The 72,089-nt window shown below is 39.0% G+C and overlaps 1 protein-coding gene across 1 annotated transcript; it reads right to left on the reverse strand.

Moving 5' to 3' along the window:
- Positions 1 to 43,773: 43,773 nt before the first annotated feature.
- LOC127129720 (uncharacterized) lies at positions 43,774 to 44,946 on the reverse strand. Its single transcript, XM_051058852.1, has one exon. The coding sequence runs from the start codon at positions 44,944 to 44,946 to the stop codon at positions 43,774 to 43,776; it is 1,173 nt and encodes a 390-aa protein (XP_050914809.1).
- Between the last annotated feature and the right edge of the window lie 27,143 nt (positions 44,947 to 72,089).

Raw genomic sequence — 72,089 nt, forward strand, 5'->3', positions numbered from 1 at the left:
ATTGGCAGTTCCTCATCCAATTTTACAGATATTGTGACTATCCGAGAAAGGATCGACAATGGGGTTAAATCTGGAAAAGTCACAGTTACTGTTCCTCAGTAAGCTGTGACTAAGAAACCACATGGTAGCTTTCTGAAGAAGAAGGAAGGTGAGACAAGTGTTGTAACGACAAATGTCCATCCTCAGTATCAGACTCCTATGGTTCCTGTGTCGTATTATCCTTATCCGTACATTGTTGCTTCCCAGTATCAGTAACCTCCTTTTCAATACCAAATGCAGAATCAAAATCAACAATCCGCACTGGTTTAGCCTGCTCAAACTCAACAAACTGCTCGTGATGATAAAGGTCAAGGTCAGGGGCAGAATCGCCATAATAACTATGGTAAGCGTCCACAGCGGGACAAGGTTCCGGTACCGTACGCTCAATTGGTACCTTATTTGGTTCATGTGGGGGATATCGTACCTAGGGAGATTCCACCTTGTATTCTTCCCTATCATGCCAGATACAACCCTAATACCTCATGTGCCTACCATGCTGGGCATATAGGGCATTCAACTGAAGATTGTTGGCCTCTCAAGAATAAAATTTAAGAGCTTATTAAATAGAAGGTTCTGTCTTTTTCGAAAGAAAAACCTAATATAAAGACAAGCCAACTGCCTAACCATAATGGGCCAACGGTCAACGCAATTATTGAAGAAGAGATTGCAAAATCTATTAGAGGGGTCGTTAATGTGAAAAATCTGATGTTAGTGGTTGTGAAAAATCTTAAGGAGCATGGTTTTCTGGAAGGTGTTCATGATAATTGTACTATGTGTGAATCAGATCCTGATTGTTGTGATGTTTTAAAGGGTTGTGTTCAGAACATGATGAATTTGGGAATGGTGCAGTTCTCGAAGTCAAGAGTGGTTGAAGAGATTTCTTTCATCGAACCAATAACCATAGTGTACAGAAAAAAGAAGGTCGAAACTCCTCCCAAGAGGATTCAACCTATCCATATCTTTGTTTCCGGTCCGCTCCCATTTCAAGACACCAAGGCAGTGCCTTGGAGGTATGATACGACGACGTACGTGGGTGGAAGAGAAATTCAATTTTCCGAGGTTGAAATTGTTAATATAGATGGAATGGGAGGCATGACTCACATTGGTCGTGTATTCGCTCCGAAGTACACTCCTAGGGTGTCTGCATCACCCACAATTTTCCCTCATAAGGAGAAGGTCATTCCTGTTCTCCTCCGCATACATGGGGATCTATTCCCGCCACTCAGGTTGTGACGACTATTCCAGCTGTAACAAAGGTTATTCTGGATAAGGTTGCAGAGTCTGAAACCTCTAAAGGTAAAGGGATAATGAATGAAGATGAATAGGTTGAAGGTCACAAGAAGAGTATCTTTGTTGAGGAAGGCCAAGAATTCCTCAAATTGATCAAAAAGAGTGACTTCAAAATTATTGACCAGCTGGGTCAGACTCCCTCAAAAACTCTATTTTATCTTTACTACTAAGTTCTGAGGCTCACCGTAAATCATTTTTTGAAAGTTTTGAATACTACTCACGTGATGCAGAATATCACGGTCGATCAATTTGGCGATGTGGTTGCAAATATCATCGCCAACAGATACTTAGGATTTAATGAAGCAGAATTACCTCATGAGGTAAATGGGCATAATAAGGCTTTGCATATTTCGGTCATGTATGTAGACACCTTACTATCTCGGGTTCACGTTGATACTGGTTCCTCGCTCAATATGATGTTGAAGGCTACAGTTTAAGGGACCCGAGATGAGGGCTAGTGCGCTGATTATAGAGCTTTTGATGGCTCTAGAAGACAGGTTATTGGCGAGGTGGATCTACCTATTTGTGGAGGACCTCATCAATTCACTATCACCTTCCAATTCATGGACATCAATCCGGCCTACAGTTGTTTGTTGGGTAGACCTTGGATTCATACTGCTGGGGCAGTGACTTCTATGTTACACTAAAAGTTGAAATTCATGTTTGATGACAAATTGGTTATAGTTTGTGGTGAGGAGCACCTCTTGGTCAATGAGCTTTCTTAATTCAGATATGTCGAGGCAGAAGAGGGGATTACTGATATTCCACCCAAACGTTTGGAATTTGAAGATGTTAGTTCAACTACTTCTAATCATGATTAGTCATCTGCAATAATCCTATCTTTAGTCAGAAGCTTCAGGAAAACTCTAGAGAAAGGTCCTTTATCTGGTTGGGGTCAGGTTGTCAATGTGACAGATAAGCACAACAGATTTGGTGTTGGCTATCATACATCAACTTGCAAAGCAAGTCCGAGGAAGCAGAAGAAGTTTAATCATATCAAGTTTAGCAACGCAGGTTTCCAAAATGATCACACTGTGGCAGTTATTGGAGAGGCTAGTTGTATCAAACATGAAACTCCCACTTTCATATGCAAATGACTTTCGTGATTCCTATAGTATATTAAGAGAAAACTTAATGCATTTTGTTCTCTTGATCCCTTGTCTTCACCCAAGACAAGAGGATAGGTTGTAAGGGCCTCTTTGTTTAAAAGCATTATGTGATTAAATAACGGAAGTGTTTTTGCATTCAAAATTTTGTTTCATTTCTTTCAGTTATTTTACTTTTTCACAAAAAATGGAATGACAAAAGTTTCTTTTTCTTTTTTACACTTTATCAAAAAAGAATACTAAAAATAAGCTCATAACATACATATCAAACAAATCCTTTGATAACAACTTGGTAAGAATCTGCTGTAAGTCTGGACTTTCAATCAACCAAGCTGAAGATGACAGTGAGGAAGATTGCGAGTTACTGGCTGAGCTAGCAAGGCTCCTTGAGCACGAGGAGAAATAGATTCAACCATATAAAAATCTAGTGGGTGCTATTAACTTGGGTTCTGAAACATACAGAAAATAGGTGAAGATTGGGGCATCTCTTTCCGAGCATGTACACTCTGAGTTGGTTAAGTTACTGCATGAATATGTTGACGTATTTGGTTGGTCTTATCAATATATTCTAGGGTTGGACACCAACATTGTTTAGCATCACTTGCCACTCAAGCATGAATGTTCTCCAGTTAAGTAAGAACTCAGAAGGACCAGACCCGACATGGCACTTAAAATCAGAGAAGAGGTTAAGAAGAAGTCTGATGCTGGCTTTTTAGCTATTCCCGAGTATCCTCAATGGGTTGCCAATATTGTTCCAGTTCTGAAGAAAGATGGGAAGGTCATAATGTGTGTAGATTACTGGTACCTTAATAAAGCGAGTCAAAAGGATGACTTCCCTATGCCTCACATTGATGTTTTGGTTGATAATACATCTCAATTTTCCGTTTTTTCCTTCATGGATGGGTTCTCAGGATATAATCAGATAAAGATGTCACAATATGATATGCAGAAGATAACTTTTATCACGCCTTGGGGAACTTACTGCTATAAAGTTATGTCATTCGGCTTGAAGAATACAGGGGCAACATATCAATGTGCCATGGTAACCTCTTTCATGACACGATTCATAAAGAGATTGGGGTTTACGTGGACGACATGATTTCCAAATCTAAAACTAAAGATGATCATTTGGAACATTTGAGGAAATTATTTTCCAGACTCCGAAAGTTCAAGTTGCGATTGAATCCAACGAAGTCCACTTTTGGGGTCCGATCTGGTAAATTATTGGGTTTGATAGTGAGTCAGAAAGGCATTGAGGTTGATCCCAATAAAGTTCGAGCGATCCAAGATATTCCGCCTCCCTGAATAGAAAAATAAGTATGAGGTTTCCTTGGTCGACTTAATTATATCTCCAGATTCATATCACATTTAACGACTACCTGTGAAGCAATCTTCAAATTATTGAGGAAGAATCAATCTATCGTGTGGAATAATGATTGTGAAGTGGAATTTGACAAAATAAAAAAGTATTTGCAAGAACCATTGATCCTCATACCACCTGTTTTTGGTAGGCCTCTTATTATGTATCTCACGGTACTTGTTGAATCTATGGGTTGTGTTTTGGGTCAGCATGATGACACAGGCAAGAAAGAACATGCAATATACTATCTCAACAAGAAATTCACTGAGTGTGAGACCAGATACTCACTCTTAGAGAAGACTTGTTGTGCTTTGGCTTGGGATGCTCGACGCCTGAGATAATATATGGGTTGTCATACTACTTTGTTGATATCTAAAATGGATCCGATAAAGTATATATTTGAAAATCCCGCTATCACTGGTAGAATTTCATGTTGGCAAATGTTGTTGACCGAGTATGATATCTAGTACGTGACTCAAAAATCTATAAAGGGGAGTGTTTTATCTGACCATCTTGATTACCTACCTGCGGATGGTTATCAACTGTTGAGGTTTGACTTTCCAGATGAAGACATCTTATTTATCAGAGACTACGTTATTCCAGGCCCCGAACCAGGATCACGATGGAAACTCGTGTTCGACGGTGCTTCTAATGCTCGAGGTCATGGAATAAGCGCAATCATCACTTCTCCAACTGGCTTCCACCTTCCCGTTACTGCTAGGTTATGCTTTGACTACACCAACAATATGGAAGAACATGAAGCATACATCTATGGTGTAGAGGCGTCCATTGACTTAAGAATCAAAATTCTTGAAGTGTACGGAGATTCCGCTCTGGTAATCAGTAAGGTTAAAGGTTACTGGGAGACTCGAGATAGAAAATTTATTCCTTACAGAGAGCATATCAGTAAACAGATGCCCTACTTTGATGAAATCTCTTTTCATCATATCCCTAGGGAAGAAAATCAGTTGGCAGACGCTCTAGCTACGTTGGCATCCATGTTTAAGGTTAAATGGAAGAATGAAGCACCTGCTATCTATATTGACCACTTGGATGAACCAACATATTGTCTAGCAATCGAGGCGGATTCTCACGACAAACCTTGGTTCTATGACATAAACACATATCTAGAGAAACAAAAAATATCCCGAGGTTATATCCATTACTGACAAGAAAGCTTTGAGAAGTCTGTCCTCCAAGTTTTTATTGAATGCTGATGTGCTCTATAAGAGGAATTATGATTCTGTGCTGCTCAAATGCGTGGATAGACATGAAGCGAGCACAATCATAAAATCCATACATGAAGGTTGCGAGGGTGTACATGAAAAAGGTCCTACCATGGCCAAGAAAATCCTTCGATCTGGTTATTACTAGACAACAATGGAGGTTGATTGTTACAACTTCGTCAAAATATGTCACACATGTCAGATATATAGTGACAAGATTTTTGTGCCACAAACTTCGTTGAATGTTTTGACTTCTCCATGGACCTTATCTATGTGGGGTATTGATATGATTGGGATGATAGAGCAAAAAGCTTCTAACGGTCATCGATTCATTCTAGTTGCTATTGATTACTTTACAAAGTGGGTTGAAGCTACTTCATATTCCAATGTCACTCGACAAGTGGTTACCCGGTTCATTAAGAAAAAGGTAATTTTTCGCTATGGTATTCCTAGCAAGATCATCATTGATAATGCCAGCATTCCTAGCAAGATGATGAGGAGTTGTGCGAAGAATTTAAGATCGAGTACCACAACTCTTCACCATATCGGCCCAAGATGAATGGTTCCATAGAAGCAACAAATAAGAATATAAAAAAGATTATCCAGAAAATGGTCAGAACTTATAAGGATTGGCATGAGATGCTACCATTTGCTCTACATGGCTACAGAACTTCGGTTCGTACTTCCATTGGGGCAACTCCGTTCTCGTTAGTGTATGGGATGGAGGTTGTTTTTCCAATTGAGGTTGAGATTCCTTCACTTAGGGTTATCATGGAGGCCGGCCTTGATGAAGCCAAATGGGTTCAATCTCGATATGACCAGCTCAATCTAATTGAAGAAAAGTGTTTGACTTTTGTCTGCCATGGTTAATTGTACCAAAGATGCCTCAAACAAGCTTTCGATAAGAAGGTTCTTCCTTGTGAGTACCATGTAGGAGAACTCGTGCTCAAGAGACATTATGCTATTCACTAGGATCCTTGGGGCAAATGGACTCCCAACTATGAAGGACCTTTTGTCATCAAGAAGGCCTTATCAGGTGGAACCCTAATCTTCACCACCATGGATGGGGAAGATTTTCCGTCGCCAGTGAATTCTAACATAGTCAAAAAATATTATGTCTAAAAAGAAATGATGATAAAAATCTCGCTAGATTGACTTTCATAAGGATAATCTAGGTAAAAATGGGTATCTCGATGGACCCAAAAATGAATTGTCCATGAAAAAGTTAGGGATTAAATAAAAATATATGAAGCTCGCTAAGTTGAAAACTCGAAAAGGAGACTTAGGCAAAAATGAGCATCCCGGTGGACGAAAAAAATAGAAAATGTCCAGGAAAAAGTTAGGGATAAAGGCATTTGACTATGTTCCTTGAGCCTATCTCACTACAGCTAGATCTCAGACGACCGAAGATCGATATAGTCATTGTCAATCAAAGCGAAGTATTGGAACCCAGATCCTACAGTGGATGACAACCGATGTTGTAATCAATGGAAAAATACAAAAATATTTCCCATTTCCATTTCCTTTATTTTTCAATTTTTGCAATTTCCTCTTTAAGGATTTTTTCATCCTTGTACGCATTGTATGTACATATTTTATAATAAAAAAATTCATTTCTTTTATCAATTGCTTTTCATTTCTCCTGCATTTTGTTTGCGAAATAACTGATTTATTTTGATCATATAATGCTATAAAATTTGGGGAATAATAAAATCTACATCAAAGAAAACCTTATGCATTACTTTAATCTCCTGAAGATTCCTAAAAGATGATCGATAGTTTGAAGGTTTTTGCTTAAGATCTGGAAATGTCTTGATGATTGTCCGGTTAGATCATACATCTTTGTGCTCTCTAGCAGGACCATGTGGAATCCCCAACAGTGGTGGTAATACATAGTGTTCTCATAAATAATAGTTTCTTTGGTATAGTCAGTGATGAGTCGAAGTCTCATATATGCCAGAATCCTTATCTTGTGATGGACATCCATATGGCCATATGAAACACTCATACATCACATGCAACATGCATATCATGTTCCTCATTTTCAATTAATATTCCCATAAAATATCAATAAATCCCAACAGATGAACCTATAAAAGTCAAACTGTCATCACAACATCCCATGTGACCATCCTCAACGGGAAAAATTTCAGATACTTTGGTATTTAATTCTTTTCTACCTCGCATACCCGAAAAACTCTCGCAATTCACGTATGGTTTAAGAAGATTAAATAGGGGCAGTTGTCATACCCCAAAATTTTCCCTACCATTTTTACATTTTCACTAAACCCTTAACTTCAGAATCATCTGTACATACTCATGTTTCATTCATGTGCATCATTCATTCATTGATACTTAATAGTTGATTGATCGGGGGAAATAATAAGTGTACTATTTTACCGATGTAGTAATAAGAGGGATGTTTCCCAAAGATCGATCTCGAGGATTGCACAACAATATATGTGTAAATAATCACTCAATTGAACAAAAGTAATTGTTTGTGTTTTGTAAAATTTATTGTAAGGGAAAATAAAACAAAATAAATATTTTCACAGATTATAATAATATGCCAAGGGTGGTGTGTGAAAATCTCCTGTAATGACCCTTGAGTGTATATCTCCTTAAGAATGAGAACTGTTTCAATTACCGGATCTTAATATTGTTTCCCCCTAAGACCTCGGAGGGAAACCTTTGGTATTCAATCTAACCTCTAAGTCCTTAGGTGATTATGATGAACCCAAGTCACATTAGTTTAACAAGAATAACCCGGTAACCATAGGGTATCCATAGTCCTAGGTGATATCTACTATGGTTTCACTGTTTAAAAACCTTAACAATTCTAATCCTGCTAATCGTTAACCATACGTCAATCTTAATTTTTATGATAAAGAAAGCATTACACTAATTACACAGTGAAATTGGAAACAAATAACATGTATTAAGGAAATTATAACATCAGAGTCATTACATGATCAATTCAGGGACACCCCCTGACATTGGGGGGTTTAGCCTCTCATATTATTCAAATAAGATTGAAATTCTGGTGTACACACCAGAATTTCATGTCTTCTTCTTCTTGTACACACCAAGGCTGAACATGTTTCTTGCCAGGAAACCTTTTCAGAGATCATATGCTTTTGCTGCCACCAAAGAGATAGACCATAACCCAATGTACTATCCTTCCTGTGATTCTGCACAGGGTCTTGAAGAAGAGATGTTCCAACATCTTTAAGAACATCAGTTATCTTGAGCTCCAAGGATAATCAATTAAATACTTGTATTTGGCACAAGTAGACATTGATCTTAAATCCTTTCCCATTTTTCCTTTCAGATACTTCCACCATAAGAATACTTTGAAAATACTCTTCTTGTGTCAACATCTTCTGCTTGCAAGCACCTCAACAGTTTTGAGAATCTTTCTAGATTAGATTCACCCTTAGGAATGAGAGGGATGAATCCTACCTTGCAAATGTGTCACACAACAACTAGAACCCATGTGACACAGGTCAACAGCCAACCAGACCCTAGGCTGACCAAACGTGAGGAGGTTAACCAAAACTCCCCCTCAAATTAACAATCATGGAAACTCCACACCAATATCCATGCATTATACACAAATGTCTCAACTTGACATACACCATCCCTACCAGTGGCAACTAACTCTATGAGTTATACCTATACATACTCCAATCACACCAATCAGACTCCGGCTGACCATAAGTACTAGTGGAAGAAAGCAACACCAGTCAATGGTATATATGCATTTCCAGAGCATACTACCTCAACCAACCTCTGAATCTTCATATTCTCACTCCTTGAAAGAACTGCCACTTCTGAGCGTGGTGTTTGAATAACAAGATTCATGGTCCCAATCCTCTTAAATGAAATAGCAATCAGGTTACCCCATTATTGACTTCTAACATCCAGGGGACTTGTCTTCCACCATAACATAGTACTTCAGGGAATAACTATCCAACCCTGATCAATCCATAGGTATAGGACAAACAGCAGGAAGTTGCACAATGTAACATCTCAACCAGCTCCACTTCTAGAGATCAGATTTCTAAAAGTGACCTTCTTGAGCACACACACAGTTGACCCTACCCTTGTCAACTTAGCATACACAGATGTCTCCTGTTCCAGGTCAGGAGTAGGTTCCAAACAAAAGTATCCCTTTGTTTGACACCTAAACACATCTGCTCTTCAACCAGTAGCTGCATACTTGTTGAACAACATGTTCTAACATCACATAGAACATTAGTTCCACCTCCTTGGAACAAACCCTCCTTGAATGTCTTCAAGGTCTTCATATACACTACCCAAGAGAGTAAAAGAATCAGTGATCAGGTGATTCTTACCATCCTGAAGTGAGAACGTCATGATGAGTGGACTTGAGGAGACTCAAGTATCTTTGACATCTGCAGTAGATTATGATGAAATCTTGAATACAGCAACCTTTCATCCACATGAGGGGAAACTACATCAGAGTTTGAGTTTTGCCAGGTATTATGCAGCGGAAATCATAATACAACTCAACCTATGAACACACACTTCACCAGATCAGCCTCCAAGAACATACCAAGTTTAAATATGATTCAATACTAGCACAACTGTCCCACACAAAGTCCAATTGCCAACCTCCAGAGACAGGTACACACAGTTCCTGTCATGAATAGTCCATCCACCTACTTCAAGGGACCATTCAGGGAAATCACAGAACCTTCCACGGGTTCCAACATCAGTCCTAACATAACTCCTTGCAAGATACCAGAAAGTATCACCTATGGATCTCATCCAGAAACAGAACAAGATGCCTGCTCTGATACCAATTGAAATTCTGGTGTAGTCAGAGTTCAGATGTTCTACTCGAAGTCATGATATCTGATCCAACATTGTTACTAATACAGCAAGACAATTATACACATTACAACCCAGTACTAATATGCACACATTCACAGATGTCACGACATCTGCTACTATATCACCATAGAAAGGAAGAACATCCAGTTCTTTCAATCTGGTACAAAGACACAGCAGAGATCAAACATAACACTTACTTCTATTGATCCTGCTCAGTTATCAGCATGATGTCTCAACATCGATTTGAACATCACCTGTTCCAGCACTACAGTTTGTTGTACTGTAAAAGACTACCCAGTCTATATTTCAGTACCAGCTATCAATGATGAATGTCATAACATTCTGTTTGGCATACAGACAGTAAGCTATGTGCCAGATCTGTTCTTTCCTTGATAAACAGACTGAAACACATACTGAGTTATAACAGACAGGATTATAACGTGTAGAAGGTAAAAACACAAGTAATTGTTAACCCAGTTCGGTACAACATTACCTACTCTGGGGGCATACCAAGCCAGGAAGAAGATCCACTATCAGCAGTATTAATTCAGAGTTAAACTCCCCCATTTACAACTCTTCACTTAATCCCTACCCAATGCAATCTATACCTAGGAACTCCTAGATAGAAACCTCCAGTTTCCCTTCCTATCACTACAATTACAATGTACTGCTAAACAACTTGAACTTGCTTCACAGCTTCGTTCAAGACCATAACAAACTCTTGCCTACAGGCTTTGAGTTACAAATAATCTCATGCTTTTAGCACTGAGAAACACCTGGTAACCTTCCCACAGGTTGGGAGGTTTACCTCACACACACCCCTAATTTTACATTATTTGAGGCTTACAAAACCTAGGTTACAATATGCTATTTATAACCTAACCACCCAACTGGATTTGGGCCTTCAGAAATCGCAGCAAGCTTTTCCTTTGCTGTTACAAAGCTGGCAGAATTCTTCTACTACAATCAAGGTCTTCAATCTTTTATTTCCTAAAAGATCTCCATATTTGGAAACTGTATATTCACCAAATATTCTGATTGAGTCTTCAAGATCTCCACATAGAAGTTAGGATATTCACCAAATATCTTAACTAATCCTAGAATATTAAATTAGTTAACACATACCAGAAATAACTAATTCAGTTTTATACACCTGCGTGATGTCACAGTCACGATGTCGTGACATCGTACCTGACATGTTGGTCCAGATGTTGAACTTCTTCAACCCAACATATTAAAACAACAGAGGTGATTACATTATTTGTTTTAGAAAAGTAATGCCAATCCTAAGGTACTAACAATCTCCCCCTTTGGCAAATTTTAGCTAAAACAAATAAACATTATATGGGCCTGCACTTCCTCTTTGTCATTGTCAGCCCCATTACCAACACCACTTTTGGTGTACATGAGGAAGAAGATGTACAAGGATCAGCTCCATCACAACCCTTCCCCTCAACAGTGGAGCTTCCTGAAGAATATGTAATGCTGAGTACATAGATAATGTAACTCAGATCACAAGACACAACTGTCCTCTTAACTCAGATCACAAGACACAAGTGATATACCCAGTTAGTGACTTTTGTGCCTGATCCCAACTTCTCCTTGCTACCACATTTTTCTTGCTTCTGATACATCCTCAGGACAATGTTTCTCTCCCCCTTTTTAGCTAAACATTTATAAATGAAACCTTCACAAAACCAGATCCAAGAGCAGTATGCCCAAATCTTAACAAACCCCATGGTTTAGAGGGAATGGAATGTCGCTCTTGTGAGAAGAGGAGTGCTGATGCATCCTTTAAATAGGCCAGACCATGCTTAGGATTTAACGGTAGCAGTAAATACTTGGTCAAGATCCATAAATATATGCTTAGGAATAAACGGTAGGAGTAAATACTTGGTCAAGATCCATAAATATTTGCTGAGAATCAGTCAGAGAATCACCACCAATATCCCAGACTATCTTTGAATACCCTTTACAGCTCTTGACTGTTTCTTTCCAGAAACAACAGTTCCAAGACTATTCCATAAATGCTGTCAGATACGTTGCAAGCTATGTCTTAACATTTGACACTGCTTTTGTCGGCATTCTTCATATATTCTCCCTATCACCATTTCCTAAAACCACTTTCTCACCTCCAATGGTAGCTGGACATCTAGCACCACACATTCACATTTCCTTATATCACTTCCAGCAGGTACATAGGATATCTTGTGTTAAGACATCACATATGACATCTTGTGAACATTCTGTCCTTTTTGTTCACAAGGCAAACTATCAGCAGTTTAAACAACATAACAGAAGTTTAATCAGCAGCAGAAGCAAAACAATTACTAGCTATGGCTACTAGTAATACACACATTGAAATTCTGGTGTAGTCAGAGTTCAGATGTTCTACTCGAAGTCATGACATCTTATCCAATATTGTTACTAATACAGCAAGACAGTTATACACATTAAAACCTAGTACTAATATGCACACATTCACAGATGTCACGACATCTGCTACTATATCACCATAGAAAGGAAGAACATCCAGTTCTGTCCATCTGGTACAAAGACACAGCAGAGATCAAACATAACACTTACTTCTAATGATCCTGCTCAGTTATCAGCATGATGTCTCAACATTGATTTGAACATCACCTGTTCCAGCATTACAGTTTGCTGTACTGTAAAAGACTACCCAGTTTATATTTCAGTACTAGCTGTCAATGATGAATGTCATAACATTCTGTTTGGCATACAGACAGTAAGCTATGTGCCAGATCTGTTCTTTCCTTGATAAACAGACTGAAACACATACTGAGTTATAACAGACAGGATTATAACGTGCAAAAGGTAAAAACACAAGTAATTGTTAACCCAGTTCGGTACAACATTACCTACTCTGGGGGCATACCAAGCCAGGAAGAAGATCCACTATCAGCAATATTAATTCAGAGTTAAACCCCCCCGTTTACAACTCTTCACTTAATCCCTACCCAATGCAATCTATACCTAGGAACTCCTAGATAGAAACCTCCAGTTTCCATTCCTATCACTATTTCCTAAAACCACTTTCTCACCTCCAATGGTAGCTTGACATCTAGCACCACACATTCACATTTCCTTATATAACTTCCAGCAGGTACATATGATATCTTGTGTTAAGACATCATATATGACATCTTGTGAACATTCTGTCCTTTTTGTTCACAAGGCAAACTATCAGCAGTTTAAACAACATAATAGAAGTTTAATCAACAGCAGAAGCAAAACAATTACTAGCTATGACTACTAGTAATACACACATGCACAAGGGTACTTCTCCTCACCCTAAGTCTGTGCAACAAACAACAAAATTACTAGTTATGGATGCAACTAGTAAGACACACAAATGCACAATGCACAAGGGTACTTCTTCTCCCCCTAAATCTGTGCATTCATCAAACATAACTCCAGCACCTGTTCCACACAACTGTAACACACAAGCTCATTCTAATATAACATAATGAGACACACCACATCCATATTTCCTTATGACTGTAAGTTTCAGAAGGAAATAACAATATTGTCCAAGGCAATGTCATGACATCCGGTCAGACATTCTTCTGTTCACTCAGCCTTGACACACACCACATTATCCCACTAACTAACAAGGTTCCATACCTTGTTATCTGAGAATACATAGACCACAAGCTTGATGATTACTTGCAGTGCAAAGACAGAACTCCCCCTGTCATGAACAACCAACTCTCCTCTTGAAACTTGGAGATCACACATGAACATATCCAACACCCCAAAGTTGGACCTTCACAAACTTCCTGATTCAAAGAGAACCCAGACCACTTGATGAATGGAAAACATAAGACGCATCTTCATGTCTTCAAGAGCACACCCTCTGTTCAACCCTCTTGGCTGAACACATCCACACTCTGTGTCAATCTCTCTTCTGACCAGAACAGAAAACCACTTCACAAAATGTTCTAACATGAGTTAGGACATCCTTCACAACATAACATTATCTGATAATCTTCAGATATCACTGAGTCATTATCTTGATCCACAAGAAACCAGACACAAATATGGACATATACATTCTCATCCCATTACAAGAGATAATCTTCCATAGATAGCTCAGAACTCCTTCCACAAGCTCCAAGAGATGAATAGAAAACACCTTCTTTTGTCTTCAACTTACTACTTTTCTGCTCAAAAGTAACTTGTCTCAGACAATCCTCAAGAATAATTAGTTGCCATATGTAGATTATCTTGATTCTTCGAACTCACTTCTGAGATAGACCAAATGCCACTGGATGATTACCTCCTTAATGAATCCTCATATGAAAAAGTCAAATGCCACTTTTTGACCTCTCCACGTTTATCAGACTTCTCCCAAAGATATTCTGACCTTCCAAGTGAGACTTGAACTTCAAGCTACATGTTAAACAGAACTTAGATTCTCCAAGACATGAACATGTAACATCCTCTTCATCCAGCAACTCCAAATAACTGCAATGAGAACGATCTTTTTGAAGTACCCAATCTACAACTTTGTAGACCCTTCTATCTTAAGTTGATGTGCCACTTCACCAACTAAGATTCTGATGTTGAACTAAATGTCACAACATTGTGTTTTAACATCTAGCTGTTGAATTCAGCTCCTTCTTCTGCCACTTGAAAGAACTTCCTCCCTTCACAGAACAAGAGTTCAACGTTCTCATAGACTTGATTGAGGAACCAAGTTAGAGTAAACCACCTCCATCCTGCAGGTTTGCAGTTAAGTCATCCAAGCTCACACCTTGATGAATCTCTGCTTCTTCTCCAAAGACATCAGACACTTTGATGCATGAGTCTTCAGAAGGACCAGTTAGAAAATAACCCTTCAGCTATGCCAAGGATTCCACTTCCTAAAGCAAGGCTGTTTCCATGATGTCAAGAATGCTGCCACTTGTTCTTAACTCCACAGTGTGCATTAGCCAATGCACTTCCTTACCTAGATCAGAAATAAACTGATCCAAGTAACCACCATCAAGACTATCATGTCTTCTTCTTCTTGTACACACCAATGCTGAACATGTTTCTTGCCAGGAAACCTTTTCAGAGATCATATGCTTTTGCTGCCACCAAAGAGATAGACCATAACCCAATGTACTATCCTTCCTGTGATTCTGCACAGGGTCTTGAAGAAGAGATGTTCCAACATCTTTAAGAACATCAGTTATCTTGAGCTCCAAGGATAATCAATTAAATACTTGTATTTGGCACAAGTAGACATTGATCTTAAATCCTTTCCCAATTTTCCTTTCAGATACTTCCACCATAAGAATACTTTGAAAATATTCTTCTTCTGTCAACATCTTCTGCTTGCAAGCACCTCAACAGTTTTGAGAATCTTTCCAGGTTAGATTCACCCTTAGGAATGAGAGGGATGAATCCTACCTTGCAAATGTGTCACACAAAAACTAGAACCCATGTGACACAGGTCAACAGCCAACCAAACCCTAGGCTGACCAAACGTGAGGAGGTTAACCAAAACTCCCCCTCAAATTAACAATCATGGAAACTCCACACCAATATCCATGCATTGTACACAAATGTCTCAACTTGACATACACCATCCCTACCAGTGGCAACTAACTCTATGAGTTATACCTATACATACTCCAATCACACCAATCAGACTCCGGCTGACCATAAGTACTAGTGGAAGAAAGCAACACCAGTCAATGGTATATATGCATTGCTAGAGCATACTACCTCAACCAACCTCTGAATCTTCATATTCTCACTCCTTGAAAGAACTGCCACTTCTGAGCGTGGTGTTTGAATAACAAGATTCATGGTCCCAATCCTCTTAAATGAAATAGCAATCAGGTTACCCCATTATTGACTTCTAACATCCAGGGGACTTGTCTTCCACCACAACATAGTACTTCAGGGAATAACTATCCAACCCTGATCAATCCATAGGTATAGGACAAACAGCAGGAAGTTGCACAATGTCACATCTCAACCAGCTCCACTTCTAGAGATCAGATTTCTAAAAGTGACCTTCTTGAGCATACATACAGTTGACCCTACCCTTGTCAACTTAGCATACACAGATGTCTCCTCTTCCAGGTCAGGAGTAGGTTCCAAGCAAAAGTATCCCTTTGTTTGACACCTAAACACATCTGCTCTTCAACCAGTAGCTGCATACTTGTTGAACAACATGCTCTAACATCACATAGAACATTAGTTCCACCTCCTTGGAACAAACCCTCCTTGAATGTCTTCAAGGTCTTCATATACACTACCCAAGAGAGTAAAAGAATCAGTGATCAGGTGATTCTTACCATCCTGAAGTGAGAACGTCATGATGAGTGGACTTGAGGAGACTCAAGTATCTTTGACATCTTTAGTAGATTATGATGAAATCTTGAATACAACAACCTTTCATCCACATGAGGGGAAACTACATCAGAGTTTGAGTTTTGCCAGGTATTATGCAGCGGAAATCATAATACAACTCAACCTATGAACACACACTTCACCAGATCAGCCTCCAAGAACATACCAAGTTTGAATATGATTCAATACTAGCACAACTTTCCCACACAAAGTCCAATTGCCAACCTCCAAAGACAGGTACACACAGTTCCTGTCATGAATAGTCCATCCACCTACTTCAAGGGACCATTCAGGGAAATCACAGAACCTTCCACGAGTTCCAACATCAGTCCTAACATAACTCCTTGCAAGATACCAGAAAGTATCACCCATGGATCTCATCCAGAAACAGAACAGGATGCCTGCTCTGATACCAATTGAAATTCTGGTGTAGTCAGAGTTCAGATGTTCTACTCGAAGTCATGACATCTGATCCAACATTGTTACTAATACAGCAAGACAATTATACACATTACAACCCAGTACTAATATGCACACATTCACAGATGTCACGACATCTGCTACTATATCACCATAGAAAGGAAGAACATCCAGTTCTTTCAATCTGGTACAAAGACACAGCAGAGATCAAACATAACACTTACTTCTATTGATCCTGCTCAGTTATCAGCATGATGTCTCAACATCGATTTGAACATCACCTGTTCCAGCACTACAGTTTGCTGTACTGTAAAAGACTACCCAGTCTATATTTCAGTACCAGCTATCAATGATGAATGTCATAACATTCTGTTTGGCATACAGACAGTAAGCTATGTGCCAGATCTGTTCTTTCCTTGATAAACAGACTGAAACACATACTGAGTTATAACAGACAGGATTATAACGTGTAGAAGGTAAAAACATAAGTAATTGTTAACCCAGTTCGGTACAACATTACCTACTCTGGGGGAATACCAAGCCAGGAAGAAGATCCACTATCAGCAGTATTAATTCAGAGTTAAACTCCCCCATTTACAACTCTTCACTTAATCCCTACCCAATGCAATCTATACCTAGGAACTCCTAGATAGAAACCTCCAGTTTCCCTTCCTATCACTACAATTACAATGTACTGCTAAACAACTTGAACTTGCTTCACAGCTTCGTTCAAGACCATAACAAACTCTTGCCTACAGGCTTTGAGTTACAAATAATCTCATGCTTTTAGCACTGAGAAACACCTGGTAACCTTCCCACAGGTTGGGAGGTTTACCTCACACACACCCCAATTTTACATTATTTGAGGCTTACAAAACCTAGGTTACAATCTGCTATTTATAACCTAACCACCCAACTGGATTTGGGCCTTCAGAAATCGCAGCAAGCTTTTCCTTTGCTGTTACAAAGCTGGCATAATTCTTCTACTACAATCAAGGTCTTCAATCTTTTATTTCCTAAAAGATCTCCATATTTGGAAACTGTATATTCACCAAATATTCTGATTGAGTCTTCAAGATCTCCACATAGAAGTTAGGATATTCACCAAATATCTTAACTAATCCCAGAATATTAAATTAGTTAACACATACCAAAATTAACTAATTCATTTTTATACACCTGCGTGATGTCACAGTCACGATGTCGTGACATCGTACCTGACATGTTGGTCCAGATGTTGAACGTCTTCAACCCAACATATTAAAACAACAGAGGTGATTACATTATTTGTTTTACAAAATTAATGCCAATCCTAAGGTACTAACAAAGATACAAGATGAAATTGAGACATTACAAAAAGTTCATAATTCCGTTGATCTTCAATCGCGTCCACTCTTGAAAGATCTCCGTTCTTCATTGCTTTCCACTGCTCCAATCTTTATCGTCTCGAATTTTTGATTGTGAAAAGTCCCTCTCTCCATATTCAAATCTCCCTTAAATAGTTCATGATTACAATTTTTATCTAGCAAAAGTCCAGAATGCCCTCCGGGATAAGCCGTGCCAAAAACAACACAAAACTGGAAAATCAAGTGTCCAAGCCAACACTGGCCGTGTCAGGCAACACGACAAGCCGTGTTGGGCTTCTGGAGTAAAACGCTTGACACGCCCCTTCAGGGAGGATGACACGAGCACCCGTGTCAGCTCCCTATTTTCCTCTTCCAAGTATCTTCTCTTGACACGACCCGTGTTGGGCAACACGGGTGGCCGTGTCAGGACTACTGTACTATCCAATTTTATTCTTTCGACGGGCCCAGAATGTCCGATTTGCTTGTCTATCCCTCCGGTACTCTTGCTTACACCTGAAACCAATAGAACTACCACAAAGGGACATAAAATGGAGTATAATGATGCATATAACATGTAATTAACAATTGGAAACAATAATGCAAAACATCTAAATTACTAAATAAAACAATAAAATAAGTGGACTAATATGTTGCCGACTTCGTATAAAGGTCCCGAATGAGTGTCAGAAAACAAGTAGAATTGGAGACTGATCACAACCCCAAACTTATCTCATTGCTTGTCCTCAAGTGATGCTCGAGACATCAGGACGGTCACCCCCTAATTTCGCATCCACAATGCTACTGCAATCTTTCGCGATCTCCTGTTCACTTTTCAATCATAGTTTTACTCTTTCCCGATTTCCGACTTCAGCCACACTTTCACCTTGACGCATCTTTTGGCCTATAGCTTTTCACACTTTCACCAAATCTCTCGGGATCAAAGTGTTTACACTTAAGAAAAACAAAGCATGCAAAGTCAACTCTTAGGTTTGAAATACATATACCTTCATAACAAGAAACATACAACACACACTATTCGAGGACTTTTTGGGTTGTAGCGGAGCTAAGGTGTAAGGTGGGGAGTTAAAACAAAAAAAAAATGGAAACACTAGGGGTTCAGGCTCAGAGTTCATGTTGTTACCCTCATAACTGTTGTTCAATCTAAAAATCAGGGGTATTTCTTTTGGACACCGTTCTTGTTGAGACTCATTGGCTCATATATTTTCTTTTATTGCTCTTTGAGCATGCTTTTTACTAACCTTAATACTTCTAGATAAGTGCTTCATGATACTTCTCGTGACATACATTTTTTTCATTTCTCTTTATTTTCTTTGAATTTTTTTTCTTTTTGCACTTATCTACCTTTCATCGGTGTCTCCAACATTTTGATAAAACCCCTAACTTAGGCTTTTCCACAGATCCATAGTAAACAACACTTATCTAAGTAAGGTGTGGTAGTGTATGGGCTTATGGTTATATACAGTGGTTAAATAGCAAACAAAAGGAAATATGGCTCAAATTTGGTGAACGAAGGGTAATAATGGCGGGTTGGCAGGAAAGGCCCAGGGTTGAAATAAAAACAATGCCTCAGTGTGTACAGTGTGTTATGAAATTTCAATATCTCTAATGCAAACCCAGAGAGACAGAGACATATCTGGACAACTCTCATGATGACAAGTGTTTGGATTTTTGTAGTCCTCACCATGTTTTGTCTAGCTTACAAGCTTCCAAGATACCTCTTAGTGTGATGTAGCTTCGTCTTCGCTTCGGTTACAGAGTATCCCTAAGAAGTCCAGTGACAGAGAGTCGCGTCCGATTGTTCGAGTCAGTAACATCAACTTTTGGGGGTATCTTGGAGAGCAAGTAAAGGGATGTGTCTTCCATCCAATCGCTCCAAGCTTCATCATTCATCCGATACGAATCTCCTTTATCTGTAACACATAGAATACCACACAACTAATTAAAACAAAAATATAAGAACAAAACAAACAACAAAAACAACAACTAATAACCCCCCCCACACACACACGCACACACTTGAACTAAATATTGTCTACAATGTTTAATCCAAGATAGAGAGGGACTCATACCGGTTCACTATGGTGGCGGAAATTGCAACATCAGACGCTGCATCATCGCATGCATCTCGTCCATAAGAATCCCTTGACGAACTTGCTCCATGCCTTGGCGTGTTTTCTCCGCTCTGAGGTTGCCAATTTCTCTTTACATCCACGACCATTGATCCAACGTCACATATAATGACCCGACACCTGGGTGTGTGGTGTCCTCTGGTGGAGCAACAAACTGCTCGTGTTCCTGCATCTCTTCCTCTGGTGGATCACCTGCAGCAAATGTGTCAGCATTGTGCTCGTCCATATTGTAAGACCCTAATTTTGACCCTAAGATCCCTCATGGCATCATATCATTGCTCATTGCATTGCCTCAAGGATCATAGCATGTGTGGCTCCTTACCCTAGGGTTGGGGTTTGTGTGAGTTGGTTTAAGACCACCAAGCATGCTTGAATTGTATATTATTGTTTTTCTTATTTTGTTTACTAACCAAAAGCACAAAAAATATGTCACTAACCTCTTTTGTTTTGAAGCTTAAGCAATCATGAGATCTAAGGCTCCTAGGAGGCTCCTATGCTCATCGAAATGGCCAGATGAAGATGAAAGCAAGCATGACAATGGTTCCCAAAGCTCTCAATCATCATATATGCCTCCCAAGTATCTCAATTTGTCAATTTGATCAAGACAAACCAAAGGGCTTGAGGATTGTTTCCCAAGGAAACCCTAATTCAACTGTGCATTGATTGTGCCTTGCTCATGAAGAAACCTCAACCTATGATCAAATTCAATGAAGGGAAGTTATTTCATTAATCATTTTATTCATATATGAGCCTATGTGAATATCCTCAATCATTCATTCATCAAGATTTTGAAGTTTGGACTTGAGAAGTTGACTAGTCAAGTCATCTAACTAAATTGAAATCCACTGAGACCTAACTTTTGATGTGTTTGTCAAATGAAGATGACCCTAAGATAAAACCTGTTCTTAAGAACCATATGAAAAACTTTCATGTTCACCCAAAATCCATTTTAAACTTGGAAGGTCATTATTCATTTCAAAACATTATAGGTCATTTTGACTGAAACCCTAATTTTGGGTCAACTTCCCAAGGACCTAACTCATTCATTTTTTATAATTTTGAGGTGAGACCAAGTGAATTGGAAAGTTTGAGATGTATAATTCAAGTGTTATGTTGGACAAAATTTCATAATCCTAAAAGAAACACATGTGATAATACAAAACATTATAGGTCACTTTGGACCAAAGCCATTGAATTTTGAAAAACTCCAACTTCAAGTGCCCATAAATTTCTCATCAAAAATCCAAATGATACAAAATTTAAAACCAAATTGATCACCTTGAAAATATCTACAACTTTGATGTTGAAGGGTTTTCCATTTGAAGCTTGAATCAATGAAAACGAAGGGCTTGAAGCTGGTCACTTTTGGCAAAATTTTCAAATACATGTTTTGTATATCAAACTTCATGGCCAGTTTTCACAATTTTCCAAACTCCAAATGGATTTTTATCCAACATAGCTTTTGTTCCTTATGTCAAGACCTTTCCAACCATTACTCACATGCCTATGTTTGGATATTCCAAATGGGATTTTCAAAGAGGGGAACTTTTGTGACCATTTATGCATTTCATGATGAAACTTCATACACAAGAAATTGTAATGCAAACCACACGTCTAAACCTTTTCATCATGCTATCAGCTTGCAAAACCATTAGCTTTTGGGCCTCACATGCGCCTGTACAGGCCCATGCATGGAGGACCCAATGAGCATGCACACGAGTTCCATTCACTCTCCTTGCAACTTCAGCTATAAATAGATGCATCACTTCATTCATTTCTCAACCTGAAGGCACCTAAAACTCTGCTGGAATTGAATCCCAACCTCACACCAAAGGAATTTTGCATTTTCACTTCACTTTTCAAGTTTGATTTTCAACAACATCAGTTGATCTTCAATACTAATTCCTAAGCCTTGCACTCATACCATACTTCAAGATCAAGCTGCAAGCAAGAGATTTGTTGGATCGTGCTCATCAAAGTTGCACTTCAAAGGTTTACATCTCAACTGTTTTGCTTCGAATCTCACTATATATTGTGCTTTGCTTGAGTTTGCTTGGTTTTCTGAAGTCCTTGTGTGAGAGGCAAGCCAATGGTGGCTTTAATTTCATGAATTCATGCACTGCAGATTGAACACCTAGATTTTCCATCTCAGATTTCTCTCTCCATAGAGATCTTGAGAGCAATCCAAGGTTATAGGAGTGATGTACATCACCCCAGCTTTAATTTGGCATAAAGATCATGTAGTTTGGTTGAGGTTGCAAAACCTGTAACTGGTGGCCAGATTTAGTTAACTCACCAGAGAATACGGTGGTTTCCACCACCGACCCCACGTGGTTAATCCTGAACCCTTGGATGAGGCTCCCACGATCTAATCTTGGCCATGCTTTTGTTTGATTTCATTTAATTCATGATACCACGCGTTTGACTAAGGTACATAATGAGCGCGCGGCTCAGAGCCATATGATGGCCCACGTCAATTAATGAGGTTGGATCGTACGCTCCCGGTTTTTTCTATTTTCCTAATTTCTGTTCTATTTTCTTTTATTCCATTTATTTTCAAAAATTTATAACTCTTTTATTTGGAATCACAAAAATATGGGACCAATTGCCAAATTTTTCTCTTAAATTCTAGTTTCATAATCCGATTTTAAATTATTTTTGTGATTCGATTTAATATTTTTTGTGAATTATTTTGTTTTTGATAGTTTTTTAATTCATTTAAAATACTTTTTGATATTAAAAAATGCCAAAAATATTTTCTTAATACATATGGATGATGACAAGTCTATGAAAAATATCCTCATTAATTTCTTAATTGATTTGAGATTTATTTGAGATTTTAGTCCATTTATGTTATTTTTCTTCATTTTTAATTGTTTAAAAATAGTTTCTGTTTTCAAAAAATGTTGAGAAAATTTGTCAAACCTTATTTCACCATGTTAGACTTATGATGATCCAATTAGACTTATCCAAGTTGATTTGAATTGGATTCGAAGTTTGACCTTACTTTATTCATTTTATTTTATGTATTATTTTAATTCCAAAAAATACCAAAAATATGTTTGACTTTTCTTGACCTCTAATCTTCATTTCACTTCTGTTTACCATTGATTGATGTTGATTCCATTGACATTTGATCATTGTGTTTTGGTTTTGTCCTTTGAATTTTCATTCTGTACATTCCATCTTCATCTCTCATCTTCTTCTTTTTCTTTTGACCAATGAGGTAATGATTTGTGGTTAGCCTTGACATATGAGAGACTTAACCTTCTTTGATCCAAATCAAATTCAACTTGATCAAAGATCAAGTGAATTGCTTTGTGTCCAAGATAGGTTGCTTCTTGGTCAAGCAAAGAACCTAAAATCCATACAAGGTCATTCTTCTTTTCTTTTGGAATGGCAAGTTGTAGGAGCTTGGCTTACTAGTCATGATCTCTAACTTGTGTTTATTTGCCTATAATTTTATTGACCGACCTCAGATAGGTGTGACTACTACATTAATCCACTTACGATTGCTTAACATAGCGCTAAATTGCCTTATGGCACACTAACACTGACTACTAATAACTAACTTTTAATTCAAGCATTTAATTCTTGCAATTTACTTTAATGCAATTTAATTTCTTGCTCATTTATTCATATTGTCTTTTCTTTTGCTCACTTGAGCTCATGTTTATGTTTATGTCATTTGCCTTTTGCTCACTTGAGCACATTATTGTGTAAATATATTGTTCCCTTGTGCTTGTTTTGTTTTTGTTTGTGTGAATCCAATGCAAAAAAAAGGAGAAAGAACTTAGAATTAGGACCTTGACTATGCTTAATGGAGTTCAAGAGCAACTAGGCCTCATGCCTTTAGAATGCTAAATATGTTGAAGAGCAACTAGGCCTCATGCCTTTAGAATGCTTAAAACTTGAAGTTGACTTGAAAGGACCCCTAATATAAACTCTCTTTGTCCATTCCTCTTATTGCATTGTGAACTTTTTGATTGTTTGTTCTTGTGTGATAGGGATTCCAAATTTGAGATAGTTAGAAGGACCATTGTCATGAACATCCAAGTTAAGAGAAAGACAAGCCAAATGGAGATCCTAGGAGCTTGATTGAATATTTGCTTGATTGCTTGAGCTAATTGCTTGTTGCTTGCTAAGTCCAAAGGAAAGGAGCATCTTGAATCATCTTTATGATTTCAAGAAAGGAACTCCAAGGGTTTTATCTCTTCTCTCATCTTTGCATGTTTAGGACTAGCCCTTCTCTTCTTCTCTCCACTCTAACCCAAGCCAAACTCATTTTTGTGCAAACATTGACATTGTTTTCAAAACTAGAAACCTAGGCCATATGCCTTTGATTTTTCAAACTCTTTTCATTAATACTTATTTTAAATTGAATCTTAAGCCAACTTTGACTTCATTTTGTGAATACTTCTAATTTGTAAATACAACTCACTTCAAGTGATTTTTGTGGTTCCAATGACCACCTTTGTTAAAACCTTTTCATAAACATTAGCCATAGGTTTGAGTTATCATAGTGGTTGGTGTAAACCTCACCTTATCCTTAGTGATTGGACTATAAGTCTTCCATACTTATTATAGGGTGGATCCCTCACAAGTATGTTGAAGCTCTCCTCACATGGTGGATTGTTGGTTTAGGTTGAGTTTTCTCCCTTTGATAACAAAAGACCTTAAGGCTTTTGACCAAATCAATTCACCCATATCTTTTGAGATTTTTACCCCGAACTACGAGGTTTTGATCCTACCTTTGTGATGGTACGTAGGCAATGGGTTTATCCATTCAAACAACAAAATTGTAAATATTGTATATTCTTTCCTCATCTCCCCAATCATGTTTGCACAAATATTTTCACAAATACCAATCTACCATACAACATTTGCAAGAAGGGCTCCCTTAGAGTACTAAGGATGTTTTGGGTGTTTAAAACCTTCCCATTGCATAACCAACCCCCTTACCTAGATCTCTGACATTTTTATTAGTTTTTGATTTGATAAAACTTCTCAATTTTTGTTTGCTTTCTAACCTTTCCTTTGGATAAATAGAAGTGCGGTGGCGACTCGAATTGTATGATTTACTTTTGATTTAGTCAATAAATCTAAAGGTAACGAATACCCCGCTACAGAAAAGTGGCGACTCTGCTGGGGAAAAAATGAACTTTATTCCTAGTGGGTTTTGCCTACTTTTTGCCTTTGTTGTATTGTATGTTTATATTTACTTGTGACATATTTTTGTGCAAATTTGGGATGACTGTATTGTTTGTAATGTATGAATTGCTTGATATATATCAATTGCTTGTGTGCTTGGTGGTCTCTTGTGAGATGAGTTCTATACCCGAACTCGAGTGCACTTATGATAGGAGAATGGCATAGTCTTGTTGGCTTGTGTGGAGTTATTCCTTAGCAAGTTGACTTGTAAGCCCATTCACTTGGTGGAGGTTTTGTTGGGATCAATAATGTCACACGAGTAGTCGTGGTTAGACATTACTCTTTCCAATATAAACCTTAGAAGCCAAGAACCTTAGATTACCTAGCCCATCTTGGCCTATTTTAGGACGTAGTGCGAAAGTCGTTCAAGTGTAAGATTTGATACGATTGTTACGCGATATTACACTCATAAGAGTCCCTCTTGAGAATATTTTTGGAATACGAGTAGTCGTTTATCCGATAATATCCGAAAGATGAGATGATGACTATGAGAACCTCTTTTAGAACATGATTGTCAGGTTTAACCATATTACACTCCCTTTGGGTGGTTCTTAACCGAGACTCCATGCTCGTGACTTGCAACAAACCCTTGATTCGCGGTTGATCTGTTCTGATATATCCTTAATATCAATGGAACTTGGGTGTCGATAAGGTGTAAACCATAATCCACCAAAATGGATGATTGATATTAAGGATGACTTGATCCATCCCGTGACCTTTGTGTGGTGTGACTTGCTTGATCCTTGAGTGTGATTGTTGCATCCATGCATTCATGCATTCATTTGCATCCATATCATCAACAATGAGAAAATTTTCAAGGAACTTAAGAGGTCTATTTGCAAATTTTCAGACATGGATAAGCAAAGAAGGAATACGAAGAAGTACAGTTTCAGGCAACCCGACTTGAAAGAGTTAAGGAGTTTGACATCCTATGTACTAGATCCCTTGGAGTTCAAAGCTCGCCATGGGAAGCTTTTGTCTATTCTTGCTACTCATATGGATGAAGGTCTGATGAGTGTGTTGGTGCAGTTCTATGATCCCTTGTACCGTTGTTTCACTTTCCCGGATTTCCAGCTTTTGCCTACACTTGAGGAGTATGCCTATCTCGTGGGTATACCTATTTTAGATCAGTTGTCGTTCAGTGGCTTGGAGAGAATTCCTTCTTCCCAAGAGATTGCTGATCTGTTGCATATAAATGTATCTGATATTGGTGCTCATATGACTACCAAAGGTGGAATTCAAGGTCTCCCATCTGATTTCCTCATTGCTCAAGCTACTTTGTTTGGGAAGGCCATGAGTGAGGATGCTTTTGAAGCCACATTTGTACTTTTATTCTATGGGCTAGTGTTATTCCCCAACATCGACAATTTTGTGGATGTGAACGCTATTAGGATTTTCTCTACTCTTAATCCCGTTCCGACTCTGTTGGGTGACACTTATTTCTCTTTGCATATGAGGAATGCAAAGGGTGGTGGTACCATTGTGTGTTGTTTGCCTCTGTTGTACAAGTGGTTTATTTTGCACTTGCCATAGACGCTCTCCTTCAAGGAGAACAAGGGATGTCTACGGTGGTCTACGAGACATATGTCTCTCACTAATGATGACATCTTTTGGTATAACCGTGTATATGATGGTGTGCAGATTATTGATTCTTGTGGTGAATTCTCCAATGTGCCTCTTCTTGGTACATGTGGTGGAATTAACTACAACCCTATTTTGGCTCACCGTCAACTTGGGTTCCCCTTAAAGGATAAACCTAATAAAATTTTGTTAGAAGGTATGTTCTTTCAAGAGGGTAAAGATCCCCAAAACTTGAAAAGCAGAATGGTCCGCGCTTGGCGCAAGATTCACAGGAAGGGAAGAAAAGAGCTTGGTCCGAAGAATTGTATTGCTTTGGAATCCTACACCTCTTGGGTGAGGAGGAGAGCTTCTGAGTACCGCATGACCTATGACTATCTGAGACCTACACCTATGGTTATGGTTGCGCCTTCAACCCTCCCTAACCAAGGAGTAGAGGAGTTGAGAGATGAAGACCGTTCGCGTGCTTGGGTCCGTGAGCGAGAGGAGTTACTTCAGCAACTCAGAGATAAGGATGCTTTGATAGAATTTCTAGAGCATCAGGTTATTGATGAGCCAGATAATGTGGTGACTTCTCTTCTTCCTCAGTCATCCAAGTTTTGGAAGAGGAAGTTTGATCGACTCGCCAAGGAGAAGGCAGATATGGAGGTAACCTATGAGAGAAAGGTGAAGAGGCTTCGTGCAGCTTATCTTCCGGTCTCGAGAGCTTTAGACGATTGTTTCTAGGGTTCCATAGGATGTTATCTTCCTTCCCTCTTGTATTGTATTTGGTTACCAAGACTGTACTTCTTTGGTGTAAAATTTTTCCAAATATTATTGATATGATTATTCCATATATGTCTAAAAAGAGTAATATTTCCAAATATTTGTAAATAGATCTCTACAAAGTTCCTCTGATAAAAAATAAATCATATGCACAAGCATTGCATGCATCATGTGCATAAGTAGGTTTTGTTTAGGGCTTCTTGATCAGTGGTCTAACTCTGTGTTCTTCATTTATTTTGAAGACAAGTTGACGCACCGGTACAACACCAGAGCCAATTCTTCAAAGCTGATGGATCATCTTGAACAAGAGAACCGTGAACTTAAGGAAGAAGTAGCTAGGTTGACTGCCATGATGGAGTCAGTACTAGCTGCCCAAAGTCAGTCTTCTCTAATGCCTGCAACTCCTCCCGCGAGGACAGTCATCTCAGAGGTAGTTTCCTCTATTGTGCCTGCCGCCACAGCTCATTTCGCTCCTTCTGCTATGCCAGCCGGGTTTCCCCGGGGGATGCCCGCAAACTTTGTGCCAGAGGGTCTCGCTCCAACCTTTGCTTCTCTACCGACATCTAGCCCGGTCCTTGCTGTGCCACCTCCCGTTGTGCATACGTTACCGAGAGTCGATGACACCATTTATCATTCTGAGCCATCTGAGGGCCCATATGTTTATGAGAAAATGGATGCTATGAATTACCAATTCCTTGAGCTGCGCAAGGAACTGAAGACTCTAAGAGGGAAAGACCTCTTCGGTAAATCTGTTGCTGAGTTGTGCCTTGTGCCCAATGTTAAGATTCCTATCAAGTTCAAAGTGCCTGACTTTGAAAAGTACAAGGGAAACACTTGCCCTCTCATCCATCTTGTGATCTACGCACGCAAGATGTCAACTCAAACTGACAACGATCAACTCCTCATCCACTATTTCCAGAACAACCTGTCCGGTGCCGCACTCAGATGGTATATGGGTCTGGATAGTGCAAACATCCTCTCCTTCAACGACCTTGGCGAAGGTTTTATCAAGCAGTAAAAGTACAACGTTGATATGGCTCCCGATAGGGATCAACTGAGGGCTATGTCCCAGTAGGAGAAGGAAACATCCAAGGAGTACGCCCAGAGGTGGCGTGAATTGGCCGCACAGATTGTGCCCCCACTTGAAGAGAAGGAAATGACCAAGATCTTTCTGAAGACCTTGAGTTCATTTTATTACGAGAGAATGATTGCTAGTGCTCCCTCGGATTTCACCGAAATGGTGAATATGGGGATGAGGCTAGAGGAAGGAGTCCGAGAAGGACGTCTGACCCGGGATGAAGGCTCTTCTACAAAGAGATATGGGGGCTTTGCAAAGAAGAAAGAGGGAGAGGCACATGCCGTGTCTTCCCATACTAAACGAAGACCCTCTGTAAAGAGGAAGACTGTCAACCCTGCCAGTAACCAGCACCAGGTGGCTCATATATCACCTGCTTTCAAGGAAACTCAACATTATCAGCATCAACAACATCAACATCAATAATATCAACAACAACAACATCGTCCGCAACAGCAGGCCTACCAGCCTCGAAACAACAACAATACCAACACTAGCTATGATAGGAAGAGGGTCACTTTTGATCCAATTCCAATGACCTATGTTGAGCTCTATCTGTCGCTGATAGATAGGAAGCTGATTACTCCACGTGACCCACCTGCTGTACCGGCCAACCCTCAGTGGTGGTACAAGCCTGAGCTTCATTGTGTATATCATTCTGGTGCTCCCGGACATGATGTGGAGAACTGTTATCCCCTGAAGACCAAGGTTCAAGACCTTGTTAGAAGTGGGATCTTGTTTTTCGAGGACGTAGGTCCGAATGTAAAGAAGAACCCATTGCCCGAGCATGGGAAATCTGCTGTGAACATGGTCCAGGGTTATCCTAGCAAGTATAAAGTCCTGTATGTCAGTCATATCAGGCAATCGTTGGTCGAGATGCACAAACTGTTATGTGGATACAGTCACTACGAGCATGACCATGATAACTGCCGTGTGTGCACTGTCAACGAGAGAGGATGTCGCAAAGTCAGGAAGGACATCCAAGAGATGCTGGATCAGGGTGTGATCGAGATACTTCAGAATCATGATGAGGATGAAGTGAATGTTATATCCCCTGTTTTCAGAATACCCGAACCTGTTATTGTCAGATATGATGGCAGTAAGAAGAAGGTTTCTCCATCTCTTATTATCAAGCCAACGGGACCTGTCCCGTACTCTTCAGACAAAGCGGTTCCCTACAGATATAACGCGGTTGCGTTGGAAGATGGGAAGGAGGTTCCGTTGCCCTCCACCTCTGTTACAAGTATATCTGATGTCAGTGGTGTGACCCGTTGTGTTCGTGTTTTCTCGGCGCCGCCGAAACCCCATGTAGACGTCTTGAGAAGAACTGACTTTGTTGATAATTCTGCCAGTCCTGTAGGGACTTCTTCTCCTTCTCTAAATTCGGCACTTGTTGTTGATAAATCTACTAAAGCTTCTGTCCCTGTTGGCCATAATGGCATTCTGAGAGAGGACTGTGATGAGATGCTGAGGCTCATCAAGAGGAGCGAATATAATGTTGTTGATCAGCTGCTTTAAACTCCATCAAAGATATGTATCCTATCTTTGCTGATGAATTCTGAGCCACACCGTGAAGCGTTGCAGAGGGTGTTGGACGTGGCATACGTGGATCACGATGTCACAATTGAATAGTTTGATAGCATTGTTGCAAACATAACTACTTGTAACAATATGAGCTTTTGTGATGCTGATCTGCCCGAGGAGGGAAAAGACCACAATTTGGCTCTACACATTTCCATGAACTACAAGGATGATGCCTTGTCTAATGTGTTGGTAGACACAGGGTCGTCGCTAAATGTGTTGCCAAAATCCACTATGGCGAAACTTTCTTATCAGGGGCCTCCCATGAGGCAGAGTGGAGTGGTAGTCAAGGCTTTTGATGGGTCGAGGAAAACTGTGATTGGCGAAGTTGAAATCCCAATCAAGATAGGACCTAGTGATTTCCAGATCACTTTCCAGGTCATGGATATTTACCCATAGTATAGCTGCTTGCTTGGCAGACCATGGATTCACGAGGCAGGCGCCGTGACATCCACGCTACACCAGAAGTTAAAATTCGTCAAGAATAAAAAGTTGGTGGTGATAGGGGGAGAGAAGGCTTTCTTGGTAAGCCATTTGTCTTCCTTTTCCTACATAGACGCTGAGGATGAGGTGGGGACTCCGTTCCAAGCCTTATCTATTGCTGAGCCTTCAAGGAAAGGACCTTCGTCATTTGCGTCCTACAATGATGAGAAGTTGGCCATTGAGCATGGTGCAACTACTGGTTTAGGACAAATGATTAAGATGGAAGACAATAAATCCCGGGTTGGCATAGGATATTCTTCAGGCATATATAATAAGCGCGATTTATTCTAGAGTGGAGGTTTCATTCACACAGTCGAAGACCAAGAGGCTGCTACTATAGTGGAAGATGATGCAGAGGAAGATTCTGGCAACTTTGTTATCCTTGGAGGAATCTGCAATAATTGGGTCACTGTTGATGTTCCAACAGTTGTCCATAAGTCCACGTAATGTGTTCACTTTTGTTTAAAAACCCTTATCCCATGCCAAAAGGAGAAGTGATGACATTATTGGCACATTAATACAATGATATTCATTCAATAATTACATGTTAAATGTTTGTTTTTCCAAAATTATTTTTTTCCTTTTTACTTTTTTTGCATGAAATTGGTGATCACTAAAAAACCCTAAAAAGAGAATAAAATAAATCTTTTCATCTGCATAATGATTTGCTTTGTTTGAAATCTGAAATCTTTTTTATCCAAAATCATTATGCAGGTTGATCAAACCCATTGAACATAATGATTCAACACCATCTCCTAACTTTGAGTTCCCTGTATTTGAGGCCGAAAAAGATGACGTTGAAGAGATTCCTGATGAGATCACCCGTCTGCTTGAGCACGAAGAAAAGATCATTCAGCCACATCTTGAGAATCTGGAAACAGTCAACTTGGGGTCTGAAGATTGTGTTCGCGAAGTGAAGATTGGGGCACTCCTAGAAGAGTCTGTAAAGAAGGGGTTGATTGAGTTGCTACGAGAGTATGTCGACGTCTTTGCCTGGTCATATGAAGACATGCCTGGTCTAGATACTGATATCGTGCAACATTTCCCGCCTTTGAAGCCTGAGTGTGTGCCTGTGAAGCAGAATCTCAGAAGAACTCATCCTGATATGGCAGTGAAGATTAAAGAAGAAGTTCAGAAGCAAATTGATGCGGGGTTTCTAGTGACTTCTACATATCCCCAATGGGTGGCCAATATTGTGCCCGTGCCTAAGAAAGACGGAAAAGTCCGAATGTGTGTGGACTATAGAGACTTGAATAAAGCTAGTCCGAAAGATGATTTCCCTCTACCACACATTGATATGTTGGTAGATAATACAACTAAATTCAACGTCTTCTCATTTATGGACGGATTTTCCAATTATAACCAGATTAAAATGGCACCCGAGGATATGGAGAAGACAACATTCATCACACCTTAGGGAACATTCTGTTATCGAGTGATGCCCTTCAGTTTGAAGAACGCCGGAGCCACGTATCAACGTGCTATGACTACCTTGTGTTCATGATATGATGCACAAGGAGATCGAGGTATATGTCGATGATATGATTGCAAAGTCGAGAACGGAAGTTGAACATGTAAAGCACTTGTTGAAGCTTTTTCAGCGTTTGAGGAAGTACAAACTCCGCCTGAATCCAAACAAGTGTACATTTGGAGTCCGTTCCGGCAAGTTATTGGGCTTTATTGTCAGTGAAAGAGGTATTGAAGTTGATCATGCCAAGGTCAAAGCAATACAAGAGATGCCTGCGCCCAAGACTGAGAAGCAAGTCCGAGGTTTTCTTGGCCGCTTGAATTACATTTCCAGATTTATATCCCACATGACTGCCACATATGCGCCTATATTCAAGCTCCTCCCAAAAGATCAGCGTCATGATTGGACCGAGGATTTCCATAAGGCCTTTGACAGTATCAAAGAGTATCTGTCCGAGCCTCCGATTCTGTCTCCGCCTGTGGAAGGGAGACCCTTGATCATGTACTTGACCGTTCTTGAAGACTCTATGGATTGTGTATTGGGTCAGCAAGATGAATCAGGGAAGCAAGAGTATGCTATATACTATCTGAGTAAGAAGTTCACTGATTGTGAGTCTCGGTACTCAATGCTTGAGAAAACATATTGTGCTTTGGCTTGGGCTGCCAAGCGCTTACGTCAGTATATGTTGAATCATACGACTTGGTTGATATCCAAAATGGATCCAATCAAGTATATCTTTGAGAAGCCTGCTTTAACTGGGAGGATTGACCATTGGCAGATGTTGTTATCTGAGTATGATATTGAGTATCGAGCTCAGAAAGCTATTAAAGGTAGTATCTTGGCTGACCACTTGGCACATCAACCAATTGAGGATTATCAGTCTGTTAAGTACGACTTCCCTGATGAGGAGATTCTGTATTTGAAAATGAAAGATTACGATGAGCCCACGCTCGATGAAGGGCCAGAGCGTGGTTCCCGATGGGGTATGGTATTCGATGGCGCTGTTAATCAATATGGAAATGGTATTGGGGCAGTGATTATTACTCCTCAGGGCACATATTTTCCTTTTACAGTAAGGCTAACTTTCAAATGCACGAATAATATGGCGGAGTATGCGGCCTGTATTATGGGTTTAGAAGAGTGTATTGATCTTAGGATCAAGCATCTTGATGTTTATGGTGATTCGGCCCTTGTTGTTAATCAGATTAAGGGTGAATGGGAGACGAATCAGCCTGGCCTCATCCCATACAGAGATTATGCGAGGAGGATTTCAACTTTCTTCACCAAGGCCGACTTCCATCATATTCCTCGAGATGAGAATCGGACGACAGATGCTCTTGCTACGCTTGCTTCGATGATTGTGGTGAAATTCTGGAATGAAGTCCCCAATATTACTGTAATGCGCTTGGATAGACCGACTCATGTATTTGCAGTTGAAGAAGTGAAAGATGATAAGCCATGGTATTATGATATCAAATGTTTTCTCCAAAGTCATATTTACCCGCCTGGGGCATCTGTTAAAGATAAGAAGACTTTGAGGAGATTATCTGGCAGTTTTTACCTTAATGGCAATGTGCTTTATAAGAGGAATTTTGAAATGGTTCTGCTCAGATGCGTGGATAGACATGAAGCATACCTGTTGATGACTGAAGTCCATGAGGGTTCATTTGGTACTCATTCCAATGGTCATGCCATGGCAAAGAAGATGTTGAGAGCAGACTACTATTGGCTGACAATGGAGTCTGACTGCTGCAAATATGTGAAGAAATGCCATAAGTGTCAGATTTATACGGATAAGATTCATATTCTCCCGACACTTCTGAATGTTATTTCCTCACCATGGCCTTTCTCTATGTGGGGAATTGACAAGATTGGCATGATAGAGCCAAAAGCGTCCAACGGTCACCGTTTTATTCTTGTAGCAATTGATTACTTCACCAAGTGGGTTGAAGTGGCATCGTATGCGAATGTGACCAGAAAGGTGGTCGTGAAGTTTATCAAGAATCAACTCATATTCCGTTATGGTGTGCCAGACAAGATCATTACTGACAATGAATCTAACTTGAACAACAAAATGATGAAAGAGTTGTGTAGCGAGTTCGAGATTGCACATCATAATTCTTCTCCTTATAGACCCAAGATGAATGAGGCTGTTGAAGCTGCTAATAAGAACATCAAGAAGAGTATCCAGAAGATGGTTGTTACATACAAAGATTGGCATGAGATGTTGCCATTTGCCTTGCATGGCTATCGTACATCTGTCCGCACTTCAACAAGGGCAACCCCTTTCTCTCTTGTTTATGGCATGGAGGTTGTGCTCCCCGTGGAGGTTGAGATCCCATCAATGATAGTCTTGATGGAAGGCAAGTTAACTGAAGCTGAATGGGTTCAGAGTCGTTATGACCAACTGAATTTGATTGAGGAAAAGAGATTAACTGCCATGTGCCATGGTCAGTTGTATCAGCAAAGGATGAAGAAAGCCTTTGATAAGAAGGTCAAGCCTCGTGTGTTTCGAGAAGGTGACCTCGTGCTCAAGAAAGTTTTGTCTTTCGCACCCGATTCCAGGGGCAAGTGGACTCTAAACTATAAAGGTCCATACGTTGTTAAGAGAGCCTTTTCAGGCGGTGCTTTGATACTTACAACTATGGATGGGGAGGATTTCACTCGTCTTGTAAATTCAGATGCAGTCAAGAAATACTTCGCCTAAAAATAAAAACAGAATAGCTCGCTAAGTTGAAAACCCGAAAGGGCGACTTAGGCAAAAATGAGTGTCTCGGTGGATTGAAAACCCGAAAGGGCGAACCAGGAAAAAGTTAGAGACACAAAAAATGAATATATACATCCCGCTAGATTGAGTACCTCACCTTAGGGCAATCTAGGCAAAAATTAGGGATTTGGCAAGTAACTGCATCCTGACAAGACTTTGTTCTGCGGTTGTTGTCTGTCAAAGATTCTCGCTCAGTCATCGTCAACTGAAGCTTCGAATACATTGGATTCAGAGTTGGTGGAGAAATGGTCATTATGTTCACTGTAGCCCTTTTTCCAATATATATCACAAATTTCAAATTTGTAAAGATCCATGGAGTCTTGCCATTTGTAAACTACCATTCTATCGAATAAAGTTGAACCTTTATCCAATTCTTTGCACTCTTATTTGTTTCTGTTTAACAAATGTTTGCATGTTTTAATTGATAAATATGATTGTTTTAAACAAATGAAGTTTTTATAAACTATTTTTAAACAGAGTGAACATTCACAATGACTGAAAGGATAAATGGAATGTCTTCAGTGCTCTCCCAAGGATAGTACGATCTCCAAAAGGGTAAGACATTTGTTCATATTCCTAGCATATTTGTATTTCTCTTCATCATCTTTCAGGTTGTCTCCTCAATGAGCACAGAGGAAGGTGATACATCATCAAGTCCCCAGGGAATCTGGAGTTTTGGCCTTGATCTTGTGGAGATGTGTATACCTCCGTCATCAGATCCCCAGAGAGTCTGAGTCTAGCATCTGTGTTTTATCAATTATATGGTTGTCATCCCTTGTGTGGACCGACCTAAAATCCCTTATAAATTGATAAAAATTGTTATGCTATCTATTTGCGAGGAAGTTGGTTGTTCCCCTAGCATGAGTGGAAATCCCCAGCAAGTTTGCTTTCTACCCATCCTCAGTAGGGTTGCTCACATTAGACATCCTCCAGTTGGGTCGCCAACAGATTATCTCCAGTGTAATCGCCTTCAGTCTTCCCCAATGGAGTTGGCTGATCAGAGCCTGATATTTGTTTTCTCCTCCTTATTGGATAGTTTCCTCCTAGCAGAGTTGGTGTTGAAGATGTTTATTTCCTTCCCCAGCGGAGCAGTGGTTCTCTCTCCTTGGTAGAGATGTTTCTCCAGCAGATATGAGGAAATATGTTGATTATCGGAACTTTTGTTTGGTGGTTGTTCCCCACAGAGTTTCATATCTTTCCCTGATAAGTTCCCCAGTAGAGTTTCTTCTATGATGGATCTTATCCTTGTTGAGCTCCCCGATAGAGTTTCCTCTGCATCGGATCTTTTGTTTGTTCAACAGCAAATCCCTGGCAGTAACTCTATAGCTTCTTCGGCGGAGTAATTTGCTTTTTTTTTCCACAACAGAGATGTTTCTTCAGTGGGTAGAAGTGAATGCTTGATTAATGTGCTTCTGTTTGGTGGTTGTTCCCCACAAAATTTCATATTATTGCCTGATAAGATCCCCTGTAGAGTTTCTTCTCTGACTGATCTTATCTATATCTCCGCATGTTCCCGAGATTTGTTGGAAGATCCCCAACTTTTGGTAGTTGTGGCCTTTGGCTGATCCCCGACAGTGGTCTCTGATCCTCAGCGGTGGTCTTTATCCCCGACAGTGATTCTGCTTGGTCCCCAACGGTGATTAGTGTTTCCTGGTATTAGATGCTCCCCACCAGATTGGATTTTCTCCTGTGGGCCTAGCTTTCTCTTTTGAGATGTTATATCGGATGTCTGTCCATTGATTCTTGGACCTGTTTGTGTTAGATATGTCTGTTTGTCAGCATTAATCATACATAAACCATGCATATACATGCATAATCATAGCATTCAGATATTCATGTTGCATCCTTTGCCATATATCTTTGCTTGTTATCTCCTGCTATTGGTGAAATATTCTTCCCTAAGCAGATGCTTGTGTCTGATCTCTCCAATGAGAGTCATCCCTGTAGGCATAAAATGTATATTTGTCCTTCCATATTCCCCACTGAGTTATGTCCTCGTGGATGATTGTTGTTTCAGTTTCCTCCCTAAATATGTATTGGGATGGAATTACTCCCCTGAGTTATATCCTCAATGGGTTGAGTCTTGTTTCATTGCATCTCTCTAGTTTGTTCCTAGATTGACTCCTTTCTTGCTATTTCCCCTACAATTCCCTATGGTTTAGGTGACCAATTGCTCAGTAAACAGTAACTGTTCATTCTCTCCCCAGCAGATTTCTGTGGCCTTCTACTCAGTAGCCGGTAGTTGTAAGTCCTTTTTCTGTGGTTTTCTACCCAGTAACCGGTATATGTAATCCCCTCTTTGTTGGTTACCTTTATCCAATATTCGGTATTGATATTCCTTCATTTTTTAGTATACCACCCAGCAACCGGTGATATATCTCTCGGATCATTGCTTTTGTCGATGTATCCCCCTCGAGTCATCTTTCATTTACCCTTGTTTGGTAATGATCGTTTCTCCTTTTGACTGGTCATCATTTTATACCCAGTAGCCGATATGCCGATGCCCTTTCTTTTTGGTCGATTTATCCTTCATTAACCCAGTAACCGGTTGTGGATAATCTTCCATGGGAGTATGTTATCTACGTTTTGACGGTAATAGATAATATATCTCATGCGCTCTTCAGTCGAAGTCTTTTTCTTTCCCTGTTGAGTAAGATTCGTATTTCCTTATGGAATCGAATGCCCATCCTGTAAGTCGAGTTTGCTTTTTCAGCCCTCCCTTCGGATGATGAGTGTCTTGGAAATATTCACCAATTCACGCCTGGTCGGTCACCTATTATATGCCCAGTAACCGGTATCCCTGGTGTTCCTTCCTTCTGCTCCCTATTATGACTTTTGTCCTCTGTGGAGTCCGATTTTCCTGAGTTGAGATATACCTTTTTAGGTCTTCCTCAGATGTTTGGATGATTGATATCTCTCACCCTTATACCGGTCTTAAATGTTCTTTCTCCCCGAGCGTGTTGTTCTTTCACCCTTATACCGGTGTATTTGATCACATGTCTCTTTGAGTTTATTACCCAGTAACCGGTAATATCTCATTGTTTCTTCCTCAGCTGAGTCCTTTGTGGACATCCCCACCTGAGTCCGGATTTTTATCCAAAGTATCCTTTGTGGATAGTTTTGCTGTATTGGCATATTCCCCAATACAAGCATCTTTGCGTCAGCTCGAGTCTTTTTATTGATTTATTTTCATGCAATCCCTTCGTGTCTCCCAGCAAGTTTTAAGTCGTGACCTGCTCACGCATTTACCTTTATTTTTCCCCAGAGTCTCTGTCTCCCTAGTGAGCATATTACTCCTATGGATTTTTAGTTTCTCCTGATTTCTTTTTCTCTGTGGCCACATATCCCCACAGAGTATTTTATTTTTGCATACATACATTTGCATCATGAGGTCTCTTAGGGACCAAAAATCGTCTCTTTGTTATTATTTAAGCCCATTCTACCACGTCGAGACGAAGATTTTAACCTTCATATCTCCGGCTAGAATGACCTTAAATAGGGGCATCTGTAAGACCCTAATTTTGACCCTAAGATCCCTCATGGCATCATATCATTGCTCATTGCATTGCCTCAAGGATCATAGCATGTGTGGCTCCTTACCCTAGGGTTAGGGCTTGTGTGAGTTGGTTTGAGACCACCAAGCATGCTTGAATTGTATATTATTACTTTTCTTATTTTGTTTACTAACCAAAAGCACAAAAAATATGTCACTAACCTCTTTTGTTTTGAAGCTTAAGCAATCATGAGATCCAAGGCTCCTAGGAGGCTCCTATGCTCATTGAAATGGCCAGATGAAGATGGAAGCAAGCATGAAAATGGTTCCCAAAGCTCTCAATCATCATATATACCTCCCAAGTATCTCAATTTGTCAATTTGATCAAGACAAACCAAAGGGCTTGAGGATTGTTTCCCAAGGAAACCCTAATTCAATTGTGCATTGACTGTGCCTTGCTCATGAAGCAACCTCAACCTATGATCAAATTCAATCAAGGGAAGTTCTTTAATTCATAATTTTATGCATATATGAGCCTATGTGAGTATCCTAAATCATTCATTCATCAAGATTTTGAAGTTTGGACTTGAGAAGTTGACCAGTCAACTCATCTGACTAAATTGAAATCCACTGAGACCTAACTTTTAATGTGTTTGTCAAATGAAGATGACCCTAAGATGAAACATGTTCTTAAGAACCATATGAACAACTTTAATGTTCACCCAAAATCCATTTGAAACTTGGAAGGTCATCATTCATTTCAAAACATTATAGGTCATTTTGACTGAAACCCTAATTTTGGGTCAACTTCCCAAGGACCTAACTCATTCATTTTTTATGATTTTAAGGCGAGACCAAGTGAATTGGAAATTTTGAGATGTATAATTCAAGTGTTATGTTGGACAAAATTTCATAATCCTAAAAGAAACACATGTGATAATACAAAACATTATAGGTCACTTTGGACCAAAGCCATTGAATCTTGAAAAAGTCCAACTTCAAGTGCCCATAAATTTCTCATCAAAAATCCAAATGATTCAAAATTTAAAACCAAATTGATCACCTTGAAAACATCTACAACTTTGATGTTGAAGGTTTTTCCATTTGAGGTTTGAATCAATGAAAATGAAGGGCTTGAAGTTGGTCACTTTTGGCAAAATTTTCAAGTACATGTTTTGTATATCAAACTTCATAGCCAGTTTTCACAATTTTCCAAACTCCAAATGGATTTTTGAGCAACATAGCTTTTGTTCCTTATGTCAAGACCTTTCCAACCATTACTCACATGCATATGTTTATATTTTCCAAATGGGACTTTCGAAGAGGGGAACTTTTGTGACCATTTAGGCATTTCATGATGAAACTTCATACACAAGCAATTGTAATGCAAACCACACGTCTAAACCTTTTCATCATGCTATCAGCTTGCAAAACCATTAGCTTTTGGGCCTCACATGCGCCTGTACAGGCCCATGCATGGAGGACCCAATGAGCATGCACACGAGTTTCATTCACTCTCCTTGCAACTTCAGGTATAAATAAATGCATCGCTTCATTCATTTCTCAACCTGAAGGCACCTAAAACTCTGCTGGAATTGAATCCCAACCTCACACCAAAGGAATTTTGCATTTTCACTTCACTTTTCAAGTTTGATTTTCAACAACATCAGTTGATCTTCAATACTAATTCCTAAGCCTTGCACTCATACCATACTTCAAGATCAAGCTGCAAGCAAGAGATTGGTTGGATCGTGCTCATCAAAGTTGCACTTCAAAGGTTTACATCTCAACTATTTTGCTTCGAATCTCACTATATATTGTGCTTTGCTTGAGTTTGCTTGGTTTTCTGAAGTCCTCGTGTGAGAGGCAAGCCAATGGTGGCTTTAATTTCATGAATTCATGCACTGCAGATTGAACACCTAGATTTTCCATCTCAGATTTCTCTCTCCATAGAGATCTTGAGAGCAATCCAAGGTTACAGGGGTGATGTACATCACCCCAGCTTTAATTTGGCATAAAGATCATGTAGTTTGGTTGAGGTTGCAAAACCTGCAACTGGTGGCCAGATTTAGTTAACTCACCGGAGAATACGGTGGTTTCCACCACCGTCCCCACGTGGTTTATCCTGAACCCTTGGATGAGGCTCCCACGATCTAATCCTGGCCATGCTTTTGTTTGACTTCATTTAATTCATGATACCACGCGTTTGACTAAGGTACATGATGAGCGTGCGCCTGAGAGCCACATGATGGTCCACGTCAATTAATGAGGTTGGATCGTACGCTCCTGGTTTTTCCTATTTTCCTTATTTTTGTTTTATTTTCTTTTATTCCATTTATTTTAAAAAATTTATAAATCTTTTATTTGGAATCACAAAAATATGGGACCAATTGCAAATTTTTTCTCTTAAATTCTAGTTTCATAATCTGATTTTAAATTGATTTTGTGATTCCATTTAATATTTTTTGTGAATTATTTTGTTTTTGATAGTTTTTTAATTCATTTAAAATACTTTTTGATATTCAAAAATGCCAAAAATATTTTCTTAATACATCTGGATGATGACAAGTCTATGAAAAATATCCTCATCAATTTCTTAATTGATTTGAGATTTATTTGAGATTTTAGTCCATTTGTGTTATTTTTCTTCATTTTAATTGTTTAAAAATAGTTTCTGTTTTCAAAAAATGTTGAGAAAATTTGTCAAACCTTGTTTGACCATGTTAGACTTATGATGATCCAATTGGACTTATCCAAGTTGATTTGAATTGGATTTGAAGTTTGACCTTACTTTGTTCATTTTATTTTATGTATTATTTTAATTCCAAAAAATACCAAAAATATGTTTGACTTTTCTTGACCTCTAATCTTTATTTCACTTTTGTTTACCATTGATTGATGTTGATTCCATTCACATTTGATCATTGTGTTTTGGTTTTGTCCTTTGAATTTTCATTTTGTACATTCCATCTTCATCTCTCATCTTCTTCTTTTTCTTTTGACCAATGAGTTAATGATTTGTGGTTAGCCTTGACATATGAGAGGCTTAACCTTCTTTGATCCAAATCAAATTCAACTTGATCAAAGATTAAGTGAATTGCTTTGTGTCCAAGATAGGTTGCTTCTTGGTCAAGCAAAGAACTTGAAATCCATACAAGGTCATTCTTCTTTTCTTTTGGCATGGCAAGTTGTAGGATCTAGGCTTACTAGTCATGATCTCTAACTTGTGTTTATTTGCCTATAGTTTTATTGACTGGCCTCAGATAGGTGTGACTACTACATTAGTCCACTTACGATTGCTTAATATAGCGCTAAATTGCCTTATGGCACACTTACACTGACTACTAATTACTAACTTTTAATTCAAGCATTTAATTCTTGCAATTTACTTTAATGCAATTTAATTTCTTGCTCATTTATTCATATTGTCTTTTCTTTTGCTCACTTGAGCTCATGTTTATGTTTATGTCATTTGCCTTTTGCTAACTTGAGCACATTATTGTGTAAATATATTGTTGCCTTGTGCTTGTTTTGTTTTTGTTTGTGTGAACCCAATGCAAAAAAAGGAGAAAGGACTTAGAATTAGGACCTTACCTATGCTTAATGGAGTTCAAGAGCAACTAGGCCTCATGCCTTTAGAATGCTAAGTATGTTGAAGAGAAACTAGGCCTCATGCCTTTAGAATGCTTAAATCTTGAAGTTGACTTGAAAGGACCCCTAAAGTACATCATTCCTCCAAAGTACATCGTTGTACCCGTCCAACCTTTTTTCAACTTGAACTCAATTGTACTCAAGAATTCTAAGGTGATGCGCTCATAGGTTGGCGCTTCACAATGCACAAATTCAAGCATTCCGAGGACATGGAACATCCTATCCAATTCTTCCGACAAACCTAATTGAAATAAAGTATCAGAGCAAAGGTACCTTGTCGGAGTGATTTTCCGTTTGACATGAGATGCGTACCTCCGTTCATACTCCGAGTTGTCAAAGATGATATCATGTGAGTTCGGATGACGGATGGTCCATTTCCGTGGATGGGATGATTCCGCATTTGTTTGCCTCCCTTTGGAAATTCGCTTTGGTGGAATTATTTATTCCTGCAACAAAATTTATCACCCCCCCCCCCCGAAAAAGTATGGAAAACAGAAAAACGATTACCGTAGCCTTGTAGAGGATGGAGAGTAGAGCAACTTTTGTGAAGGGTGCCGGCAATTTGGATAGAGTAAGGGGCTAAAGTTGAGAGCTTTAAGATGGTGTGGTTATGGAGGAAGGTGAAGAACAAATGAGGAAGGATATGGGTTATGTAAAAATGAGAGAGAGTGTGAAAGAAAATCAGATTTTATTGGTAAATTAAGGGTAAGATGTGTTTAAGTGGTGGAAAATCCGGGTGGGGTCCACAAAGTCACAAAAAGACAAATTTTGAAAAATATGGCCGTTGGGCCTGACACGGACCATGTCAGCTGACACGGGTGGCCGTGTCAGGGCACTGTTTTTTGATGCTTCTTCCAGTAGAGCTGACATGGGCCGTGTCAGCCTACTGTAAAATTTTGGTCTCTCAGTTGCTTGCTTGACACGAGCCGTGTCAGGTGACACGGACACCCGTGTCAGGTGACACGGGCACCCGTGTCTGGGCTCTGTTTTTCCAAAAAATTCTTATTTTTCCACTGTTTTTGGTTATTACCCTGTTCTCTGGTATCCAACAATCTTTTATGAGTTTAACTCAACCCTTCTCTTCTGCACTATGCGATGTACCTGTGAACCTACGAATAAACCTGTAAACACACCAAACATGGAAATACTTAGAATAAAACCGCATGGGTTGCCTCCCACGAAGCGCTGCGTTTAACGTCGCATGGCTCGATGGTCGTCTCCCTCATCCTTGGAGATAAACATTATCGATCAACCACTTTCTTGCCCCTTATAGTAGTGCTTAAACCTTTATCCGTTCACCTTGAATGTATCCCCATTATTTGGATTTTTCAGTTCTATAGCTCCATGGAGAAAATTTTTGTGAACCACAAACGGACCCGACCACCTGGATTTCAGCTTTCCTAGAGGCTTTAATTTGGATTTGAACAAGAGTTCTAGTTGTCCCTCGAAAAACTCTTTTCTTTGTGGCCCGGTATTGTCATAAATAGGATATATATGACCTGCGTCCAACACTTTTACCACCTCTTTCCGAACTATCTCTTCCATTCTTGGATGAGCTTCTCTTCTTTGATATTCTCTAGGCTCGAGTTTATAGTAGCAGGACATTTTCCTTCAGAATCTAAAAACACATCTTTGAGGTTCTCCGGAAGTTGTTTCAACTCAGTTCCTTTCTCTGGCTCTTCATCCTCCTCACTAGAGTGAAGTAGGCGTAAATCCTCCCACCGGTGTGGTCGAGATCCTTTCCATGGGGTTTGTGAATCCAGCAAGGCTAGCGCTTGGGAGTTCCCGTCATCCACTTCTTTATCATTGTCGGAAATGGACAAACTCAACACTATTTCCAAAGGTGACGGTGGTGCATTTAGAGGGATATCATATGTCATCACCTGATCCATAACCTCTATAGTGTGACTGGTACAAATATCATCCTTGTCTTTCATGGTGTTTCGAACATCGATTTTTAATTCCTCATCATAAACCTTCAACGTTATGATTCCTTCTTCTATGTTGATTACACACCTTCCCGTCTCCAAAAAGGGTCTACCAAGAATGAGAGGGATCTCTTCATCTTCTGGCATTTCTAGAATTACAAAATCAACTGGAAATACGAACTTGTCGATTTTCACCAGGACATCTTTCACAATTCCATACAGTATCTTGACCGAATTATCGGTGAATTGGAGTGTCATCCTGGTATCTTGCACAACTCCTATACCAAGCTTCTTGTAAATGGATAACGACATGAGACTCACACTATCTCCTATATCAATAAGGGCATTGTTGAATGACCTGTCTCCAATAGTACAAGGGATGGTGACAACTCCTCGATCTTTCTTCTTTATCGAAATCTTCATACCCTGTAAAATAGCACTACAAGTTTCAGTTAGAATAATCGGGTTGGTTTCGGCGGTACGCCTCTTCGAAATGATGTCCTTCATGAACTTGGCATAAGTAGGCATTTGTTCAAGTGTCTCCAATAGTGGAATGTTAATCTCCAGCTTCTTGAACAACTCTAAGAATTTTTCAAAGTTTTTCTCATGCTGTCCCTTTTTCTTGTTTCTAGTGGGAAAGGGAAGCTTAACAACCGGCTTAGGCTCAATGACTGTTTCTTTCACAAGCGGTTTCGGTGCTACCACTTCTTCCCTCACAACTTCATTTTCTTTGATCTCAAGACCCACTTCGATCAACTGATCTTCCTCTTCATCCATCTCCTCGACTACTTCATCAGATTAACCACTTCTTGTTGTCACAACGCTCACATTATTATGCTCTCTAGGATTTGGCACAGTTGCACTAGGTAGAGCACTTTGTGCTTAAGAACTCGATGCTAATTGCTGAGCGATTTGAGCCATCTGGACTTCAAGATTTTTTATGGATGTTATGGTGTTTTTCTGATAGTTCCGGGTTTCTTCTTGAAATTGAACATGATGAGCTGCCATTCTTTCAATGGCAATCTCCCACTCAGCTTTCTTAGGTGCCTGTTGCTACTGCTGTTGTTGATATTGAGTTTGGTACTGACCATGTTGAGGAGCGGTCTCTTTTTGGTCTTTCCATGAGAAGTTGGGATGATTCTTCCAACCCGGATTGTACGTGTTGGAATAAGGATTATTCTACTTCTAAAATTTGATTTCCTCCACTTGTTGATGGGTTGCAAAATAATATACAGTTCGGTGCAGATCATTACAGATTTCACAATAGACAGTAGGAGCTGGTTGGACCTGTGCCACCTGTCGGGTACCTATATTCATCGCCTTCAGCTTCTTCTCAACTTCAACAACTATAGTATCTTCAATACGGATTTTATTGTTTCCAACTTTAAATCTATAACCCCTTATGGTTTGCTTTGACACCTATCGTACAACTCCATGTGTTCAGTAGCAACAATTGCTTCAATGATCTTCTTGATACCGGTGGCTGTTGAAAAATTTGTGGAACCACCGACTATAATATTAATTAGTTGTTTGGTCTTTATTTTGATACCATTCACAAACATCTGCATCTGTTCAGTAGCATCCATATTATGAGTTGGGCAGGCTACTAGGACTCTCTTGAATCTCTTGTAAGCGTCTCCCAAAGTTTCCCCGTCCTTCTGCTTAAAATTCAGAATTTCATACCTCTTCCGCAGAAATACCGATGCTGGAAAATACTCATTCAGGAAGGCTTTTTCCATTTCTTCCCACGATGTGATGCTACCGACAGGTAGGCAATAAAACCATTCTTCAGCTTCTTTCGCTAAGGTAAACGGGAACATTCTCAATTTCTTGGCTTCTTCGGCGTGACCATCAATTTTTAGAGTGTTGCTCATGGTCAGAAACCTCTGCAAATGCTTGTTTGCATCTTCATTCACTTTTTCAGTAAAATGCTTCCTTTCAAGCTGATTAATGGTACTCGAGTGTAGCTGGAAATTAGCCACGTTCACAGGTTGGTTGACAATAGTTAATATGTCGGTTTGTGCATTTGCACCTCCGTAGTCTCCCAACAGTCTTTCTGATGGCGGTGGAATATCAACCATAGTTTCGATCTCTCTATCAGAACTTGAATCTGAACCTGAATGGATGGAAAGTTGTTCTTCGTCTGATTCCAATCTGGCTAATCGAGCTTGTCTGAGTCTTGCCCGCAAGGTTCTCTCGATTTCTGCGTCAAAAGGAAAATCAGCTGAGACCTTACCTCGCATACAAATATCAGACACATATCAGTTGATATAATCAAAATAAAATATTCAGAATAACGGAAAATAAATTTTAGTTGTAGAGCAACAAAATTTCAATTGAGATGATTTTAAACTTATATTTGGCAATCCCCGGCAACGGCGCCAAAAACTTGATCGGGAAAATAGCAAGTGTACTATTTTGCCGATGTAGTAATAAGAAGGATATTTCTCAAAGATCGATCTCGAGGATTGCACATCAATATATGTGTAAATAATCACTCAATTGAACAAAAGTAATAGTTTGTGTTTTGTAAAATTTACTGTAAGGGAAAATAAAACAAAATAAATATTTTCACAAATTATAATAATATGCCAAGGGTGGTGTGTGAAAATCTCATGTAATGACTGTAGCGGTATATTCATGATCATCAAGCTATGGATAAGCAAGACATCAAATAACAAGAGTCGCCACCGCGCTTTTATTGTTTCCAAGGGAAAAAGGAAAAAGTACGAAGAAAACCCAAAAGTAAGAAGTTTTCAAATCAAAACTAATAAAATGTCAGAGATTACAATTAAGGGGGTAGATTACACAGAGGGAAGGTGTTAACATCCAAAGTATCCTACGTACTCCTAGGGAGCCCTTTTTTGTGTGCATATGTATTTTTGTACAAAATGATGTTTACAAATAAATAGAACGGGGGAGATGAGAAAAGAATTCATTAATTATATATTTGTGTTTGACAAGACCTTTGGACTTGTGCCTACGTACCAACATAAAAATGAGGGATCAAAACCTCGTAGTTCGTGATACAAATTTCAAAGTGGATGCATAGCTTTTAACAAAAAATTTGTTTGTGAGGCACCAAGGCCTAAAAGTGGTTTGAATGAGTTAGTTCTTTTTGGATTTTGGAAAGTTTAAGTCAAGTATGGTTAAGTCTATTTACAAGTTTGATTTAAGAAAAGAAGTTTGAAAAAGAAATGGCATAAGGCCAAAGATTCTAGTTTGTAAAGGGGTCAAAGTTTAGGACAAAACTAGTTCAAGCAAAGAAGATTTTTAAAAAGAGGGAGACATTTTGAAATTATATAAATGGGGAGGAGATGAAGAGACTAATCCTATGCACAAAATTAAAAGTTAAGAGTTGAAAAGATCTGACCACTAGGTAGCATTCCAATAGACAAGAATGTCTTATAGAAACCTAAATTCCCGTGGACATCTTGAATCAAGCAACACACAATGCACAATTATATCAATCTTGAAGAGCAAGGCATCAAATAAAGATAGCCACATCCAAGCTTTAGCCACTTCATGATCTTCTTCAAATTAGCCCATGTAGCAGATGAATTCCACAAGTCACAGGTTCAAAATAACAGCTTCACAATGATCATGTTGCTGATGAACTCAAATGGATCTTCAAAGATGTATCAGATGAAGTTTCAAATTGCAAGCACTTGGTTACACAAATGTTGGCATTGGCCAAGTCCTTTAGTATAGGGAGGTTACCTAGATTCTAAGTCCAATTTGTCCAAGATCAAGTCAACAGTCCACACAAAAGTTTTTTAGGGTTTTTGTTCTTATTATGTACATTAATGGTCAAAGACCACACATACAAACAAAATATACACAAACAAGATATATCACACAATATGGTCCAAATGAACAAAGAGAAAATTGCACTAACATAAACAATTATAATGATATGAATAATGGCAAATGAATAGAACTCAAAAATTAAAGTGCATTAAAATAAAGGACTTGAAATTAAATGTTAGTTGTTAATGAGTTAGAAGTTAGTATTGTTTTGCTTTTTGTTTTTTCATTTTAAGTCATTCTTTGGAGAACACTCAACCCACTTATCACAAGCATGGACCCTTGAGCCAAGACATCTTCTAAAGGAAGGAAAAAAGACCAAGTTTCCACACAATACCATGAAAGAGGGGAGACTTACAATCTCACTAACTAGAATGCTATGCCTTTTGTGTCAAAAATTTAGCGCTATGTTAAGCAATCGTAATTGGACTTATGTAAAAGTCATAACTATTTGAGGTCGGGCAATATAATTTTGGTGTTAATGCATGTTAGAGACATAGTATAATGGACTATGCTCATGAAACATACCACGCACAAAATGAATATGCAAAAGAGGTGGCCTAATCTCATCCATACTTATGATAATTTTACAATCAACTAGCCTTAGGACTTAGAGATATCATAGGCCAAGTGAGATGAATGCATAAAGAAGGGGAATTAGATGATGAGGGAATGGAATGGATCAAAATTCAAATTGGTCAAAAGAGGACTTTTATCAAATTAATATCATACATTCATTTTGGGAGATGGAATGTACATTCCATCAATCCCATAAATCTAATGATATTAACTTAACAAAGTCAAATCAACCTTGACCAAGGCCCAACAACATAAGTCAAACTTACACAAAACATCACAAGAGGTCAACGGAATTATTTGGCATTTATTCAAATTAAAAATACTAAAATAAAGCATTTAAATTAAATATGGTTTCCCAAATTCCTAAAACCTCATCAAAACACCAAAGAAATGGCCATGAAATTTATCATAGGTCAAACAAGGTCAAAGGACCTTGGAGAAAAAAATTTAGAATTTTTAAAGACTGAAAAGTATTTTTAAACAATTAAAAATAAACATAAAAGCAATTAAATCATGAAAAATATTAATAATGATTCAAAAAATAATTTTAATTCAGAATATGAAAGAGGAATTTATTTAAAAAGTTTTGGTGAAACTCTCATGTTTTTTTGGATCAATATTAAAATTAATATGAATTAATGAAAATCAAATGAATTAAAACAAAAATCAAAAAATCAAAAAAACGTGAGCCACTTGATCTCCCTCATTAATTGAGGTGGCAGATCAAGTGGACACAAACGCGCGTTCCACAATAGACCTAAGTCAGTGCGCTGCTGGGATGGTAATTAAAACCAACGCGTGAGATTAAAACATTTCAAATGAGATCAATGGCTCAGAACCTGTCCAGCACACCACCTGCGTTGGACCTCCGATCACCTTCTCATGCGAGGTCCACCGGACTGGTTCACTCATCACCATCAAGAAAATGAAAAAGGAGGACATGATCTGAAAGAAAAAATGGCGTAGAGGACGAATCTGACCTCAATTTCAACTAACTCCAAATAAATAAAAAGATATGAGGAGTTGAATTTTGAGGTGTGTCAACTGAGTTGCTTCGATTTAACCTCTAAGCAACTCAATCTTCTTGCCTACATTGGTAGGACTTCAGACAACCAAAGATCCAAGAAAATTGATTAGAATTTAGTGAGAATCGAAGAGATGAAGTATTCTGAAATTTACCTTCAATGTTGTGCAAAACTTGATGTTGCTTGCTTCAACCTTGATCTGATCACACTTGAGAAGCTTGCAGAAGAGGTTTAGCAATGGTACAAAGCTTTGGATCCTGGAGTTCTTGAATCTTCAAACAGTGAGATTCAAACTCAATTTTCAAGTTGAGAATTCTCAGGTTTTCCTTTGAAATGTGAGGGTTTCAATTGGGGGGCAAAGCTAGCGCGCAAGGTCTCTTTGAATTGAGCTCAGAGGCCTTGTATTTATAGCATTTGGGATTGATAATTGCACACTTGAAAAATTGCTAAATTTGGTCATTTCATCCATAAGCTTGCATGGGCGTGTACAGGCCCATGAAGCAATCCATTTTGATCCATATCCAACTGTTCTGAAGTTCAAATGAGGCTTGAGTGGCAAGGCAATGATAATGTGGAGTTTTGTACATTTGATTTTCTCCAATAATGTAGCTCTGTTCAGACCTAGCAAACTTCATCTAAAATGCATGAACTTGGGTTCTTTGGAAAACTTAGATCAAGGGGAACAAGTTTGACGTTGAACACTTTTTCATTTGGTGCTTGGATCATGGTGAATTTTGAGGTGGAAGTTTGGAAATTTCAAAATGTTGAAATTTTTTCTAAGTGTCAAGCCATATATCTCAACATTCCACCCTGCTTAACTTTTTATGTGAGCTTCAAATGAGAAAAGTGTCTTCATAAAAGTTGTAGCTCTTTAAAAGAACTTAAAAATGGTCACTAATTTCATGTCATTTTGATTTAGAATGATAGAGTTATGCATTTTTGAAGTTTGGAAAAATCACTTGTTCAATGGTATAGGTCAAAAATGACCTATAATGTATCCTCATATCACATGCTCATAAAAGTTGATTTAGCTCTCACTACAAACATCAAAGTTGAAGTAGACATCTTGAATTTGATTGTGCAACTTGGAAATCTTTTATCTCATAAAAATTGAGCAAGTTATGGCCATGGAAAGTTGACTTTCAAATTAGGGTTTAGACAAAATGACATATAATGTTTCAACATAGAAAATGATTTTCCAAGCAAAACTAGCTCTAGGTCTCAACATGAAAGTTGTTTGGAATGTCATTTAGAGTAACGTTTCTCTTAGAATTATTTTTATATGGTGAAAATTGTAGGAGATAGGGTCTAGGGAGACCCAGTTTTGATTAGATGAATTTGTTTGGCCAACCACCATTAACCAACTTGCTAACCTTCAATTCTTTTGACTTTATTGGCTCATGGTAGATCATATATGTATAAGATGATGAATTTTGAAGTATACCTTGAGAAATTTGATCAATTGGGGAGATATCTTGTAGGAGAAGTCACTCAAGATACCCAGTCAAACTAGGGTTTCCAAGGCAAATCACCTCCACACTCTTGAAGAAAACTTGATCAATATGATATGTAGGAGACATTGGGACTCATATATGATGATTATAACCATTTGTGGGTCAATCTATGGTTGTGCTCTTTGCCATGAGGGTCTCAAACCCTAGATATGAACTTGATAGATCAATGGTGATCATGCCATACCTACAAGTATGATACAATCACATGGTGCTTGGTGATCTCTCCCAAAACAAACCCAATGAAAGAGGGGTAAGGAGGATGCCAAGGTATGATCCCAATGCTAATGCATATGATGAAATTGCTTGAGGGATCTTATGGTCAAAATTGGGGTCTTACAGCTGCCCCTATTTAAGGACATTCTAACTGAGGAGGTGAAGGTTAAAATCTTCAGCTCGACTCAGTAGAATGGGCTTAAATAACAACACATAGAAATAAATTTTGGTCCCTAAGAGACCTCATAATGCATATGATATGAATGCAAAAGTTAATGCCCTGTGGAGAAATATTGCCACAAAGGAAAAGAAATCAGAGAGACCGAAAGTCCGCAGGAGTATAATGTATTTCGTAAGGAAAACTCACTGGGGAGACAGATACTCTGAGGGGATAAATGAGCTTATGCGTAGGCCAGGCTACGACTTAAAAATGCTGGGGGACTAGAGGAATTCCATACAAAATGGAAAGACTCAGCCGGGGAAACAAAATATCTGCAGGGGAAACGAGTAGACCAGGATAAAACTAACGTACTTGAATCATGCAGGAAAAGCGATTTCACTAAGGAAATGCGCACTCAACTCAACTGGGGAGAAATAAACTTCGACACAGGAGGAGCAGAAATCTACTATCTACTACCTGTTACTGGGTAAGGAGATAATAAAGATCTGTCAGAGAGGACATCCGTCATCGGTTAGGATGAACATATCAAGGATGACTCACTGAGAACCACCAGGAGGGAGTATTCATTACCGGTTACTGGGTAAGAATAGCCTTGTTGGGGAAAACTACAGAAAATAGGATTTATAACTACCAGTTACTAGGCAGAAGACCAAGAATGAGAGTATCCGTCATCGGTTAGGATGAACATATCAAGGATAAACTCAACAGGGAAGAAGATCCATCATCGGTTAAGATGAACATATCAAGGATAGACTTGCCGGAGAATTGTCAAGGAGGATATCCGTCATCGGTTAAGATGAACATATCAAGGATAAACCAACTGAGCAAAAAGTAGGAATTACATCTATTGAATGCTGGATAGATGACCGTCAAAGAGAAAATTCCTCACCGGTTAAGATGAACATATCAAGGATAGACTCTGTTAAGGAGAGAAAATAGGAATTACATCTATCAGTTACTGGATAGAATACCATCAAAGAGAAAATCCATCACCGGTTAAGATGAACATATCAAGGATAGACTCTGCGAAGGGGACAAAAGCAGGATTTATAACTACCGATTACTGGGTAGAAGACCGCAAAGAGAAGGAAACCCGTCATCGGTTAGGATGAACATATCAAGGATTAACTCTCTGGAGAACAAAAAATAGAGATTACAACTACCTTTTTACTAGGTAGAATACCAAATGTGAGAATATCCGTCATCGGTTAGGATGAACATATCAAGGATAAGCTCAGGCAGGGGAGAGAAAGATATCTGTCACCGGTTAGAATGAACATATCAAGGATATACTTCCTGGGGAATATATCCACTTGGGGCTCTATCGAGGAGAAAAACAGAGATACTTTTGCCGTGTATTGGGCAAGAAGTAACAAACTACGAACTAAAGAGAATATTACCAGTTACTGGGTAATAAACTCTTAGGAGACTCAAAGCATCCATCTAGGTAAGAGCTAGAAAGAAACAGTCAATCAAGACTCATTCTAATGAGGATATATCTCAAGGGGAGTGGTTCCATCCAAATAATTTACTGGGGAGGAAAAACTGAAACAATGATCATCCACGAGGAAATAACTCAGTGGGGAAAGGAGAAAGGTTAAAGTCTTTCTGCTTAAAGGGGACGACCTTCTATAATTGAGAGAGGACAAACACCGAACTCGTATGGAGATAAGGTATCGCCATAACAGAGCATAAGAATCTCAGACAATGATTCAGTAAATATGCAAATATGAAATTATATGAGTGTGTATATATATATATATATATATATATATATATATATATATATATATATATATGATGATTATGCTGACAAAACGATCTTAAAGGATACAAAGGGGTCGCAAAATTTGAATCATCGGTACAATCCTCGCCCAAATCCAGAAAAAAAAGGACAACTGCCGGAGAAAAGAGAGATCAATATCCCAAAGGCTTAACCCTAGCTGGGGAAGGAGGAGATCTGCTGAGGAAAGGAAACGTTATCGAGTCTGCGGGGATTTTTAGGTCAACACCATATCACATGGGAGACAACCATACAGAGGATAACACAAATAGCTGCTCAGAAACTAGGAGGAAACTTTGACTGGGAGCGAGTCGGATGGCGACTGGTGGAGAAACCAACGCGAACTACTGGGGAAATCAGCTTATTCTGCTGAAGATCCAAAATCAAACTTGCGAAAAATACACAAACTCTGCAGGGGGATACCGAAACTTTGTCGGGGATAAAACACCACTCTACAAGGTACTGAATCCACTAACTCAGCTAGGTAAATGTACGGGAGTTCCGCCGGGGATCAAGCATGTCACAAGGGAACTGGATCAACAAACTCAGCTAAGGATACCCGAAGGGTTAACTGCTTTAGGGAATCCTCGATGCTTCACACTTAACACTTGCTGCTTTCGAAATGATGTCGATGTTTCTTTTTAATTGCTTTGAAAAGTTCTTGATTTTATATATTTAAGAAAATGATTTTGATTAAAATTTTAATTTCAAAAATGATCATAATAGAATTTAAACTATTGGCTGAAGTAAAATAAGAGTGAAAACAATTGGATAAAAGCTCAACTTTATTTAATAGAATGGTAGTCTGTAAATCACAAGACCCATAGATTTTTACAAAGTTGAAAATGGTAATTTCCATGGAAAAGGGTTACATTGAATACAAATGACCACTAATCCTTCTACCAACTCTTGATGTCCGTTGTGCTTTTGACCGCTACCGGGGATGATGAATTGATGTCAACCCTTGTGCTCAATGTTTCTCCAAAATCTGAAGATCAGCAGAGTGTAGTTACTTGCCGTAATCCCTAATTTTTTTCATAAGTTGCCCCAAGGTGGGGTACTCAACTTATCGGGAAATTCTTTCTGTTTTATGTCTCTAACTTTTTCCTGGATTGCCCTTTCGGGTTTTCAATCCACCGAGACGCTCATTTTTGCCTAAGCTGCCCTTTCGGGTTTTCAACTTAGCGAGCTGTTCTTTTCTTTTTTTAGGCGAAGTATTTCTTGACTGCATATGCGTTCACAGGACGAGTGAACTCTTCACCATCCATAGTTGTAAGAATCAAAGCGCCGCCTGAAAAGGCTCTCTTAACAACATATGTGCCTTCATAATTAGGAGTCCATTTTCCCCTAGAATCTGGTTTGAACGATAAAATCTTCTTGAGCACAAGGTCACCTTCTCTGAACACACGAGGTTTGACCTTCTTATCAAATGCTTTCTTCATTCTCTGCTGATACAACTGACCATGACACATGGCAGTCAATCTCTTCTCTTCTATTAAATCATTTGATCAAATCTGGTCTGACACCATTCAAATTCAGTCAACTTGGCTTCCATGAGCACACGTAATGAAGGAATCGCAACCTCTACGGGGAGTACTGCTTCCAAACCATAAAAAAGAGAGAAAGGGGTTGCCCCTGTTGAAGTGCAGATGGATGTACGGTACCCGTGCAAAGCAAATGGGAGCATCTCGTGCCAATCCTTACACGTTACAACCATCTTTTAAATGATCTTCTTGATGTTCTTGTTCGCAACTTCAACATCCCCATTCATCTTAGGTCTGTAGGGAGAAGAATTATGATGTGCAATCTTGAAGCCTTTACAAAGAGCTTCCACCATATTGTTATTTAAGTTTGATCCATTATCAGTAAGGATCTTACTTGGCACACCATAACGACATATAATTTGATTCTTGATAAACCTTACAACAACTTGCTTGGTTACATTCGGATACGATGTCGCTTCAACCCATTTTGTGAAGTAATCAATTGCCACTAGAATGAAACAATGTCCATTCGAAGCTTTGGGCTCAATCATTCCAATCATATCGATTCCCCACATGGAGAAAGGCCATGGGGAGGAAATGACGTTCAATAGTGTCGGAGGAACATGAATCTTATCAGCATATATTTGACACTTGTGGCATTTCTTCACAAACTTGCAACAGTCAGATTCCATTGTCAGCCAATAGTAACCTGCTCGCAACATCTTCTTCGCCATTGCATGTCCATTGGAATGAGTACCAAAGGAACCTTCATGCACTTCAGTCACTAACAAGTCTGCTTTGTGTCTATCCACACATCTGAGCAGAACCATGTCGAAGTTTCTCTTGTACAAAACATCACCATTCAGGTAGAAGTTTCCGGCTAATCTTCTCAAAGTCTTCTTGTCTTTTAAAGATGCCCTAGACGGGTAAATCTGACTTTGAAGGAAACGCTTGATGTCGTAATACCACGGCTTCTCGTCTTTGACTTCTTCAATAGAAAAAACATGAGCTGGCCTATCAAGACGTATCACAGACAAATTGGGAACTTCATTCCAAAACTTCACTACAATCATCGATGCCAACGTTGCAAGAGCATCTACCATCCGATTTTCATCTCGAGGGATATGATGAAACTCAACCTTTGTAAAGAAAGTTGAAATCCTCCTCGCATAATCTCTATATGGTATTAAACGGGGCTGATTCATCTCTAATTCACCTTTGATTTGATTCATGACCAAAGCTGAATTGCCAAAGACATCTAAGTGCTTGATTCTGAGATCAATGGCCTCTTCGAGCCCCATAATTCAAGCTTCATATTATGTCATATTGTTTGTACACTTGAAAGTCAATCTAGCTATAAAGGGGAAATGCGTGCCTTGAGGAGTAATAATCACTGCCTCAATGCCATTACCATATTAATTAACAGCTCCATCAAATACCATGCCCCAACGGGAACCAGGTTCTGGCTCTTCTTTAAGCAATGGTTCATCACAATCTTTCATTTTCAAGTACAAGATCTCTTCATCAGGAAAATCATATTGCACTGACTGATAATCTTCAATTAGTTGGTGAGCCAAATGATCATCCAAGATACTACCTTTGATCGCTTTCTGAGATCGGTATTAGATATCATACTCAGATAACAACATCTTCCAACGGGCGATTCTCCCAGTTAAAGTAGGCTTCTCAAATATATACTTGATTGGATCCATTTTGGATATCAACCAAGTGGTATGATTCAACATATACTGACGCAGACGCTTAGCAGCCCAAGCCAATGCGCAACAAGTCTTCTCAAGCATAGAATACCGAGTCTCACAGTCGGTGAACTTCTTACTGAGGTAGTAAATTGAAAATTCTTTCTTTCCAGTCTCACCTTACTGACCAAGAACACAACCCATACTATCTTCAAGCACAGTCAGATACATGATCAACGGTCTTCCTTCCACAGGCGGAGACAAAATCGGAGGTTCAAGCAGATATTCCTTGATACTATTGAAAGCTTTCTGGAAGTCTTTGGTCCAATCACAAGACTGATCTTTCCGAAGAAGCTTGAATATAGGCGCACATGTGGCAGTCATGTGTGAAATGAATATGGAAATATAATTCAAGTGGCCGAGAAAACCTCTAACTTGCTTCTCAGTTTTGGGCGCAGGCATCTCTTATATTGCTTTGACCTTGGCAGGATCAACCTCAATAGCCTTCTCGCTGACAATAAAGCCCAACAACTTACCAGAACGAACACCAAAAGTACACTTATTGGGATTTAAGCGGAGTTTATATTTCCTCAAACGCTGGAAAAGCTTCAACAAATGCTCAACGTGTTCCTCTTCATCAATCGATTTAGCAATCATGTCATCGACATAAACTTTAATCTCTTTATGCATCATATCATGAAAAAGAGTAGTCATTGCTCTCTGGTAAGTTGCACCAGCATTCTTTAAACCGAAAGGCATCACTCTATAACAGAATGTTCCCCAGGGTGTATTGAATATGGTATTCTCCATATCTTCGGGTGCCATCTTGATTTGATTATATTCGGAAAATCCATCCATAAATGAAAAGACTTTGAATTTAGCAGTATTATCTACCAACATATCAATATGTGACAGAGGGAACTCATCTTTCGGACTGGATTTATTCAAATCTCTGTAATCGACACACATGCAGACTGTTCCATCTTTCTTCGGCACAAACACAATATTGGCCACCCATTACGGATACTCAGCGGTCACAAGGAAACCGGTGTCAATCTGCTTCTACACTTCTTATTTGATCTTCACAGCCATGTCAGGATGCGTTCTTCTCAACTTCTACTTGACTGGCTGGCATTCTGGCTTCAACGACAATTTATGCTCCACAATCTCAGAATCCAAACCAGACATGTCTTGATAGGACCAAGTAAACACATCTGAATAATCTCGAAGCAGATCAATCAACCCCTTCTTGACATCTGGACACAGTCGAGACCCAATCTTGACTTCATTCACATCATCCTCGGAACCCAAGTTGACTAGCTCAATCTGCTCTTCAAACGGCTGAATGGTTCTTTTATCATGCTCAAGAAGACGAGATAGTGCATCACTCACTTCTTCATCACTTTCCTCCTCAGCCTGAAACACAAGGAATTCAAAATTTGGAGAAGGAGAAGGATCATTGTATTCAATGGGGTAAGAAACCAACCTGCATAATGACTTGATATTTTGATTTTAGAGAGGTGAATTTGTGACCAAATATTATGCAGATGGACAATTATATTATTTATTTATGTTTTTTGTGATTACCTTTTCAGAATAAAGCAAAAAGTAAAAACAAAACATCATAGATGTGGATGAATAGAATTAATTTTATTAATGACCAATTTGAAAATGCCCAACAATGTTCACTTCTCCCTTAGGAATAGGAGAAGGATTTTGAAAACATATAAAAGAAATTACTTAGATCGTTGCAAAATAACAAGAACATCAACAGCAGTCCAATTGTTGCAAGCCTTTCCATGCGTCACAAAATTGGTGCAGTCCTCCTTTTCGTCATCCTCTAGCACAACAGCTAAGTGTTGTTCATTGCCATGAATGAACCCTCCGCTAAAGAAGCTAAGTTTCATATCCTCAGACCTTGCGATTGACAAACCTCATTGAAAACCCAAACCGGTTCTTCCTTTGTTGTCAGAGACCTCTACCACGCGCCCCCGCTGATCAACATGGCCTTCTTCAACAATCTTCTTGGCATCTTTCAATGAGGACATAGGTTCCCCGATTCTATTTTCAGCAGCAATAGATAAGGCTTGGAACGGAGTTCCAACCTCATCCCCAGCTTCAATGTAAGAGAAAGATGACAGATGGCTAACCAACATCGCCTTTTCCTCACCAACAACGACAAGCTTTCCATTCTTTACAAATTTGAGCTTCTGATGCAATGTGGAGGTAACAGCTCCCGCCTCATGGATCCATGGCCTTCCCAACAAGCAACTGTAGACCGGGTGGATATCCATTACTTGAAAAGTAATCTGAAAATCACTCGGACCTATCTTAACTGGGAGGTCCACTTCACCAATAACTGTTTTGTGTGAACCGTCAAAAGCTTTGACGATTACACCGCTATACCTCATATGCGCTCCTTGATATGATAGATTTGACAGAGTTGACTTCGGCAGCATATTCAATGAAGACCCGGTGTCAACAAGCACATTCGACAAAGCATCATCTTTGCAATTCATAGAGATATGCAAAGCCAGATTATGATTTCTACCCTCCTCAGGGAGTTCTTCATCACAGAAACTGAGATTGTTGCAGAAAGTGATGTTAGCTACAATATGATCAAACTGATCCACCGTAACATCATGTTCTATAAATGCTTGCTCAAGAACTCTCTGCAGTGCTTCTCTGTGCGCTTCTAAATTCATTAGCAGAGACAGTACTGAAGTCTTTGAGGGGGTTTGGAGCAGCTGCTCCACCACATTAAACTCACTCCTCTTGATCAAACGAAGCACCTCATCATCATCATTAGTCTTCAAATTTCTGTATTCACCAGACTTACCCTTTGAAGCACTAACCGGATCTACAGCAGGAACTTCCACCTTCTTACTGACAACTGATTCTTCTTTATCCTTTGGGAACACCGGCCCAAATACACGACCACTGCGGGTTACCTTGGTAACATCAGTAATGCTCACTATAGAACTGGTCGTAGGTAACAAGACCTCTTGATCATCTTTCATCATTGTAGAATTATACTGATATGGAACAACTTTATCAGATGAATACGGGACTGGACCCGCTAACCGTATGACCAACGTTGATACTGTTACTGCTGTCGTACTGGATCACGAATCTCTCTGGTTGTTTGAAAATGGGAACTATGACATTCACATCGTCATCTACATGACGGGATTGAACAATTTGAATCATGCCTTCATTCATCAGTCGATGGATGTCCCTTTTTACAACCTCACAACCTCTTGAATTAATACTGCAAACGTCACAACCATCATGGTCATGCTCACAATCACTCACCATACAAATGTCCTTATGCATCTGCACCAAGGACCTTTGGATGAAACGAACATCAAACACTTTAAACTCGCTAGGGCAACCATCCACCATATTAACAAAAGAATTTCCATGAGCGGGTAATGGATTTGCTTTCACGTTCGGTGCACGGTCCTCAAAGGACACCATTCCACTCTTCATCAGCTTTTGAACCTCATACTTGAGTGGGTAGCAGTTTTCTATATCATGTCCGGGTGCTCCTTGGTGAAAAGCACAACGGAGTTCAGGCTTATACCACCATGGAAGTGGTTCTGGAACTTGCGGCGGGTTTCTTGGTTGAAGTAGGTTCTTGAGAACCAAAGACAAATACAATTCAGCATACGACATAGGAATTGGGTCGAAAGAGACCTTCTTCCTCTCAAAGTTTTGTTGATGATGATTGTTGTTAGTATTATTGTTGTTGTAGGTGTTTGTTTGTTGTTGCGGTTGTTGCGGTTGACGTTGTTGTTGTTGAATTGGTACTGATTAATTATTAGAAAATACTGGAATGACTGAAGATACTTGATGGTGGTGTTGACGGGGTTGTTGATTCCTTCTGATCTGAGGCCTCCTCTGCCTCCCACTGATTATTGCATTAGTTTCGCTCCCTTTCTTCTTCCCAAAGCTACTGTCATACCTCTTACTTGACGATGCTTCATCTTTTGACAAACGTCCCTCTCGGACACCTTCCTCAAGCCTCATCCCCATGTTTACCATTTCAGTAAAGTCACTAGGGGCACTAGCAATCATGCGTTCATAGTAAAATGAACTCAGGGTCTTCAAAAAGATCTTTGTCATCTCTTTCTCCTCCAAGGGATGAGTGATCTGAGCGGCCAATTCTCTCCATCTTTGCGCGTACTCTTTGAATGTCTCCTTATCCTTCTGAGACATAGACCTCATCTGGTCTCTATCAAGCGCCATATCCACATTGTACTTATATTGCTTGACAAAGCTTATCCCAAGTCGTTGAAAGTGTGAATGCTTGCACTGTCCAACCCCATATACCAATAGAGCGCAACACCGGTCAAACTGTCTTGGAAATAATGGATCAATAGTTGATCATTGTCAGTTTGGGTAGACATCTTGAGGGCATACATCACCAGATGGCTGAGCGGACATGTGTTCCCTCTATATTTTTCAAAGTCAGGCACTTTGAGTTTCACCAGAATCTTCACATTCGGCACCAGACATAACTCAACAGCACTTTTCCTAAACAAATCCTTACCTCACAACATCTTCAATTCCTTGCACAGCTTAAAAAACTGATCTTTCATTTTGTCCATTTTCTCGTAAACATTTGTACCCTTAGACGGCTCAGAATGATAAATGGTATCCTCTACACGAGGCAAGGTGTGCACAACGGGAGGTGGCACAACCATGACCAGGCTAGATGCCAACATGGAAGCAAATGTAGGCACGAAGCCTTCAGGCATGAAGTTCGGCGACATTCCCCACGGGAATCCAGAAGACATAGCAGGCGCAAAGTGAGCGGCAGCAGCAGGCATGGTAGAGGTAGCCACCTCTGAAAAAACAGTCTTCTGAGGAGGAGGAGTTGCGGGCGTTGGAGAAGATTGACTCTTAGCGGCCAACACTGACTCCATCCTGGCAGTCAGTCGAGCGATCTCGTCCTTCAACTCTCTGTTCTCTTGCTTCAAGTGTTCCATGATTCTCAGATGATTCGCGCGAGTGTTATATCGCTGAGTCATCTTGGCTGAAGCACAGAAGAACACCAATGAGACATCTGGCGAAAGAGAAACCTGCTTATGCAAATGATGCATGAAATGCAATGCTTATTTATTTATTTTTACTTTCAAGGAACTTACTATATCATTTGCAACTCTTCATACTCCAACTGCAACTCTTCATGCTTCTTGCTCAAAGCACGGAAACGCTCTTCCCACATATCCTTTTCTTGTTTCATCTTGGCGAGTGCGTCTTCCAACTCCTCTAGATCTTGGTTAGGGAGAGTTAATGGCTCAACCACAACCATAGATATAGGTCTCTCACAAGGATAAGGCATCTTCAACTCCAAAGCTCTCTTCTTCACCCAAAGAGTGTAAGCTTCCAAAGCTACACAATTGCGTGGACCAAGCTCGGACCTTCTTTTCCTATGCACAATATGCCAAGCATGCACAATCTTCTGCTTCAAATGTTGGGGATCTTTACCCTCCTGATAGAAAAGACCTTCTAACAAAGTGTTATTAGGTTTGTCTCTCAAGGGGAACCCAAGCTGACGACGAGCCAAAGCGGGGTTGTAGTGAATTCCTCCTTGTGTACCAATGAGAGGCACATTATAGAATCCACCACAACTATCAATAATCTCCAAACCGCTCAAAGAAGGATCATACCAAACTATATCATCATTAGTGAGAGACATAAGCCTTTGAGACCACCGTAGACATTGTTTGTTCTCCACAAAAGCAGGCGTCTGAGGCAAGTGCGAAATAAACCACTTGTACATAAGAGGAATGCAAGAGACAATAGTACCACCACCTTTAGAATTCCTTAGATGTAAAGAGAAGTACATATCACCCAACAAAGTTGGCACAAGATTCCCAATCAAGAAAAGTATAATGGCGTTAACATCAATAAAACCGTCAATGTTAGGGAACAAAGCTAATCCATAAATGAGCAACATAAAGATAGCTTCAAAAGCGTCCACACTACCGGATTGAGCAAAAGCAGTAGCTTCCTTGATGAGGAAATCAGATGGCAACCCAAATAAACCTCCTTTCTTCACCCAATGAGCCTCTATCTCAGACTTCTTCAAGTGAAGAGCTTAGGCAATAAGATGAGATATAGGAATCTCCTCCAACCCACTAAATGGTACCTTGCTAGAAACAGGTATCCCCAAGAGATGGGAATACTCCTCCAATGTAGGCACAAGATGATAATTTGGGAAAGTGAAGCAACGGTAGAGAGGATCATAGAACTGCACTAGCACACTCAAGAGTCCTTCAACCACATCAGTAGACAAGATAGACAAAAGCTTCCCATGACGTTGTTTGAAGTCCAAGAGATCTAATACAAAGGATGCTAGCTTCCTTAACTCTTTCAAGTCGGGACATCTGAAACTATACTTCTTAGTGTTCCTTCGTCCACAATCCATGGTCTGAAAATATTTGTAAATAATACCTCAGTTCCTTGAAATTTTCGTGTGATGAATGTTATGATGTGTATGAATGCATGGATGCAACAATCACAAATAAGGGATCACACACAAGGAAAGCAAACAAAGGTCAAGGGATGAATCAAGTCATTGTCAAGATAAATCATCCATTTTGGTGGATTATGGTTTACACCTTATCAACACCCAAGTTCCATTGATATTGACAAGACTTGATTGGATCAGCCAAGAATCAAAGGTTTGTTGTAAGTCACGAGCATGAAGTCTGTGTAAGAACCATCCCAAAGGAGTGAACTAAGGATAAAACCTGTAGATCATGTTCTAAAAAGTTCCCAGAGTCTTAATTCCATCTATCAGATATTACAGGTTAAGATGACTGACTCATCGACCCATAATATTCTCAAGAGAAACTCGTCTGAGTGTAGTATCGCGTAATAACTATTATCAAGTCTACACTTGAACAAATTCCGCACTACGTCCTAAATAGACCAAGAGGGGGTAAATGTTCTACGGTCCTCAGCTTCTCAGACCCAAATTAGAGATAGTAATTCCTAACCACAAATACTTGTGTGACATTTCCAAATCCAAAAAGGGTCTCCACTAAGCAGATGGATCTCAAGCCAACTTGTTAAGGACTACTCCACACAAGTCAAACATGACTATACCATCCTCCTATCTTAATTGCACTCAAGTTCGGGTTAGAATTTATCTCACCACTCAGAGATCACCAAGCATAACAGGAAAATTATATCTTACAAACAAATATACATACATCACATATATACAATTATATACACACAACAAAAAAGTAGGCTAAACCCACTGGAGACTACTCCCCAACAGAGTCGCCACTTAATTTCTTTAGCGGTAAATTCATAATCTACAAGATATGGATAAGCAAGACATCAAATAACAAGAGTCGCCACCACACTTTTATTGTTTCCAAGGGAAAAAGGAAAAAGTACGAACAAAACCCAAAAGTAAGAAGTTTTCAAATCAAAACTAATAAAATGTCAGAGATTACAGGTAAGGGGGTTGGTTACACAGAGGGAAGGTGTTAGCACCCAAAGTGTCCTAGGTACTCCTAGGGAGCCCTTTTTTGTGTGCATATGTATTTTTGTACAAAATGATGTTTACAAACAAATAGAATGGGGGAGATGAGAAAAGAGTTCATTAATTATACTTTTGTGTTTGACAAGACCTTCGAACTTGTGCCTACGTATCAATATAAAAATGAGGGGTCAAAACCTCATAGTTCGTGATACAAATTTCAAAGTGGATGCATAGCTTTTAACAAAAATTTAGTTTGAGAGTCACCAAGGCCTAAAAATGGTTTGAATGAGTTAGTTCTTTTTGGATTTTTGAAAGTTTAAGTCAGTATGGTTAAGTTTATTTACAACTTTGATTTAAGAAAGAAGTTTGAAAAAGCAATGGCATAAGGCCAAAGTTTCTAGTTTGCAAAGTGGTCAAAGTTTAGGACACAACTAGTTCAAGCAAAGAAGATTTTTAAAACGAGAGAGAGATTTTGAAATTAAAGAAATGGGGATGAGATGAAGAGACTAATCCTATGCACAAAATTAAAAGTTAAGAGTTGAAAAGATCTGACCACTGGGTAGCAATCCAATAGACAAAAATGTCTTGTAGAAACCCAAATTCCCTTGGACATTTTGATTCAAGCAACACACAATGCACAATTATATCAATCTTGAAGAGCAAGGCATCAAATAAAGATAGCCACATCCAAGCTTTAGCCACTCCATAATCTTCTTCAATTAGCCCATGTAGCAGATGAATTCCACAAGTCACAGGTTCAAAATAACAGCTTCACAATGATCATGTTGCTGATGAACTCAAAGGGATCTTCAAATATGTATCAGATGAAGTTTCAAATTTCAAGCACTTGGTTACACAAATGTTGGCATTGGCCAAGTCCTTTAGCATAGGGAGGTTTCCTAGATTCTAAGTCCAATTTGTCCAAGATCAAGTCAACATTCCACACAAAAGTTTTTTAGGGGTTTTGTTCTTATTATGTACATTAATGGTCAAAGACCACACAAACAAACAAAATATACACAAACAAGATATATCACACAATATGGTCCAAATGGACAAAGTGAAAATTGCACTAACATAAATAATTAGAATGGTATGAATAATGGCAAATGAATAGAACTCAAAAATTAAAGTGCATTAAAATAAAGGACTTGAAATTAAATGTTAGTTGTTAATGAGTTAGAAGTTAGTATAGTTTTGCTTTTTGGTTTTTCATTTTAAGTCATTCTTTGGAGGACACTCAACCCACTTATCACAAGCATGGATCCTTGAGCCAAGACATCTTCCAAAGGAAGGAAAAAAGGCCAAGTTTCCACACAATACCATGAAAGAGGGGAGACTTACAATCTCACTAACTAGAATGCTATGCCTTTTGTGTCAAAAATTTAGCGCTATGTTAAGCAATCGTAATTGGACTTATGTAGAAGTCACAACTATTTGAGGTCGGGCAATAGGATTTTGGTGTTAATGCATGTTAGAGACATAATATAATGGACTATGCTAATGAAACATACCACACACAAAAAGAATATGCAAAAGAGGTGGCATAATCTCATCCATACTTATGTTGATTTTATAATCAACTAGCCTTAGGACTTAGAGATATCATAGGCTAAACCAGATGAATGCATAAAGAAAGGGAACTAGATGAAGAGGGAGAGGAATGGATCAAAACTCAAATTGGTCAAAGGAGGACTTTTACCAAATTAATATCATTCATTCATTTTGGGAGATGGAATGTACATTCCATCAATCCCCTAAATCCAATGATATTAACTTAACAAATTCAAATCAACCTTGACCAAGGCCCAACAACATAAGTCAAACTTACACAAATCATCACAAGAGGTTAACACAATTATTTGACATTTATTCAAATTAAAAATACTAAAATAAAGCATTTAAATTAAATATGGTTTGCCAAATTCCTAAAACCTCATCAAAACACCAAAGAAATGGCCATGAGATTTATCATTGGTCAAACAAGGTCAAAGGACCTTGGAGAAAAAATTGCAGAATTTTTAAAGACTTAAAAGTAATTTTAAACAATTAAAAATAAACATAAAATCAATTAAATCATGAAAAATATTAATAATGATCCAAAAAATAATTTTAAATCTCTAATATGAAAGAGGAATTTATTTAATTTTTTTTTGGTGAAACTCTCATATTTTTTGGATCAATATTAAATTTAATATGAATTAATGAAAATCAAATGAGTTAAAAAAAAAAAAAAAGTGAGCCACTGGTCACCTTCTCAGGCCTAAGTCAATGCGTTGCATGGATGGTAATTAAAACCAATGTGTCAGATTAAAACATTTCAAATGAGATCATTGACTCAGAACCTGTCCAGCACACCACCGACGCTGGACCTCTGGTCACCTTCTCAGGCGAGGTCCACCGGACTGGTTCACCAATCACCATCAAGAAAATGAAAAAGGAGGACATGATCTGAAAGAAAAATGGCGTAGAGCACGAATCTGACCTCAATTTCAACTAACTCCAAATATATAAAAAAAATATGAGGAGTTGAATTTTGAGGTGTGTCAACTGAGCTGCTTCGATTTGACCTCTAAGCAACTCAATCTTCTTGCCTACATTGGTAGGACTTCAGACAACCAAAGATCCAAGAGAATTGATGAGAATTGAGTGAGAAACGAAGAGATGAAGTTTTCTGAAATTTACCTTCAATGTTGTGCGGAACTTGATGTTGCTTGCATCAACCTTGATCTGATCACACTTGAGAAGCTTGTAGGAGTGGTTTAGCAATGGTACAAAGCTTTGGATCCCGAAGTTCTTGAATCTCCAAACAGTGAGATTCAAACTCAATTTTCAAGTTGAAAATTCTCAGGTTTTCCTTTGAAATGTGAGGGTTTCAATTGAGGGGCAAAGCTGGCGCGCAAGGTCTCTTTGAATTGAGCTCAGAGACCTTGTATTTGTAGCATTTGGGATTGATAATTGCACACTTGAAAAATTGCTAAATTTGGTCATTTCATGCACAAGCTTGCATGGGCGTGTACAGGCCCATGAAGAAATCCATTTTGATCCATATCCAACTATTCTGAAGTTCAAATGAGGCTTGAGTGGCAAGGCAATGATATGTGGAGTTTTGGACATTTGATTTTCTCCAATGATGCAGCTTTGTTAAAGCCATGCGCAGACCTAGCAAACTTCATCCAAAATGCATGAACTTAGGTTCTTTGGAAAACTTAGATCAAGGGGAACAAGTTTGATGTTGAACACTTTTTCATTTGGAGCTTGGATCATGGTGAACTTTGAGGTGTAAGTTTGGAAATTTCAACATGTTGAAATTTTTTATAAGTGTCAAGCCATATATCTCAATGTTCCACCTTGCTTAACTTTTTATGTGAGCTTCAAATGAGAAAAGTGTCTTCATAAAAGTTGTAGAGATTTCAAATACCTTCAAAATGGTCACTAGTTTCATGTCATTTGGATTTATAATGATAGAGTTATGCATTTTTGAAGTTTGGAAAAATCACTTGTTCAATGGTATAGGTCAAAAATGACCTATAATGTATCCTCATATCACATGCTCATAAAAGTTGATTTAGCTCTCACTCCAAACATCAAAGTTGAAGTAGATATCTTCAATTTGACTGTGCAACTTGGAAATCTTTCATCTCATAAAAATGGAGCAAGTTCTAGCCTTGGGAAGTTGACTTTCAAATTAGGGTTTAGACAATGACCTATAATGTTTCAACATAGAAAATGATTTTCCAAGCATAACTAGATCTAGGTATCAACATGAAAGTTGTTTGGAATGTCATTTAGAGTAACGTTGATCTTGGAATAATTTTCATATTTTGAAAATTATAGGAGATAGGGTCTAGGGAGACCTAGTTTTGATCAGATGAATTCATCTGGCCAACCACCATCAACCAACTTGCTAACCTTCAATTCTTTTGACTTTCTTGGATCATGGTAGATAATATATTCATAAGATTATGAATTTTGAAGTATCCCTTGAGAAATTTGATCAATTGGTGAGATAGTTTGTTGGAGAAGTCACTCAAGATACCCAGTCAAACTAGGGTTTCCAAGGCAAATCACCTCCACACTCTTGAAGAAAACTTGATCAATATGACATGTAGGAGCCATTGGGACTCATATATGATGCTTATAACCATTTGTGGGTCAATCCATGGTTGTGCTCTTTGCCATGAGGGTCTCAAACCCTAGATATGAACTTGATAGATCAATGGTGATCATGCCCTACCTACAAAAGAGTTAGGAAAATGCAAAGACATATTTTTGGTATTTTCGTTAATAAAATGACAATATACAAGTATGATACAATCACATGGTGCTTGGTGATCTCTCCCAAAACAAACCCAATGAAAGAGGGGTAAGGAGGATGCCAAGGTATGATCCCAATGCTAATGCATATGATGAAATTGCATGAGGGATCTTAGGGTCAAAATTGGGGTCTTACAATGACCCTTGAGTGTATATCTCCTTAAGAATGAGAACGATTTCAATTACCGGATCTTAAGATTATTTCCCCCTAAGACCTCGGAGGGAAACCTTTGGTATTCAATCTAACCTCTAAGTCCTTAGGTGATTATGATGAACCCAAGTCACATTAGTTTAACAAGAATAACCCGATAACCATAGGGTATCACTAGTCCTAGGTGATATCTACTACGGTTTCACTGTTTAAAAACCTTAACAATTGCAATCCTGCTAATCGTTAACCATACATCAATCTTAATTTTTCTGATAAAGAAAGCATTACGCAAATTACACAATGAAATTGGAAACAAATAACATATATTAAGGAAATTATAACATCAGAGTCATTACATGATCAATTTAGGGACACCCCCTGGCATTGGGGGGTTTAGCCTCTCATATTATTCAAATAAGATATAAGATGAAATTGAGACATTGCAAAAAGTTCGGAATTCCGTTGATCTTCAATCGCGTCTGCTCTTGAAAGATCTCCGTTCTTCGTTGCTTTCCACTGCTTCAATCTTTATCGTCTCTAATTTTTTATCGTGAAAAGTCCCTCTCTCCATATCTAAATCTCCAATAAATAGTTCCTGATGACAATTTTTATCTAGCAAAAGTCCAAAATTCCCTCCAGGATAAGTCGTGCCAAAAACAACACAAAACTGGAAAACCTAGTGTCCAAGCCAACACTGGTCGTCCGTGTCAGGCAACACGACAGGCCGTGTTGGGCTTCTGGAGTAAAAGGCTTGACACGCCCTTTCAGGGAGGCTGACACGGGTCGTGTCAGCCGACACGGGCACCCTGTTCAGCTCCCTGTTTTCCTCTTCCAAGTGTCTTCTCCTGACACGGCACATGTTAGGAAACACGGGTGGCTGTGTCAGGACTACTGTACTGTCCAATTTTCTTCTTCCGACGGGCCCAGAACGTCTGATTTGCTTGTCTATCCCTCTGGTACTCTTGCTTACACCTGAAACCAATAGAACTACCACAAAGGGACATAAAATGGAGTATAATGATGCATATAACATGTAATCAACAACTGGAAACAACAATGTAAAACATCTAAATTACTAAACAAAACAATAAAATAAGTGGACTAATGTGTTATCGACTGAGTACAAAGGTGCCGAATGAGTGTCAGAAAACAAGTAGAATTGGAGACAGATCATTGATCACTATGGATTCAAATCTCTATGGCTTGCAAATCTAGGTTTTATGTATGGATCAAACCTTAAAGGTGTGAATTGGCTATTCATCTGATCATAGGGGAAGTAAAACCCTAATTTGTCTGATCTTTAGGATGTGGATTCAAGAAGACTTCATCATGATACTCCTCAGGTCATTCACATCCTAATTTCTTGATGATTTGGTTATGTGACCTTATGGATATTCTTTGGGCCTTATCTTGGCTATCAAAACCCTGGCGGAGGGCTCATACATTGGAGATTTACTTATGAAGTATCTTGATTCATTCAAAGGCCTTGATTTATGGGTATGCCTCATTGAAACCCTAATCAGGGATGGTATGGTCCAAATGTGCCTTGTGGCTTGACTTTTCATCTGGTGATGAGGAAAACCCTAATTTCTTGATGTTGGATTCAAGAGACTTTGTTATGGCATGCCTCGGGTCATTAAAACCCTAATGTTATCTCATTTTCATTGGATCGCCTCATAACCCTAGTTTCATTTGATTCTTCCCCATTGTGGTTTGATTCTCCTACTTGATCAAGGTTCACCCAACAACCTCATGTTCATGGTGCATTCATGTTGTTTCCTTGGTTATGATTCTATTCATATGTGCTTGAGCCCATTAGTCATAGCCCAAGTTCTTAATCCCACAACTTTCATCTATTTCCATTCATTCATCTAATCATTGTCATACTATCATTGCCTGGTCTATGGTTATTGTCTAGGTCTTAGTGCATTATATCTTATTAACCTTGCTAAGGACTTTGTGGCTTTCTTTCATGTGTGATTTTTGGGTCATTTATTTGATTTTATCCAAGCCATTTCAAACATGTCCAAATCCATTCATACTTAAATCCATTTCATACAAGTCATGTTCATTCAAGCCATTTCAAGTAATAAGTTCATATACTAAACCAATTCATGTTGTTCAATTAACCAATTCCATTCATTTTCATCCATAAAATGTTTCATTACATACAAAAATACAAAAAATTACATGTTTACCAAATGTTGACTTTGGCCAATAGTTGACTTTTTGGTCAACTTTGACCAAAGTCAGCCCAAATTCTTTTCCATCCTAAACCACTAAATGTCCAATCCTAGTTCTATGTTCATTCTCCATTTCCATTTTTGATCTTTATTTAGCCATTTGGACTTGATTTTCCATTTCGTTGTCAACATGCCATGAACATGGTTAAGCTTGAGCAAGCCATGACTTAAGCATCCTTGCAGCCCTGCATAAGTATGTCTTTGGATCGTTGGTGAGATCTAGACTCCTTAGCTTGTGCGATAGCACCATTGTTATCACAATAGAGACCAATGGGATCCATAATGCTAGGAACTATGCCAAGTTTACTAATGAACTTTTTGATCCAAACAGCTTCCTTTGCTGCACATGAGGCAACAATATACTCGGCCTCGATTGTAGAATCAACACTTGTATCTTGATTTGAACTTTTCAAGCTCACAACACCACCGTTTAAGCAAAACACATAACCAGATTGCGATCTAAAGTCATCATTATCTGTCTGGAAGCTAGCATTGGTGTATCCAATTACAACAAGCTCTTCTTGACCTCCATATATCAAGAATGAGTCCTTAGTCCTTCTCAAATACTTAAGGTTATTCTTGACAGCTACCCAATGAGAATCACCGGGATCAAATTGGTACCTACTCATTGCACTTAAAGCGCACGAGACATCTGGTCGAGTACATAACATGGCATACATGATAGATCCTATTGCAAATGCATATGGAATCTTATTCATGTGATCCTTTTATTCCTTAGTTGAAGGGGATTGTGTTTTTTATGGACACATGTCATGTTGCATATGTCTGAATCCTTTCTTGGAATCATGCATATTAAAGTGTCTCAGAACTTTGTCTACGTATGTACTCTAACTTAGGCCAAGCAGTTTTTGTGATCTATCTCTGTAGATCCTGATTCCTAATATGTAGGCTGCTTCACCTAGGTCCTTCATAGAAAAACATTTCCCCAACCAAGACTTTACTTGTTGTGGGGTAGGGACATTGTTTCCAATGAGTAATATGTCATCTACATATAATACCAAGAAGACGATCATGCTCCCACTAACTTTCTTGTAGACACAGGGCTCATCTTAATTCTTGATGAATCCATATTGTTTTACTGTTTCATCAAAACAAAGAATCCAGCTTCTGGAAGCTTGCTTCAATATGGATCTTTGTAACTTGCATATATTTTGGGTTTCTTCTGGTATGTCAAATCCTTCAGATTGTGTCATGTACACATCCTCAAGAAGATTCCCATTAAGGAAAGCAGTTTTGACATCCATCTACCATATTTCATAATGATGATATGCAGCGATAGCAAGTAAAATCCGAACATATTTAAGCATTGCAACTGGTGAAAAGGTTTCATCATAGTCAGCCCCATGAATTTGTTTATATTCTTTTGCAACCAATCTTGCCTTATAGGTACGTACC

This window comes from Lathyrus oleraceus, chromosome 3, assembly GCF_024323335.1.
Source record: "Lathyrus oleraceus cultivar Zhongwan6 chromosome 3, CAAS_Psat_ZW6_1.0, whole genome shotgun sequence".
In the NCBI taxonomy this organism is placed as follows: domain Eukaryota; kingdom Viridiplantae; phylum Streptophyta; class Magnoliopsida; order Fabales; family Fabaceae; genus Lathyrus; species Lathyrus oleraceus.

What these genes read in the sequence shown, in the direction of transcription:
- LOC127129720 (XM_051058852.1), bottom strand. Translation starts at nt 44,946, where the DNA reads ATGGATGAAGAGGAAGATCAGTTGATCGAAGTGGGTCTTGAGATCAAA.